The 72,089-nt window shown below is 38.7% G+C and overlaps 1 protein-coding gene and 1 pseudogene across 1 annotated transcript; both read left to right on the top strand.

Annotated features, from left to right (window-relative positions):
- The first annotated feature begins 12,206 nt into the window (after positions 1-12,206).
- Positions 12,207-71,026, top strand: ZNF248 (zinc finger protein 248). Its single transcript, XM_024561075.4, has 6 exons — positions 12,207-12,627; positions 13,068-13,130; positions 14,040-14,078; positions 54,052-54,205; positions 54,491-54,586; positions 69,196-71,026. The coding sequence occupies exons 2-6, from the start codon at positions 13,080-13,082 to the stop codon at positions 70,689-70,691; spliced, it is 1,836 nt and encodes a 611-aa protein (XP_024416843.3). The 5' UTR covers positions 12,207-12,627; positions 13,068-13,079; the 3' UTR covers positions 70,692-71,026.
- Positions 24,060-24,160, top strand: LOC112305694 (U6 spliceosomal RNA; annotated as a pseudogene).
- Positions 71,027-72,089: the final 1,063 nt, after the last annotated feature.

The raw sequence follows: 72,089 nt of genomic DNA, 5'->3' as shown, positions 1-72,089 counted from the left end.
CACTCTTACTTGGTTCTTCTTTCTCAAAATTGCTGCAGCTATTTACGTCATTTATGGTTTCATATAAATTTTTGAAATGTTTGTTCTATATCTTTGAAATATGTCATTGCTATTTTGCATAGAATCTGTAAATTGCTTTGGGTAGTATGGACATTTTGATGATGTTAATTCTTCCAATCCATGAATACAGTATACGCTTCCATTTATTTGCAGCTTCCTTATTTTCTTTCTTCAGCATAGTGTAGTTTTCTGAGTACAGGTCTTTACCTCCTTGGTTGAGTTTATTCCTAGGTACTTTATTTTTCTTATTGCTATAGCAAATGGGATTTTTTTCCCTAGATTCTGTTTCTGATATTTCATTGTTGGTATACAAAAATGCCTTCAATTTCTGAATATTGACTTTGTATCTCACTGCTTTGCCAAATTCACTTATTAGGTTGAATAGTTTATTGTGGAGTCTATAGGGTTTTCTATGTACACTATCGTGTTATCTGCAAACAGTGGCAGTTTTACTTCCTTCTTTCCAATTTGGATGCCTTTTATTTCTTTTTCTTGTCTGATTGATGTTGCAAGGACTTAATACTATGTTCAATACATGTGATGAAAGGGGACCCCGTTGTCTTGTGCCTGATCCTAGTAGGAAAGCTTTAAATTTTGCCTATTGGGTATGATGTTGGCTGTAGGTTTTTTGTACATGGCCTTTATTATGTTGAGGTATGTTCCCTTTTCTCCCACTTTACTGAATGTTTTTATCATAAATGTACTTCTCTCTTATGACTGCCTTCACTGTGTCCCATAAGTTTTGGACTATTTTGTGTTCATTTTCATTTGTTTCCAGAAGCTTTTCATTTCTTCATTGATCTCACTATTAATCCATTCATGGTTTAATGCCATTCTATTCAATCTCCGTGAGTTTGAGTGTTTGGGTTTTTTTCCCTTGAGGTTGGTTTCTAGTTTCAGGCCCTTGTTGTCTGGGAAAATGCTTGATATGATTTCTATTTCTTGAATTTGTTGAGGCTGGTTTGGTGTCCTATCATGTGATCTATCCTTGACAATGTTCCATGTACATTTGAAAAGAATGTGTATTTATTTCTTTGGGATGAAGAGTTCTATATATATCAGTTAAATCCATTTGATCTAGGGCTTCATTCAGTTCCACAATATCCTTGTTGATATCCTTGTTTGGAAGATCTATCCATTCTTGACATTGGGGTGTTAAAATACCTTACTGTGTGTTTGTTGCTATCTATATCTTTCTTGAATTCCTACCAGATTTTCCTTATATGTCTGGGTGCTCCTATGTTGGGTGCATATGTGATTATAATGTTTATGTCTTCCTGATGGATTCTTCTGTTGAGTATTATGTAGTGCCCTTCTAAATCTCCTTTTATGGACTTTGTTTTGTAGTAACTTTTGTCTAGTATAAGTATGCTACCCCAGCTTCTTTTTCCTGCCCATTTGTTTGGAATACTTTTTCTTTTCTTTTCTTTTTAAAGTATATTTTATTGATTGTTCTATTACAGTTGTCCCCGTTTATTCTCCCCTTAAGTACCCTCTGCCCTGCCCCCCACCTCCCACCAACATTCCCTCACCCTTAGTTCATGTCCATAGGTCTCACACATAAGTTCCTTGGCTTTTCCATTTCCTACATTATTCTTAACCTCCCCCTATCTATTTGTACCTACCATTTATGTTTCTTATTCTTGTACCTTTTTTCCATTCTCCCTACTCCCACTCCCTGCTTATAACTCTCGATGTGATCTCCCTTTCTGCGATTCTGTTCCTTTTTTGGTTGTTTGCTTAGTTTGTTTTTGTTTTGGGGGGGTTCAGTTGTGAGTTTCTTGTCATTTTACTGTTCTAATTTTTGATCATCTTCCTTTTCTTAGATAAGTCCCTTTAACATTTCATATAATAAGGGCTTGGTGATGATGAACTCCTTTAACTTGACCTTCTCCGGGAAACACTTTATCTGCCCTTCCATTCTAAATGATACCTTTGCTGGATAGAGTAATCTGGGATGTAGGCCCTTGCCTTTTATGAATTTGAATATTTTTATCCAGCTACTTCTTGCAAATAAGGTTTCTTTTGAGAAATCAGCTGATAATCTTATAGGAACTCCTTTATAGGTAACTGTCTCCTTTTCTCTTGCTGCTTTTAAGATTCTTTCGTGATCTTTAATCTTGGGTAATGCAATTATATGGCTTGGTGTGTGCTTCCTTGGGTCCAGCTTCTTTGGGACTCTCTGAGCTTCCTGGACTTCCTGGAAGTCTATTTCCTTCACCATATTGGGGAATTTTCCTTCATTACTTTTTCAAGTAAGTTTTCAATTTCTTGTTCTTCTTCTTCTGCTTCTGGCATCCATATGATTCAGATGTTTGAGTGTTTAAAGTTATTCCATAGGTTCCTAAGCCTCTCTTTATTTTTTTCTGAATTCTTGTTACTTCATTCTGTTCTGGTTGAATATTTATTTCTTCCTGCTGTTCCAAATCATTGGTTTGTGTCCCAGTTTCCTTCCCTTCACTTTCGGTTCCCTGTACATTTTCCTTTATTTCACTTTGCACAGCCTTCTTCACTTTTTCCTCTATTTCGTGACCATTTCTGTGTGCATCCTGATTACCAGTGTTTTGAATACTGCTTCTGATAAGTTGGCCATCTCTTCATTACCTAGTTCTATTTTTGGCGCTTTGATCTGTTCTTTCATTTAGGCCATATTTCTTTGTCTTGGCATGCCTGTTTTGTTGTAAGGGGCAGAGCCTTAGGTATTTATCAGGGTGGGGCAATCCTCTTTGCCCCTTGTGTGGCTGTATTTGGGGGAGTGGTCAGAGAAGTAACAATCTGCTTGTTAGGCTCTTGGCCAGCTTTCACTCACTTCCCCTGATACCCACAAGGAAATTTAGCCCTTCTGGTGCTGATTCCCAGGTGGGTGTATTTGTTTACCTTTAGGACCCCATTGGTCTCTCCAAGGAGCTCTCCTTTGAGGCGAGGCATTTGTCTCACCACTGCAACCCCAACAGGTTTTTAGAGCCACAGGTTTTGAGGCTTTATTTCCCCATGCTGGAGCCCTGAGTTGAGTGGTCTGTCTCTCCAGTTTTTCCTCCCAGTTCATTCACACGCAAATGTCAGAATGCCCAATCCTAGAGCCACCACCTCTCCTTACTGGTCCACCAGCCACTACCCTGCCATGCATGGTCACAACCCCAGCTACCTATCTCCACCTCTCCTACCCCTCTGAATGAATGTTTCGCCTTTAACTCTTTGGTTGTTGGACTTCCATACAATTCAATTTTCTGGCATTTCTGGGGTTTTTTATTTTTAAAGTTGTTGATATCCTTCTTTTGCTTGTACGAGGAGGTGAAACGTATCTACCTACACCTCCATCTTGGCCAAAGTCCTGCTTAGAAGGGTTGGAATATTTTTTTCCAACCCTTCACTTTCAGTCTATGTAGGCCTTTTGTTTTGAGGTGGGTCTCTTGTAGGCAGCATATGTGTGGGTCATGTTGTCTTTTTCATTTAACTACTCTATCTCTTTTGATTGGAGTGTTTAATCCATTTACACTTAAGGTTATTATTGACAGGTACTTATTCATTGCCATTTCCCCCCTTTGTACCCATGTTCCTCTCTCTCTCACACTCTATATATTCATCTTCTTTTTTTTAATTTTTTGATTTTCTTTTATTATTTTTTAAAATATATTTATTGATTATGCTATTACAGTTGTCCCATTTCCCCCCTTCACTCAACTCCATCCTGCCCACCCCCTCCTCCCACATCCCCCCCCCTATAGTTCATGTCCATGGGTCATACTTGTAAGTTCTTTGGCTTCTACATTTCCTACACTATTCTTACCCTCCCCCTGTCTATTTTCCACCTATCATTTATGCTATTTATTCTCTGTACCTTTCCCCCCTCTCTCCCCCTCCCAATCCCCTTTTGATAACCCTCCATGTGGTCTCCATTTCTGTGGTTCTGTTTCTGTTCTAGTTGTTTGCTTAGTTTTCTTTTGTTTTGGTTTTAGGTGTGGTTGTTAATAACTGTGAGTTTGCTGTCATTTTTACTGTTCCTATTTTTTATCTTCTTTTTCTTAGGTAAGTCCCTTTAACATTTCATATAATAATGGCTTGGTGATGATGAACTTCTTTAACTTGACCTTATCTGAGAAGCACTTTATCTGCCCTTTCATTCTAAATGGTAGCTTTGCTGGATACAGTAATCTTGGATGTAGGCCCTTGCCTTTCATGACTTGGAATACTTCTTTCCAGCCCCTTCTTGCCTGTAAGGTCTCTTTGGAGAAATCAGCTGACAGTCTTATGGGAAGTCCTTTGTAGGTAACTGTGTCCTTTTCTCTTGCTGCTTCTAAGATTCTCTCCTTCTGTTTCATCTTGGGGAATGTAGTTATGATGTGCCTTGGTGTGTTCCTCCTTGGGTCCAGCTTCTTTGGGACTCTCTGAGCTTCCTGGACTTCGTGGAAGTCTATTTCCTTTGCCAGACTGGGGAAGGTCTCCTTCATTATTTGTTCAAATAAGTTTTCAACTTTTTGTTCTTCCTCTTCTCCTTCTGGCACCCCTATAATTCAGATGTTGGAACGTTTCAAGATGTCCTGGAGGTTCCTAAGCCTCTCCTCATTTTTCCGAATTCTTGTTTCTTCATTCTTTTCTGGTTGGATGTTTCTGTCTTCCTTCTGGTCCACACCGTTGATTTGAGTCCCAGCTTCCTTCACATCACTATTGGTTCCCTGTACATTTTCCTTTGTCTCTCTTAGCATAGCCTTCATTTTTTCATCTAGTTTTCGACCAAATTCAACCAATTCTGTGAGTGTCCTAATAACCAGTGTTTTGAACTGTGCATCTGATAGGTTGGCTATCTCTTCCTCGCTTAGTTGTATTTATTCTGGAGCTTTGAAGTGTTCTGTCATTTGGGCCATTTTCTTTTTTTTGTCTTGGAGCATCTGTTACTTAAAGGGGTGGAGCCTTAGGTGTTCCCCGGGACGGGGTAACGCTGGTCACTGCGCTGTGGTGCTGTACCTGGAGGAGGTGCTGAGAGGGAGCAATGGCACTTGCTGTACTCTCCGCCAGATTTCAGTCACTCCCTCCGCTACCCACAATCAAATTGGGCCCCTCTGGTGCTAGTTCCCAAGTGGGTGGGTTTGTACACGCTCTAGGCCCCTGTGGGTCTCTCCAACGACCTCTCCTGTGAGGCTGAGAGTCTCTCCTGCTGCCGCCTCTACCCCCATGGGTGTTTTCAAGTAGAGGTTTGAGGCTTTATTTCCCCGTGCTGGAGCCCTGGGTTATGCGGCCGGCTTCGCTTCCCACCGTTTGTCCGGTTTATCTGTGCACGACTGTGGGGCTGCGGGGTGCTACCCGCCGCACTGCCTGCCCCGTTCTCCGCCACTCTGAGTCCAGCCCTCTCCATTTATCTGTGAGCGAATATAGGGCCGCAGGGTCTGCTAGTGGTTGGACTGCCTGCCCTGTTTGTCCCACACTCCGCCAGTCTCGGTGCCGCCATGGCCACTCGAGTCCTCTCCACCCCAGTGCCTGTCTCCGCCCCTCTTACCGGTCTGGATGAATGTTTCTTTTTTATCTCCTTGGTGTCGGACTTCCTTGCCATTCGATTTTCTGTCAGTTCTGGTTGTGCGAGGAGGCGCAGTGTGTCTACCTACGCCGCCATCTTGGTTCTCTATATTCATCTTCTTAAAGCAATTTTCTTAGCATATCTGGCAGTGCTGGTTTGGTGGAGGTGTATTCTTTTAGTCTTTTTGCCTCAAAACTCCTTATGTCATCCTCCATTTTAAATGACAGCCTTGCTGGGCAGAGTAGTCCTGGTTACAGGTTCTTGCTTTTCATTACTTGGAATATTTCTTGCCATTCCCTTCTGGCTTATAGTGTTTTTGTTGAGAGATAATTACCTAGCCTTATGGGAACTCCCTTGTATGTTACTTCCTGTTTCTCCCTTGCTGCCTTTAAGCTTCTCTCTTTGTCTTTAAAATTTGTCATTTTAATTATGATGTTTGTTGGAGTAGACTTCTTTGAGTTCATCGTGATTGAGATCCTCTGTCCTTTTCAAAATTGTGTGGCTTTTTCCCTCTGCAGGTTAGGGAAGTTTTCTGTTATTTTTTCAAACAGATTTTCTATCCCTTCTCCTTTTCTTCTCCTTCTGGTATTCCTATGATTCAAATGCTGTTACATTTCATATTGTCTTGCAGTTCCCTTAAGCTGTCTTCGTATTAGTTTTAGTCTTTTTTCATGCAGTTGCTCTACCTGGGTATTTCTTTCTACCTTCTCTTCCAGCTCACTGATTCAGTCCTCTGCTTCATCCCGCCTGCTTGTAACTCCTCATAGTATGTTTTTTATTTCAGATATTGTATTATTCATTTCTTCCTGGTTCTTGTTTATAGTTTCTATTTCCTTTTTCATAATGATGTAGTTCCCACTCAGTTTCTTGTAGTTGTCAGTGAGTTCCTTGAGCATCCTTATAATTCATTCTTTTGTATTCTATGTCTGATAGTTTGTTTGCCTCCATTTAATTTAGCTCTTTTAGTGGGGAGTCTTCCATTCCTTTTGATTGCAGGTTTTTTCTTTGTCTCCCCGTTTTAGGTGACCTTGTTTGTTTCTGCAATTGCAGATACTCTGCTTGGCCAGCTGTTTTTGCCTGGTGAACTTCCGTGATAGGGTTCTGTGGGACTCAGTGGTGCGGTCTCTTTTATTTCCTTATCTGGATGCTCCAGGGTTGCCCTTTCTTCATTTGTGTGGGCTCTTTTGTTTTATTAAGTGACAGTGGCTCCTTTGTTCATGGGTTCTCCCCTCCAGTGGGTTTATTAGTATTCACAACTCCCACCTGGTCTTATATTCTGTTGTACAAATGTTGATTAACAAAGCAGTATTACCAAACAACAAAACCTACTCCAGCAAAGGAACCCACTAACACATCAGCAGTCTCAACCACAATTGAACTAAGATTAATAAAGATGAAGAGAGATTGTGGATATTATAAGATATGGCAAAGGGAATATGATAACTAAAAAAGGGGAAAATGTTATTGTGTTGGAAGAGGAAGGAGAATTGATAAGATTTGGGATAGAACTGATGTGAAGAAAGGGAGAGAGCAGAATTTACGATGTAAGTAAAACATGAAAAGGTGATGAGAACAATAGGGTAAGAAGAGGGAAGAGTATACTATGGGATTGGAAGTAGAATTGAAGTGGTACTGGATCAATGGGAGCAAAATTGCAGAAAAATCACAGCAGGGTTGATAGCAATGACAGCTGAATAAAATGTAATAAAGGTGGAATGGGAATAAGAATATTATGAAAAAGCAAAAGTGAATATGAGATGTCTACAGTAAAGAAAAGTGATTTTGAGTGGCTGAGGGAAGTAACCTAATAAGAATAATGAGTAAAGCCCAGGATGAAAGTCAGGGAGAAAGAGAAAAGAAAGGGAGAAACCATTGAAATAAAATTCCTCACTCAACTGATCAGGGGCAGGGCAAAGGCAAAGTGGAGTAAGACAGCAGATTATTCTATGGTATTTAAAGTACAAACAAGTATTGAACAAGTAGGTGTTCCTTTGGAGAAGTAGAGCAATAACCATGGTATTTCAACCACCTGGCCACTATTTATAAAATGTGAAAAAGAAATAAGACTCTTATTAGAAGGGAAAGAGAATGTGAGCTGACTTAAGAAATAAGAGTGCTCATGCGAGGTTATATGGAGGAGAAATAGTGAGAGTAAGGGATAGAAACTTGGTGTAGTGTGAGAGAAAATAAAGTTAACCACAACAGTAGTAAAGCTCTGGAAGATGGTGAAATGGCTTAAGAGCAGGAAAGGGTGATGTGTGGCATTTGGAATAACAATATTATGATAAGAAATAGATAATCTAAATGAAAAGAATAAAAAGTAGAAGACCCAGTATAGTGTGTTATTTGGAATATGAGTGAAGTGAAAGAAACAACATGAAAATGCAATATGAACGGGAGAAAAAAACAAATAAAAAAAACAAACAAAATTAAATACATGGAAAAAAGAGAAATAAAAAATATGCACATTCTGAAGGACAGCAAAGTGAAATTTGTCTCAGCTGTTGGTGTGCACCTTCCAACTTCTTTCTGGATGTGTCTCTGGTTTTTTCACAGCTCCAGATCTTATTGTCTTACTCTTGAAAGAAAAAAAGAAGCCTCCTACTGATTTTAAACCTTCCAAGCTAGTTTTGCTGGTCTTCTAGGATCCTCAAGGCAGAGGGGGGCTGGGTTCCATTTTTTCCTTTCCTGTGATTCTGCAATGGTGGGGGTCAGTCTGGGCTATAATAATCACAGGTGCCCAGTTTCCAACCCACACCCTCAGAGCACTGTGTGGTCCAAACTGTCCACTGTGTACATTTGTACCAGCCAAGGTCGATAATTCACCTTGTTTTGCAACCCTTTGATCAGTCCATGAGGCACACTGAGTGGGAGTAAATTGCACCCCCACCCTCCTCCCTCTTTGTTGTCCTGGCCACTGGGCGAATGCAAGATCCCTGCAGGGTGGCTAAGTTCCCCTATTGAAAAAAAATCTCTCTGGGTGCCGTTGCTTCTCTGAGCCCCTGCTTTCCCCTTGATCAATCCATGAGGCACCCTGAGTGGGAGCAAATGGCGCGCACACTCCTCTGTCTTCACTGGCCTGACTGCTGTGTGCAAGGTCCCTGTGTGTGTGGTCCCTGCACAGGGGCTAAGTTCCACTTTGGAGAAAAGTCCCCTTGGGTGCCTCCTGCTGCTCCCTACAAGTACCTGGCTTTCCACAGAGTCCAACTTTCTGACCAGTCCAGAGTCTATCTGGATCATGGCAAGTCACGGCCCATCTCTTCTCCCAGCTCCAGGTGTCACCAGCTCCCCAGTTTCTCTAGTACTGTCCCATCAGGTGATCACTGCCCAAGCTGGTGTACACTGCTGGCTGTGCATCACATACTGCCTTCTTATCCCCCCAGTGACTTTACAAGTCTAGGTCTCTTCTGGTGTGGGTTTGGGACATCTCCACTCTGGGAGGGGAGGGAGCTGCTAGGTGGCTTTCACTAACCCAGCTCTCCTCCAATGCTCCCATAGTAGTTGTGATCTCTGGTGCATGGCCAGGGGACCTTCCCCTCTGCCTACAAAATATCCTTACTGCCCCCACTTTTAAGCATCCTCTGCACACTTTGGCTTTCAAACCTCATATCAGCTGGGATTCTGTTGGCTGTTCACTCTGTTCTTCAGAAGATTGGCAAGGTGTCCCAGTTGGGTGCATGAGCAAATGGGCTCAACTCCCACTTACGCCACCACTATCTTCCTATCTCCTAGTTTGGATATTTCTTACGTGGACACAGGAAATATCCATCAATAAATCCTAAAATTAGTGGTCAGTGCCCTGACTGGTGTGGCTCAGGTGGCTGAGCATCATTCTACAAAGTGAAAGGTCAACATTTGATTTCGGTTCAGGGCACATGCCTGAGCTTCAGGTTAAGTTCCCAGTCAGGGTATGTACTAGAGGCAACCAATCAATGTTTCCTTGCCCCACTTTTTCCCCCTTCCCCTCTCTCTAAGAATAATGAAGTAAAATATTAAAAATAATAAAATTAGTGGCCAGAATTTTAAATAAACAGTATATTTTCATAGTCTCAAAGTTTCTCTCCATAAATTTACTAATAAATGGTGGTTTTAAAATACAACCACAAATTTAAGATGGAACTTATTTCCTCTCCCCCTGAGTGTGCTTCATGATCCATTTTGAAGTGTAGACTGGAAAGGGAAAAATCCTAATTATATAATGGTGAAACTTTTCAGACACCACCTTAGGCAAGTAACCAAGGTTAATATGACAACTCATGTTGATATCATATGTCCCCATGATATCATGGGAGAGAGAGAGAGGGAAAGAGAACATTCTCCCTGTGGTATTCCTCCCAAGATTTGTAATCTCAGATCAGTTAGAAGAAAATATCAGACAATCTCAGATATAGTAACATTTTCAAAATATCTGATCATTATTCTTCAAACATCTAAAGGTCATGAAAGTCAAGGAAAGAACGAAAAACAGTTACAGGTTGGAGGAAACTAAAACGACATGGTGACTAAATGTACTGTGATATTCCGCATTGAATCCTGAATCAGTAAAAGGATTAGTGAAAAAAATGATGAAATCTCAATAAACTCTGAAATTTAGTTATGTTAGCACGAAGGGCACCAGACATTACCATACCTCAGCTCAGCAGCCTTGGTAATTGAGTTCTGGCTAAGAAAGAATTCAGAGCCAAGACTCAAATACAAGCAATAGTTTTATTTAGAAAGTCACAGAGGTAGAAGAAGTGAGCCATGGAAGAAGTGAGCTAGCTGGGCTGCATGGGCTCAGAAAACACATTATAGAGGCAACAGTCTTTGGAGCTTAGGAGAAAGAAAGGCAGAGAGAACACCCCTGGAGGAGGGAGAGGAAAGGTGCTGAAATGTTCCAGAGAGAGAAGGAGTGCACAGAATCTTTGTCTTGAGGGTTTTTATCTGCTTTCCAAAGGCAGGTACATAGGGGTAGTTACAGGGGAATAGCACAATAGAAGGTTCATCAGCATTCCAAGTATGTCCTTTCAGGGTTGTAGTCTCCACTGATTGGTTGATGCCAGGGAAGGGGGCATTTGTCATTGCAGCTGGTGCTGATGTCAGCCATGGCATCATCCCACTTGGCTTTTCCACATCTGGCCATGCTGCTTTTCTGGGCCTGGAGCTAAAATCACAACTGAGGCCTGAATGTTATCTCTAGGGCTTAGTGTTTAAGGGAGTGGTCATGCAAGGCTCATATGGGAGTTATTTGAGGCTATTCTCCAGCCCCATTCCTCCTTTAAGGAGAATCTGTCACATGACTAGCCCTGCCAAGGAACAAAAGGTGCGGGGAAGGTCCAAACTGCTTGACCCATGATATGCTAGGGGAGGAAAGGTCACTGTAGGGGTGAGGTCCTTGTTCTCCCAGTTTTGCCTATTGCTATGCACCCAGGGCTTTCTGCCCTGGTGACTTTCTGTACCTGGCCTATCCTCTTTTCTCTGTTCATGCCTAACTGCCTTCTACAGTTATAATAATTATTCCTGGATTACTTTCTTAGTTTTGATAAATGTGCTGTAGTTATGTAAAATGTTAACATTAGGAGAAGCTAGGTAAAGAGCTTATGGAAATTAGCTTTGTAACTTTTCCATAAATCTAAAGTTATTAAAAAATAAAAAATAAAAAAATGACATTGACCCCAAACAGTTCACTATATTGTTTCATAGAAAACTCATCATAAAATGTCACCCCCCCAAAAAAAAAAATCCCTCACAGACACAGACAAAAGTATAGTGATTACCAGAAGGAAAGGGGGTGGGGAAGTAGAAAAGGGTAAAGGCGGGGAGAGTGATGGAAGGAGACTCGACTTACGGTGGTGAACACACAATACAATATACAGATAATATAGAACTGTGCACCTGAAACCTATATAATATTATTAACTGTCACCTCAATAAATTCAATAAAAATTCACCCTGGATGGTGTGGCTTAGTGTACTGAGTGCTGGTCTGCGAACCAAAGGGTCTCTGGATAGATCCCCAGCCAGGTCACATGCCTGGGTTGCCAGCTATGCTCCAGTAGGGATCACTCAAGAGGCAACCACATATTGGTGTTTCTCTCCCTCTCTTTCTCTCGCCCTTCCCCTTCTCTAAAAATAAATAAGTAAAATAAAAAAATAATAATATGGCCACATGATCATACTGTGCTAAAAATGTCAGGAGGATGTGCACATAAAAGAATGTATATTTGGTGGCAGGTAAATTTCGGTTGGTCTCAGGAAATGGTGTGCCCTCCACTTTATACAAAGTTCCTTACATATGGGCAATTTTTAGTATTGATACCAAATTGCCAGCTTGCTTTTCCCTCATTTTATAGAGTAAGATGGTCACAAATATTAGTTAAGATAAATTTATTTTCTGCTAAGAATTTTATCTAAAGTACAATGACAACTGTTCACATTCAGACATGAAATTCATGCACACCTTTCCCTTCTCTTGAGAATCCTGGATCCAGACGGCATAAGTCTCTTAGGTAGCCATCTCTCAACTCAGTAAACAAGGCAGAAAGCCAGCTGGTTTCTAAAGGAGCAAGTATGGTGTATGTACTGGGAAAGGTAATCTGGAAAATGTAGTTAACAATTTACATGCCACTCACTGTCCTAAGTACTTTCACAATGTAAACACTTTTAATATTCATAAAAACCTTGTTATCTATGTACCACTATTAGCGTACTTTTACAGCTTAGGAGTGAGGCACCGCTTCACAGGGTGGAACCACTTTTCCTCTCCAAGCTGTCAGCATAGGGCCTCCCAGCTGTCTACCCACGCGGCTGTGTCCTGCCTCTGCGCATGTGCAACCCCGCCTCCTCCTCTCCGCTAATCCTTCCGGGCCTCCAGCCCTTCGGGGGAAACAATTCTAGGCCTCCAGGTCCACGCAGCAAGGGAGCTGAGGGTGGGAACAGGGGCCGCTGGGGCCCACACAGTTCAAGGGTGAGGTGGTGCCGGTGATAGGGAGAAGTCCCACGAACCCCGATGGGACTACTGGCGTCTGCGGCACTTACAGCTGAAGGGACGGCGGGTGGAGGCTTCCCTGTCCAAAGAGGTGAGTGTTGGCTTGGGATGCGGGCTCTGGGGCAAGTGGGGTTTGCGGGCGTCCAGCTCCCGTGCTGAACCGACAGCGTCCTCGTGTGGCCGCTAATAGGGAGTGCGCGTGCGTGATGTGTGCGCTGCGGGAGAAGTACGCGTGCGCAATAGGTTTTTTATTTGTGAAATGCGGGTATCAGGAATATTTGCTGTATTATGTTGTTCTGAGCACCTGTATTTTGTTAGCTGGTTTGTATTTCTTTGTGAATATAATATGTGCGGCTGGAGCTTGAACGAGTTTTCAGGGCTCCCATTTTTCAGTTAATTCATTGGGGAAATGGAACAGGGAAAGGGCTGGACTAGCTAGCCACAAGGCCCTTTCTTGGCTCTAACATTCTCCAGATTCAAAATTACTATTTATTATGTTTTCATTTGTTGTTATGTATAATCATGACACAGTATCCTGAAGGCATGGACGGCTGTGTGACGTGGAAAGCCTGGGACAGATTTCAGAAGAGAGAGGTGAGATGGAGATGAGGGGTGGGTGCATAAGCTACATCATAAATGTCATCCCTTTGGAGAGTTTGTAACCTTATAGTCAGGGATGAAACTAAGGAAATTCTGTCATAACTCTTCCCTAGATACCTCGTACTCACCTCATTCTTGATTTACTCTGTTAATTCTTTCCAGAGGTGAGCTTCCCCCAGTGTCCCATTGATTGTTGATGGCATCTAGAGAAATACTGAGGTTCCCTCTCTCCTGGCTTTATACACACACAGGATGGTAGTCCAGGCAGGTCCTTTTTGGATTATCTGGTTTGAACTTACTTGAAAGATTTTTTAAAAATGAGTATGATCAGATCATGCGATTTGTTTGGTGGCAGAACCAAGATTGAAAGCTAAGTCTGCAGATTCCAAGCTACTGTCCATTTTTCTCACTCTTAGGTCAAATTTAGTTTCTTACTAAAAGATCCTTTTGAAAATTGTCAGCAGGTTAGAACAAACATTATAAAATTTACCTTGTCTTAAACACCCCCATCCCTTTTTTCAGAGGTTTCTTGGATTATTTGACCTCAAGGGATCAATGGTGTTAGCAGGTAAATAGATAAACAATATGGCTTGAGGGTTTTTTTTTCCCCTCTACAACATCAGTTTTAACAAATCCATAGTAATTCCTACTTTACATTACTATTCTATGTTAAACTTACCTTTTTATGTTTTTAATTTTTGTGTTACAGAACCTAAATTGATAATAAATCAGTAAGAAACAAATGTTTACATTCAGTCAGTGAAAAATATGTCTAAGCTCAACATATATTGGAGCTACACATGGACATGCAAGTATCTTGTGTGTGGAGCTGTGTAGGCAGGTAAATGCAGGAACTGCAAGGCAGGGCAAGTTCTCCTGACTTCCTTCTTCCTTTTCCCTCAGCACTGCTTTCTCCAAGAACAGAAAATGAACAAATCCCAGGTGAGTATTTTTTGTTTATTAATCCCCACTTTTTAAAAATGTGTTTTCTAAAGTTTTGTAAAGATTAATATTTTTATGATGAAAAAGTACAACAGGCATAGTTTTACATTAAGGGAAATGTAGGAAGAGTAGGAAATCCAAAGTGGGACAGTTGATAAAATTAGGTGTAAGATATTTAATTTTACAGTTAACCAAGTTATTGTAGAATTTCTTCACTCTTTCTAATAACAGTACTGAAATAAGTGCATTATATTGCCTGTAATCATTGCTTGGTGGAAACAGCACAGGCTAAGGTAGAACTTAGTGCATATAGTCTTCAGATTTGAGTTGACAGCTCTCTCTTGGTACTGTTTGATCCAGGAATAAAATCATGAAGATCTGGTTGAATGGAGAGACTTTATGTTCCCAAAATAACTCCTCATAAATGTTTGTGTCAGCTTGTTTGTATTTCTACCTTGAGGAGTAGACGTCTCTGACTTTCATTTCTACATTTGTCATTCACATTTCAACCCAATGAATGCAGTCTTGGTTCTTCACCACTGCTAACTTAAATCAGTTCTGGAAAAGGCCACCAAATTATGGTAAAATCCAGTTTCTGTTTTTGTCTTTCTTAACCCCTCTGCAGTATTTGATACTTTTATCTATACTCTGTTTTGAAAGTCTCCTCTGTTGTCTATGACACTGCCCTCATAGCTATCTTTTCGTAACTCTGATAGAATTTCTTTCTAATGCCCCATGAAGTGTCTTTTCCTTTTGCTCCAGACATTGCTTTATTCCTGGGTTATTGTTTATCCATTGCTTATCTGTGCTTGGCCCATGTTCTCCTCAGCCTATGTATTTTTCATGAACAGTATTACCTTTTTTTAAATAAAAGCTTTTGAATTAGTAATATATTAATGATGCAGATCCCGGCCTGTGGGATCCGTGTGTTGTGGCAGCAATGGACAAATTCACATGGACTACAGAAATCCTGTGGAGAAAAGGGATGGCATGGCCACTCTCTCGATGGGAGAGTGAGGGCCCTGACCCTGACCTGGACAGGCTTTTATTGTTTTTCTAGGTACATTACATCAAGCATGGTCCTCATTTACTATGCACAGGTTCGCTTTGGGTGGTTACCTTTTACAGAAAACAAAGGAGGGGATGTTGCTAATTACACCAAAAAAGAAGGATATTTGCAAATGTAAAGGGAAAAGTGGTTGAACTGGTTACACTCTGTACTTGGGAGGTTTAGCTCAGATTTTAGCAAGTTACTTTAAAGATATGCAGTAAGCACTTGCTGCCTCAATTCAGGGTGAGGGAGTTTTAGCAAAAGCAAGCCTCGCAGTGGTCTAGGTACAATGCAGGCCTGATTCCCCATGGGAGAACCTATCTGTGGGTGTGGGTCCTGTGTGCTGGACCTCTCCCCCCACCGGCTTTTCCAAGTGGGGGCTGGGCTACATTTCCCACGTATGGAACATTCCCTATAAATTAACATGGTTTAAAAAGTGATATAGAAGATTGTAAGTAAAACCTTACACTTCTGTTCTCTGTATACCTGATGCTCCCTCTAAGTGCAGTTACATTTATCATATAAACTGAGACACTTTTCACTAAGAGTGAAAAGGTTCTACAGACAATTATGCTGCAACAACTGGCATATATTGGAACAGTCCCAGACAAACAAGTGTTATGGCCGCCCTACTATTGATATCCGTTATTAATAATTTCTTGTCTGTCTTGCAGGTATTTCTTTATTCAGTTAATAGAAAATATGTATGCATATTCTTGTATGCTCTCTTTACTTAAACAGAAATGGGTTATCCTTAAATGCTTCGCAAATTTAGACACAGCTGTACATCACTGGCATTTTTTTAATATGCTGATTTTGATGTAGTAGAGCTGGATTCTGGGGCCCTGGATTCTATATTTCTAATAAACTCCCAAATTAAGCTGATTCTGCTGTTAAAGGAACCACACTTTGAATAGCAAGTTTACACACTATTTTCCTTTTTTGTTGTTGCTGGTTTTTTTCCACTTCTTTTTTTATCCAGGCTCAGAGATCTCTCTGTAACAGAACATGGATTGTTGCTTCATTTTATCTCCATTTTATGTTATAACTGTATAGTGAATCAATTATGGATGTTCCATAGTTTATTTAACAAGGTGTTAATTACTTCTGGTCTTTTCCTACTATAAGCCATGTTTTAATGAGTAACCTTGTACATATAGATTTATTCTATCAAATAAATGACCAGAAATAGGATCACCAGATCAAAGAGTAAATACAGTTGATAATCTTGATCAGTTTGGTGGGATTATGATACCATTTTATATTCCCTTTATACTACAGAAGACTGCTTATTTCTCCATACCTATTCTTTATACATATGTGGTTCAACTTTTGGCCACTGATAGGTAAAAAGTGATATTTTATATAGTTTGCATCTGCAATATCCTAACTATGAGTGAAGCTGAATATTTTTTCATGTATCTAAAAGTTGTATTTATGTTTCAGTGAACTATCTGTTCATACCTTTTGCCTGTTTTGCTTGTAGGTTTTTGGTTTTTATTTATTTTTTTCCAGTGTCTAGTTAGCTCTTTATATACTCATATTAGGGAAAATAATGTTTTTTTATTATATGAGTAACAATTTTCTGTTATATCATTTGTCTTTTGATAATTGCCCATGGTATTTCCCCCCCTCCCATGCAGATATTCTGTTTCAGAAGACCACATTTCACTTACTCATCAGATTTCCATTGGCTCCAGTTGGCTGTGACAGTTTCTCAGACTCCCCTTGCTTTTGATGAACTTGACAGTTTTGAGGAGTACAAGTCAGGCGTTTGTAGAATGTCTCTCAATTAGGAGTTGTCTACTCTTTTTCTCATGTTAGACTGGGATTGTGGGTTTCTTGAAGGAAAAGGTAGTATCATTTGGTCATGTCCAATCAACAGTAAAAGTTCTATCAAGTTGATGTATCCTTGCTGATCACCTGGCTGAGGTCTTGTGGTCAAGTTTCTCCAATGTAAAGTTACTCTTATTTCCTGTATTTTCATACTGTATTCTTTGGTAGGAAGTGGGGAGCGTTAACTTAAAAATAAAAAGGCCTTTTGTTATTATTGATTTTAGAGAAAGAGAAAGGATAAGAGAGAAAGAAATAAAATTGATTGGTTATTCCACTTATTTATGCTTTCATTGGTTGATTTTTATGTGCCCTGATGTGGGATCAAACCCGGAACCTTCGGGTATTGGGACTACACTCTTCTGAGGTACCCAGCCAGGGCAGAAAGGCCTTTTAAAGTGAGAGGCAGAAAGTATTTATTCAGATCAATAAGGATAACTACTTTGGGAACCATTAATTCAGGCTGGAGCCCAAATACTGTTCCAGATAAGAGACAAAAGCAATGGGTATTTATTTATAAGAAAGGGAAGGGGATGATACATCAATAAAAGGATGGTATTTCTGTTGGTGTAGATAACATAATGATGCTAATTCTAAATAATGTTTTTAATTTTTTAGTCTAGTAGTGATAATAACTGCTTTCTTGTAACCTTCTCTATAAAGATTTTATTTATCTATTTTTAGAGAGAGGGGAAGGGAGGGAGAAAGAGAGGGATAGAGACATCAATGTGTGGTTGCCTCTCGTGCCCCACCACTGGGGACCATGCCCACAGCCCAGGCCTGTACACTGACTGGGAATCAAACCGATGACCCTTTGGTTCGCAGGCTCATGCTCAATCCTCTGACTATACTAGCCAGGGCTGCTTTCTTGTAATCTTTGCAAACAATTCTTTGGGAAACAAGGTTGCTTAGACCCAGTCTAAAGGTTTGCCCTGTTTTAACATTCCAAAGTTTTGAGACATAAGCCATGCTAGCCATTTTCTCTTGGATGATGACTCTGGCTGCATTTCAGAGTGGTTCTATTAATACTATTGTTTACATTTTCCTGCTTTTGATCAAGATCTTTCCTTGAAAGCATCGCTGATCAATCATTGGAAAGCAGTAGTGATCAGTTATTAAAAGCACCATTGATCCTTCATTGTCGGGTGGCTCATTTTGGGTATGGCATGCCATTTTTGGTCCCTTGTTGCAAGGAAGGCTCAGTCCCAGTATGTCTTATACCACATAGGAGGGAAGGTTGTTATTTTTTTACTTGGGAGCCTTAGTCTACATTTGTGCAACAAGAATGACAGTACAGAGGAAGGCTTTATGTCTGTAGGTACTTGAGGTTTCTCATGTGAAGTCTCCATAGGCCTTGGTGATCATCTCAAAACACTGAACAACAATTGTCAGCATGGTGTCATTATAACATTGAGCTATGTAAAACAAAGTTCTATAACAATACAAATTTCTATAATAACGAACAAAATGTTAATTTCACTTTGAAGAATAGGTCTGAACCAGGAGGCACAATCAGCTGAAGATATTAAACAACCATATGGAGTCAGTGTTTAATTATTACTGTATTTAATTATTTGGTTTGTGTCCAGATTTTATCTAGCCTTATTCTAGATTTTACCAGAAGCGTGTTATCCAAGTGCAACAGAAGTATTAACAATAGAACAAACCCCACCTTGCTTAGCTGAGATATGGTCAAGAACAATTGTGTTGTCTGATATTATTTATGTAAGGGCATTTAGAGATTTTTCTGGTTGACTATTGCTGTGGCAGGTACTGCAGTATTAGCCCAAGGAAAAAGTTTTTTGTTGATTTTTTCCCCCAAATTTGGTACCTTTATTGGGGCTGACATCCCCAGGAATTAAGCATCCTTACCTATGTGTGTAACCACTTGTACATTTTGATCTGTGAAGAAGGTTCAGAGATGATGCCCAATGTTGTTGTCTTTCCATAAAGAAATTAAAGGGAAAAAGGAAACAATAACTATAATAGTGAGTGCTTGCCTGTTCATATTTTTTTGTGGGATAGGAAGGAATTAAAGTAAGGAAAAAGGGAAAAAATGAAAGAAAGGGAAATATGAAGGTATAGATTATATAGGCCTGGTCCAGAATTTTGGGTTAGTTTTCCATAACAGATGTCAACTGTTTCATGTCCTAGTAATTTTAAAATTTCAAGTCTCCCGTTGGTTGAGCAGTCCAGTTAAGTGTAAGAGTTTTTTTTTAATTGGGAAACAAATCCAAGAGTCAATGCCTTGACATTTGATCACTCATGGGTTAGTTAAGTGTACCTGAAACTTTGTATTTTAGAGTGTCAGTCTTCTCCATGAATTTCTCTGAAGATGAAAGATCTTTGTAGAAATGTTTTTGTGAAAGCATCAGAGTAACACAGTAATTATCTATAAATGACAAAAGACTAAAACTCGGCATGGTTAAAGAGCTGGTAAGAGTTCATAAATATGTATGTGTGTGTGTGAGAGTGTGTGTGTGTGTATATATATATATGTATGAATTCTCACATATATACACTCATATACACTCATATAAATAATACAGTTGACTTAGTTATATATTCCAACCTTAGTTTGACTATATATAAAGTTCTCTTCTCAAATTCTTCCGTCATGTATCTTCTGCGACATACATAAAACCCTGCAACTTACATATATTTTTTCAGTTTTTGTCCTATCTTTTTTCTTCTTCATTTGAAACAGTAATTTTACTTTAGGGAAAAATTACTTTCTTTTTTCCTTTACTACCTACCCTCCCCCCAAAACTAAAAACCATGTCCTTTATATCTGTCCTTTTCCAAAAACTTCATTCTATTTTCCTTTTCCTGAACAAATGTGTGTCATGTCATATACCTTCCTCCTCCAAAAAAATACATCCTATTTTTTATATACAGTAATTTTGTCTCATCCTTATTATTTTCTAGTAATGTTGTAAAAACATTAGCCCTTTTAAAAATTACTATGGGGAATGGAACTTATATAGCAGTTTGTATTTTTTTTTCAGGAAGAATTTTTTATATGTATTTTATTGATTATGCTATTGCAGGTGTCCCATCTCCTCCCTTTATTCCCCTCCTCACTGAACATCCCCTCCCACTTGCATTCCCCCTCCCTTAGTTGATGTCCATGGGTCATACATATAAGTTCTTTGGGTTCTATATTTCCTATACTATTCTTAACCTCCCCTTGTCTATTTTCTACCTACCATTTATGATACTTATTCCCTGTACCTTTTCCCTCTTTCTCCCCCTCCCACTCCCCCACTGATAACATTCCATGTGATCTCCATTTCTCTGATTCTTTTCCTGTTCTAGTTGTCTGCTTAGTTTTTGTGTTTTTGTTTTTAGGTTCAGTTGTTGATAGTTGTGTTTGTTGTCATTTTACTGTTCATATTTTTGATCTTCTTCATTTTTACATAAGTCCCTTTAACATTTTGTATAGTAAGGGCTTGGTGATGATGAACTCCTTTAACTTGACCTTATCTGGGAAGCACTTTATCTGCCCTTCCATTCTAAATTACAGCTTTGCTGGATAGAGTAATCTAGCTTGTAGGTCCTTGACTTTCACGACTTTGAATACTTCTTTCCAGCCCCTTCTTCCCTGCAAGGCTTCTTTTGAGAAATCAGCTGATAGTCCTATGGGAACTTCTTTATAGGCAACTGTCTCCTTTCCTCTTGCTGCTTTTAAGATTCTCTCCTTATCTTTCATCTTGGCTAATGTAATTATGATGTGCCTTGGTGTGTGCTTCCTTGGGTCCAACTGCTTCAGGGCTCTCTAAGCTTCCTGGACTTCCTGGAAATCTATTTCCTTTGCCAGATGGGGGCAGTTCTCCTTCATTATTTTTGCAAATAAGTGTTCAATTTATTCCTCTTTCTCTTCTCCTTCTGGCACCCCTATGATTTGGATGTTGGAACATTTAAAGTTGTCCTGGAGGTTCCTCAGCCTGTCCTCGTATTTTTGAATTCTTGTTTCTTCATTCTGTTTTGGTTGAATGTTTCTTTCTTCCTTCTGCTCCAAATCATTGATGAAGTCGCAGTTTCCTTCCCATCACTGTTGGTTCCCTGTACATTTTCCTTTATTTCCCTTTGCATAGTCTTCACTTTTTCCTCTATTTTGCGACCATACTCAACCATTTCTGTGAGCATCCTTATTACCAGTGTTTTGTACTGTGCATGTAATAGGTTGGCTCTCTTTTCTTTGCTTAGTTGTATGTGGGGGGGCTCTGCCCACAGAGCCCTCCCATCTGCCATGGATGAGAATAATTCTACCAAGACATGATCTGTTTGGGGAGGAAAGGTAGCCAATCTCTTGGAGGAGAAGGGCTTTGAGCCTTTTCCTCAATGGGCTTTTATTGGGTTTAATTTGCATAGGAATGCAGGGCACATACGTAAAGCTCATCAGTCATTGTCAGGAAGTAATGATCAAACAATGGTTAACATTCAAAGAACTATAAGGGCTCATTCTGAGTCAGGGTCAGATAGCCAAAGGCCCATACCACTTTGGGAAACAAACTCATTTTATGCTTGAATTCTTATCATTTAAATTGAGAGTATTCTTAGCAAAGCAGGTTTCACAGGGTTTTAAGCAGTCTTTCTTAGGCCTGATTGCCCTGGGGAACTGCCCTTTCTGGCACAGGGCCACATCCACTTCCAGCATTGTTTCAGGCTTAAGTCAGGTGGTGGATGCAGGCAGCCAAGAGATTAGGAGACTTTTTACACATAGAATGAGGACTCAGGCTCTGACAAAGCTGAGGGGTGAGGGTCCATCACCCCTTTTCTATAGTCCCTAAGTCCTTCCCTGATGACCCCTTCGTGACTGTGCCTGTCTTAAGTCATCCCTCCCTTGAGGAATCTTCCTGTAATTGGCTAACCAGTCATCCGCGTGGGGCCAGGCTGGGTGAAGTAAAGGGGCCAGAGGCTGTGCCCCTGCTGGGAGGATAAGTTTTGCTTCCTTCGTGACTAATGGTCCTAAGATCCTTTTTTCAGCCTTAGCCGTGGAGGGGTTACAGCTTCTGAAACTAGGCAGGGCGATTCCCAACAGTTGTATTTTTTCTGGAGCTTTGCTCTGTTCTTTCATTTGGGCCATTTTTTTGTCTTGTCACGTCTGTTTTCATAGTAAGGGGCAGAGCCTTAGTTAGATGTTCACCAGGGAGGGACAACCCACATTGCTGTGTTGTGATGCTGTCAGTGGGGGATGGGGGGGTCCAAGAGGGAACAATGCTGTCTGTTCAGCTATCAGACAGCTTTCAGTCACTTCTGCTGCTACTCACAATCAAATTGGGCCCTTCTGGTGCTGATTCCCAGGTGTGTGGGTTTTTGTATGTTCTAGGACCCTGTGGGTCTCTCCAATGAACTCTCCTGTGAGGCTGGGAGTTTCTCCCACTGCCACAACCCTCACAGCTTTTTTCACTCAGAGGTTTTGAGGCTTTATTTTCCCACAATGGAACCCTGGGTTGTGCGGTCTGTGTAGCTCCCCAGTTGTTCCTCCCAGTTTATCTGCACGCAAATGTGGGACCACCTGCTCTGCCAGGTGCCACCTCTCCTGTCCTGATCCTCCAGCCCCCGCTTGCCGTGAGTCCTCTCCACCACAGCTGCCTGTCTCCGCCCCTCCTACCAGTCTGAATGAATGTTTCTTTATTAACTCCTTGGTGGGCTTACTTCCATACAGTCTGATTTTCTGGCAGTTCTGGTTGATTTTTTGTTTTTAAGTTTGTTGACCTTCTTTTGGTTGTGCGAGGAGGCACAGTGTTTCTACCTACGCTTCCACCTTGGCTGTAAGTTAGCAGTTTGTATTTTAAAAAGTCCACTGAAAATTTTTTTTCTCTAAAAAGCAAACAAAATATAACCAGAGACATTGAAATTAAGAACAATGTAACAATAGCCAGAGGGGAGTGGAGAGGGGGTAGTGGGGAGAGGGGTTTACAGGAGCTACTATAAAGGACACTAGGACAAAATCAAGGGGGAGGGTAGAGGTGGGGGAGGGAGGTGGGATTGGCTGGGATGGGGTGGAGGGATGGGGGGAAAATGCAGACAATTGTAACTGAATAACAATAAAAAAATATTCAACATCATCACACATTAGAAAAATGCAAATTAAAGCCCCCCAAAGATACCACTTTCCACCTGTTAAAATGACAATAATTAAGACTTACTCCAAGTGAAAATGTGGAGCGACTAGAACCCTCATACACTGCTGAGAATATAAAATGTTACAACCCCTTTGGAAAAGAGTTTTACGGCTTATTAAGCATTTAAACGTTCACCTGTCATACGATTTAGATATTCCACTTTAGGTGTTTACCAAGAAGAATGAAAACATATGTTCTTAGCACTTTATCTATAATTACCGCAAACTAGAAACAATCCAAAGTCTATCAACAAGTGAATTGATAAACAAGTTGTGGTTTTGATATTGTGATTTAGAATAATAAATATATATTTGATCTTGGTCCCTAAAAAAAAAATGTTTTTTTCCTCTTAGTCTCTGTGGGCAATATTTAGAATCACAACTTTAAGAGACAGGGAAATACTGTAAGTTTTGTTGGCATTATTACTTGGCAATGTTTCCCATGTAATTTAATGTACCAAGTAAACCTAGTTAGTTTAATTTCATACTTTTGTAAAGAGGGAAGAAAATCTTAGAGGTGTCAGGGTTACTTCTGAAAAATTTCAAAGTTCTTTAAAATGTCAGAGTCAAAAAAGACTTTATTTTGAATCTTGGGAAATTTGTCAACATATCAAAAGTTTTAAAACATTTGGTCATTGTGGAACAAACTTAAGGTATTTATTTAATCATGGTGACAAAGACTTTGCAGGCAAATACAGAAAGTTAAATAGTTGTAAGTAAAATTTTTGCTTTCCAATATTGAGAAGAGTCAGTGTACTTACAAAATAAAAGATTTGATGATAAAAAGCTCAGGAAATTATTTAAATAAAATCTGTTTTCCTTTTATAATCATTTAGTAAAAGCTTACCCATAATATAGGAAAATGTTCTTTCTATCAGGAATAAAATTTAAGTTGTAGCTTTACACAAGTACATCATTGATGGTAAAACTTAATTTTTTAAAAGCCTATATAATAATATTTTAACTAGTGCTTGCTTCAGAAGCACATATACTAAAATTGGAATGATAAAGAGAAGATAAGCATGGCCCCTGTGCAAGGAATAATATTTTAACTTTAGCCAGCTTTATATATAAGGTAAAATTATTTTTTTCACTTTCTGCTCTGAAATAACCAGGACAAACTTATTTTTGTTTTTCTTAAGGAAAATGTATCTCCACATTTTATACCATTTTTTATTGAAAATATATATCAATTTTTTTCATATTTAGAATTTTTAACTATTAGAAACCTTACTTTTTTGAGAAGCAAAAGTAAGCATTTAGTATTTTTTAGATTGGCAAATTTTTGAACATTTCTTATTCTCTATCATACTTTATAATTTCCAGAAACATGTGTTTTCATACTATAGCATAATTATTTTTATTAAGAGATGCAACTGTCTCCAGTTTCTGTGTATTAAGAAGCCAACAGGGACTTCTGGCCAAGATGGAGGCCTAGGTAGATACACTTTGCCTGTTCACACAACCAAAAGGACAACAACACATTTAAAAACAAAAAAATAACCAGAACTGCTAAAAATCGAGCTGTATGGAAGTCTGACACCACAGAAGTTAAAGAAGAAGCATTCATTCAGACTGGTAGGAGGGGCAGAGAGGGGCAGATGAGGCAACAAGGCAGTGGCTGGCAGACCAGGCAGTCCCACATTTGTGTGTGGATAAACCAGGAGGAACACCTGGGGAGAGAGATGGACCATGCAACCCAGGGTTCCAGTATGAGGAAATAAAGTCTCAAAACCTCCCGCTGTATATATGTGTGGGCATTGTGGTGGCAGGATAAACTTCCAGCGTCCCAGGAGAGTTTGTTGGAGAGACCCACAGGGTCCTAGAACATAAACAAACCTGCCACCTGGGAATCAGCACCAGAAGGGCCCAGTTTGCTTGTAGGTAGCAAGGGAAGTGACTGAAAGCCGGACAAGAGCTGAATAAGCAGCATTGTTCCTTCTCTGAGCACTTCCCCCACATACAGTGCCACAAAGTAGCAAAGGGGTTTGCCCAGCCTTGGCGAATACCTAAGGCTCTGCCACTTACAACATAACAGGCTCACGGAGGCAAAGAAATATGGCCCAAACCAAAGAACAAATCAAAGCTCCAGAAAAGAACTAAGTGATGAAAGATAGCCAGCTTATAAGATGCAGCCTTCAAAACACTGATAATCAGAATGATCACAGAAATGGTTGAGTATGGTCGCAAAATAGAGGAAAAAGTGAAGACTATGCAAAGGGAAATAAAGGAAAATGTACAGGGAACCAACAGTGATGGGAAGGAAACTGCGACTTCATCAATGATTTGGAGCAGAAGGAAGAAAGAAACATTCAACCAAAACAGAATGAAGAAACAAGAATTCAAAAATACGAGGACAGGCTGAGGAACCTCCAGGACAACTTTAAATGTTCCAACATCCAAATCATAGGGGTGCCAGAAGGAGAAGAGAAAGAGGAATAAATTGAACACTTATTTGCAAAAATAATGAAGGAGAACTGCCCCCATCTGGCAAAGGAAATAGATTTCCAGGAAGTCCAGGAAGCTTAGAGAGCCCTGAAGCAGTTGGACCCAAGGAAGCACACACCAAGGCACATCATAATTACATTAGCCAAGATGAAAGATAAGGAGAGAATCTTAAAAGCAGCAAGAGGAAAGGAGACAGTTGCCTATAAAGAAGTTCCCATAGGACTATCAGCTGATTTCTCAAAAGAAGCCTTGCAGGGAAGAAGGGGCTGGAAAGAAGTATTCAAAGTCGTGAAAGTCAAGGACCTACAAGCTAGATTACTCTATCCAGCAAAGCTGTAATTTAGAATGGAAGGGCAGATAAAGTGCTTCCCAGATAAGGTCAAGTTAAAGGAGTTCATCACCACAAAGCCCTTACTATACAAAATGTTACAGGGACTTAGAAAAGAAGGAGATAAAAAATATGAACAGTAAAGTGACAACAAACTCATAGCTATTAACAACAGAAACTCAAAACAACAACCACCCCCCCAAAACTAAGCAGACAACTAGAACAGGAACAGAATCAGAGAAATGAAGATCACATGGAAGATTATCAGTGGGGGAGTGGGTGGGGAATGGGAGGGGGAGAGAGAGGGAAAAGTTACAGAGCATAAGTATCATAAATGGTAGGTAGAAAATAGATGGGGGGAGGTTAAGAATAGTGTAGGAAATGCAGAAGCCAGAGAACTTATATGTACGATCCATGGACATGAACTAAAGCGTGGGGGGGATGCTGGTTGGAGAGGGTGTGCAGGACAGAGGGGAATAAAGTGGGGAAATGGGACAACTATAATAGCAATAAACAACAAAATATATTTTTTAAAAAGCAAAAATATGAACAGTAAAAAAAAAAAAAAAGAAACTCACAGGTATCAACAACTGGACCTAAAAAAAAAACCCAAAAAGAGAAACAAAGCAAACAACTAGAGCAGGAACAGAATCACAGAAATGGAAATCACATGGATGGTCATCAGCAGGGAGGGGTAGTGGGGGAATGGGGGAAAAGGTTTAGGGAATAGGAAGCATAAATGGTAAGTACAAAATAGACAAGGGTGGTTAAGAATAGTGTAGGAAATGAAGAAGCCAAAGAACTTATATGTACAACCAATGGACATGAACTAAGTGGAGGGAATGTTGGTGAGGGCAGGTACAGGACAGAGGGGAGTAAAGGAGAGAAAAAATGGGACAACTGTAATAGCATAATAAATAAAGTATATTAATCAATTTGAAAAGAAGCCAACAGTAGGTACACCATTCATTTATAAATTAATATTTTTAAAATTTCATTTTATTGCAACAGATAACATGAACTTATGATTTGTAAACCCAACTAAAATAATAATTATATTAAATGTTAAGAAATTTAATGAAATGTCTGTTTTAATAAAACCTAAAAACTTAAATCACTATTAATATTAAATATTTAACATCATGTGATACTGTAAAGCATTTTGGTTAATTTCTATTTCTTATTTATATAAGTACTAAAATTTTGGGGAGCGACATATCAGAAAACTTTGTTATCATTTTCTTTTTAAACAGTAAATGATGGATACATATTTTCTTTCTTTTTATTCTTGTTCAAGTACAGTTGTCTCCATTTTCACCCCACCATGCCCCTATCCCCCATCCCCACCTCCCACCCTTGAACCTACCCCCTTTGGCTTTGTCCATGTGTCATTTATACATGTTCCTTGATGCCCCTTCCCCATTATCCCTTTACCTCCTCCTCTCTGGTTACTGTCAGTTTGTTCTTTATTTCTATGTCTTGGGTTGTATCTTCCTTGCTTGTTTATTTTGTTCATTAGGTCCATTTATCGGTGAGATCATATGGTATTTGTCTTTCACCGCCTGTCTTACTTCACTTAGCATAATGCTCTCCAGTTCCGTCCATGCTGTCACGAAGGATAGGAGCTGCTTCTTTCTTTCTGCTGTGTAGAATTCCATTGTGTGAATGTACCATAGTTTTTTATCCACTTATTTACTGATTGGCTTTTAGGATGCTTCCAACACCTGGCTATTGTAAATTAAGCTGCTATGAACATTGGAGTGCATAGGTTCTTTTGAATTGGTGTTTTAGGATTCTTAAGGTCCCAGCAGTCATATTGCTGGTTGAAAAGGCAGTTCCATTTTTAGTTCTGAGAAAATTCTGTGTTGTTTTCCACAATGGCTGCACCAGTCTGCATTCCCACCAACAGTGTACTAGGGTTCCCTTCTCTCCACAACCTCTCTAACAGTGGTTTCTTGTTAATTTGTTAATGATGGCCATTCTGCCGGATGTGAAGTGGTATCTCATTGTGGTTTTAATTTGTATCTCTCTGATGGCTAGTGATGCTGAGCATCCTTTCATATGTCTCTGGGCTCTGTGTATGTCCTCCTTAGAGAACTGTCTGTTAAGATCCTTTGTCCATTTTTTAATTGGGTTGTTTGTCTTCCTAGAGTGAGTTCTTTGTATATTTTGGAGATCAAACCCTTCCCTGAGGCATCATTTGCAAATATGTTTGCCAAATATGTTTGAAAAGGGAAGCTATGCCATACATTTGGTTCCCTTTTCATTTTGCTGATCTTTTCTTTAGCCATGCAAAAGCCTTTTATTTTGATGAGGTTCCATTTGTTTATTCTTTCCTTTATGTCCCTTGCTCTAGGGTGAAAATGTTGTTGTGTGTAATATCAGATTTTTCTGCCTATGTTGTCCTCTAGGACTTTTATCATGTCTCAACTTGTATTTAAGTCTTTTATCCACCTTGAATTTATTTTTTTGCGTGGTGTAAGTTGGTGATTTTTATTTTCTTGCATATAGATGTCCAGATCTCCCTATTGTGTTTCTTGAAGATGCTATTTTTACTCCATTTTAAGCTTCTGCCTCCTTTGTTGAATATTAATTGACCATAGAGAGTTGTGTTTATTTCTGGGCTCTCTGTTCTGTTCCATTGGTCTATTTGTCTGTTCTTATGCCACTACCATACTGTTTTGATTACTGTGGCCTTGTAATATAGTTTTATATCAGGTATTGTGATCCCTCATACTTTGTTCTTTCTCAAAGTTGCCACAGCTATTCAGGGTCATTTACAGTTATATATAATTTGAAATGTTTGTTGTATATCTGTGAAATATATCATTGGCATTTCAATAGGGTTTGCATTGAATCTATAAATTGCTTTGGGTAATATGGGCATTTTCATGATATTAGTTCTTCCAACCTATGAACACTGTATATGCTTCCATCTTTTGTGTATTCCTTAATTTCTTTCTTCAGTGTTGGGTAGTTTCCTGAGTACAGGTCTTTTACTTTCTTGGTAAGGTTTATATCTAGGTACTTTATTTTTCTTGTTGCTATAGCAAATAGGATTTTTTCCTGATTTCTATTGTGATCTTTTATTGTTGGTGTATAAAAATGCCTTTGAATTCTAATATTGACCTCGATACCTGCCGTTTTGCCAGATTTGCTTATAAGGTTGAGTAGTTTTTTGGTGGAGTCTGTAGGGCTTTCCATGTACACTATCGTATCGCCTACAAACAGTGACAGCTTTACATCCTCATTTCCAATTTGGATACCTTTTACTTCTCTTTCTTGTCTGGTCACTGTGGTTAGGACTTCCAATACAATATTGAATAAAAGTGGTGAAAGCTAACATCCTTGTCTTGTTCCTGATCTTAGCGGGAAAGCTTTTAATTTTTGCCCATTGAGTATGATGTTGGCTGTAGGTTTCTTGTTTATGGAATAATCATGTTGAGGAATGTCCCCACTACTCCCACTTTGCTGAGTGTTTTTATCATAAATGGGTGCTGTACCTTATCAAATGCTTTTTCTACATCTATTGATATGATCATGTGGTGTTTGTCTTTCCTTTTGTTTATGTGATATATTATATTTATTGATTTGCAAATATAGTACAATTCTTGCATCCCTGGGATGAATCCCACTTGATCATGGTTTATGATCTTCGTAATATATTGCTATAGCATCTGCGTTCAGCAGCAACACGGGCCTGTAGTTTTCTTTCTTTGTTGTTTCTTTATCTGGTTTTGGGATTAGGATGATGCAGTCTTCATAAAAGAATTTGGGAGTCTTCTCTTTTCTTGGATTTTTTGGAATAGTCTGTGAAGGATAGGGGTTAGCCCTTCCTGAAATGTTTTTTAAAATTCTCCCGTGAAACCATCTAGTCCAGGGCTTTTGTGTGCTGGGAGATTTTAAATTACTGCTTCAGTTTCATTAGCTGTTATTGGTCTGTTCAGCGTTTCTGGTTCTTCTTCATTCAGTTTTGGGAGATTATATTTTTCTAGAAATTTGTCCATTTCATCCAGGTTTTCAAATTTCTTTGCATATAGTTTGTAGTAAGTTCTTACAATCCTTTGTGTATTTGTGGTATCAGTTGTAATCTGCCCTCTTTCATTTCTGATTTTGTTTATTCGGGTCCTTTCTCCTTTTTTCTCGATGAGTCTGCTTAAGGGCTTGTCAATTTTGTTTATCTTTTCAAAAAAGCAACTCATGGATTTACTAATTTTGGATTGTTCCTTTATTCTCTATGTAGTTTAATTCTGCTGTGATCTTGTCACTTCCTTCTTTCTACTCACTCTGGCCTCTGTTTGTTGTTCCTCCAGTTCTTCTAGATATAGGGCTAGGTTGTTTTGTGAAATGTTTCTGTCTTTGCAGGTAGCCCTGTATTGCTATGAACTTCCCTATCAGGACTGCCTGGGCTGTGTCCCATAAGTGTCGTACTGTTGTGTGTTCATTTTGATTTGTTTCCAGAAACTTTTTGATTTCTTCCTTGATGTCATTATTGACCCATTCATTGTTTAATAGCATGCTGTTGAATCTCCATGAATTTTAGTGTTTTTGAGTTTTTTCCTTGAGGTTGGTTTCTAGTTTCAGGCCCTTGTCGTGTAAGAAAATGCTTGATATGAATTTAATTTTCTTGAATTTGGTGAGGCTTGTTTTGTGTCCTGTTATGTGGTCTGTCTTTGAACATGTTCTGTGTCCTTTGAAAAGAATGTGTACTTTGCTTCTTTGGGATGAAAGGTTCTATATATATCAGTTAAATCCATTTGATATAGGACATTTTTTTCAATCCCCCATTATCCTTGTTGATATTTTGTTTGGAAGATCAATCTATTTTTGATAGTGGGGTGTTAAAATCCTCTAGTATAAGTGTGTTGCTGTCTTTATCTTTCTTCAAGCCCTCTAAGCTTTTCCTTTTATATTTGGTTCTCCTATGTTTAGTGCATATATGTTTACAATGTTTATGTCTTCTTGATGGATTCTTCCCTTGATTATTATGAAGTGTCCTTTGGTTTCTCTTTTTATGGCTTTTGTTTTGAAGTCTGTTTTGTCTAATATGAGTATTGCTACCTGAGCTTTTTTTTTACTGTGCGTTTGCTTGGAATATTTTTTTCCAGTCCTTCATTTTTATAGTCTGTGGAGGTAGTTTTTTCCTGAGGTAGGTCTCTTGTAGGAAGCATATGTGTGGGTCATGTTTTCTTATCCATTCAGCTACCCTATGTCTTTTGATTGGAGCATTTAAACCATTAATATTTAAGGTTATTATTGATGGATACTTATTCATTTTCTCCCCTTTATATTTGTGTTCTTATCTCTTGCACTGTTTTCCTTCATTTTGCTACAGTAGTCCTGTTAGCATATCTTGCAGTGCTGGTTTGGTGGAGGAGTATTCCTTCGGCCTTCTTTGTCTAGAAAACTCCTTATTTTGTCTTCCATTTTAATTGAGAGCCTCGCTGTATAGAGTGGTCTTGGTTGCAGGCCTTTGCTTTTCATTACTTGGTATATTTTTTGCCATTCTCTCCTCACCTGTAGTGTGTCTGTTGTGAAATCAGCTGCCAGCCTTATGGGAGCTCCCTTGTATGTTACTTCTTGTTCCTCCCTTGCTGCTTTTAAGATTCTCTCTTTGTCTTTAAAACTTGGTGTTTTAATTATAATGCATCTTAGAGTAGGCCTCTTTGGCCTACTTGATTTCATCTTGATTGAAATCCTTTGTGCTTCCTGAAATTGATGGTTTTTCCCCTCCCCAGATTTGGAAAGTTTTCTTTCATTATTTTTTCTAACACAGTTCCTGTTTCTTATGCCTTTTCTTCTCCTGGTATTCCTATGATTCGATTTTTTTTCTTGCATTTCATGTTATCTTGCAGTTCCCTTAAGCTGTCTTCATATTTTTGGAGTGTTTTTCTCATGCTTTTGCTCTACCTGGGTGTTTCTTTCTACCTTGTCTTCTAGCTCACTAATTTGGTCCTCTGCTTCATCCAGCCTGCTTGTAATTCCTTCTAGTGTATTTTTATTTCAGAAATTGTATTCTTCATTTCTTCCTGGTTCTTGTTTATAGTTTCTGTTTCCTTTTTCACACTGGTATGGTTCTCACTCAGGTCCTTGTAGTTGCTTGCAAATTCCTTGAGCATCCTAGTAATCATTCTTTTGAATTCTATGTCAGATAGTTTGCTTGCCTCAATCATTTAGCTCTTTTATTGGGGAGTCTTCCATTCCTTTCGATTGTAGGTTCTTCCTTTGTCTCCCCATTTTGGGTGACTCTGTTTGTTTCTGTGATTACTGATTCTCTGCTTCACTAGCTGTCTTTGTAGGGTAAACTTCTACGATAGGAGTTCTGTGGAATTCAGTGGTGTGGTCTCTTTGATCTCCTTGTCTGGATGATCTAGTTTGCCCCTTTTTCCATTTTTGTGGGCTCTCTTGTTTTACTTGGGGTTTACCTGTTTGTGGTTCCTCTGTTGGTGTGTTCTCTCCTCCAGTGGGTTTACTGGTGTTCACAACTCCCACCTTATCTTGTGTGTGATCAGTGGCAGGGCAAAGGTGAAATGAAATAAGACAGCAGGATGGTATTCCATGGGATTTGAAGTACCACCAAGTAGAGAACAGATAGGAGGTCCTTTGGAGAAGTACAGCTTAACTATGATATTTTACCTAACTAAATGCTTTGTATAAAAGGTGAAAAAGAGGTAAGACTCTTATTAGAGAGGAAAAAGAATATGAACTGAATCCAAAAAACAGAGCACTTGTGTGAGGTTAGATGGTGAGATATAGTGAGAGTAAGGGATAGAAACTAGGCATGGTATGTGAGTGAATAAACTTAGTTAGAGCAATAATAAAGTTCAGGAAGAGCTTTATTATTAATAAAGACAGTGAATTGAGCCAAGACCAGGATGGGTGTTGTGTAGGGTTTACAATAATATGGAACACTTATTTACAATAATACAGGAACAACAATAATATGACAAGACATATATGATCTGAATAAAAAGAATAGACAGTAAAAGACCAAGAGTGTTGTGTTATTGGAATATGAGTAAAGAGAAGAAAAATTAAATGTAATGTGAAAGGGAAAACAAAGAAAACCAGTCAAATGATACAATTAAACAAAATGAAGAAAACTAAACAGAAAGAAGAGAAATTAAAAAATAATAATGAAAGAAAAGAAAAATAAGGAAATAATGATAAAAATAAAAAATAAAATGCAAGTTCTATAGGAGCAAAGTGAAATTTGTCTCATATCTGAGTTGTTGGAGTTGGCCTTCTCATCTCTCTCTGGATCAGTCTTTGGTCCTTTCACAGCTTCAGGTCTTAATTGTCTCACACTTCTGTGGGCTGGGGGGGGGGGGTGGGGGGAAGGGAGGGCGGTGGCAGTGGCAAGGGGGAAGCCTCCTGCTGACTTTAAACCTGCCAAGTAGTTCTTCTGGACTTGGGGGATGCTCCAGGCAAGGGGGGGCTGGGCTTTGCTTTTTTCTTTCCTGTGGTTTTGCAAGGATGGGGGCTAGGTGTGGGCTGCTATATTCACAGGTGCCTAGCCTCCAGCCCAACCCCTCAGATTGCTGTGCTGCCCCTACTGTCCATCTGAGCCAGTTTGGCACCTTTAATTCATCATGTTGTTCCGCCCCATGAGGTGCACTGTTTAGGAGCACCTCGCACCCCTTTTCCTCCCTCTTTGCTGGCCTGGGTGCGGCATACTATCAAAATCCCTTCCTGGCAGTTTAATTCCCCTATTAAATTAAGTTTCTCTGGGGACTGCTAACAATCTGAGCCCTTGCTGCCCTCCTCTTATTAGTCCATGCGTCACCCCTCTTCTTCCCTCTTCACTGGCCAAGCTACTGTGCAGGAGAGGTGCTTGCACAGCATCTGTGGCCTTTTTTTTTTTTTTAAGCGAATTTCCCCTGGTTGCCAGCTGCTGTTCTTAAGAAGCGCCAGTCTTTTCACATAGCCCAACTCTCTGACCGGTCCTGAGACTCTCTGGGTCACGGTCAGTGGCGGTCCTACTCTTCTCCCATCTCCAGGTGTCTGTCTCCCTGCTCACAGATTTCTCTGGTACAGTCTCAGCCAGTGACCTCAGTCCAAGATGGGGAATGCCCCCTGCTGTGTGTCTGCCACTGCGCCTTTATTCCCCCAGTGACTTCAAGCATCCAAGTCTCTTCTGGGCCAGTCTGGCTTCCCTGCTCTGGGAGGGGAGGGAGCTACAAAGTTAGAATTCTGACTTGGCTCTCTTCCAAAGCTCATAAGGCAGCAGGAACCAGGACCTCTGCTGCCATGGTGGGTACCAGGCACAGGTCCCAGGAACCTTCCCGTCTGCCTACAAAATTTACTTACTGTCTGTTTTTTAATGTCCTCTACAACCTTTGACTTCCAAACTTCATATAATTTGGGATTCCATTTGCCGTTCACTCTGTTCTTCAGAAGGTCGGCTAGGTGTCCCAGTTGGGTTCACGATCAAGTGGGTTAAGCTCCCAACTACCTCGCCACCATCTTTAAGTACTAAATTTCTTTAAGCCAATTACAAACACTTCTTTTTATAAACCAATTTTAATAATTTCTTCCAGCAGTAGGCAAACATATACATACACAGGCAGATACAACTAGAGATGGGAAAGGTTTATTTTAAAATTTTAGCCATGAGACAGGTACACATACACACACAACCCAAATATCATTTTGTAATAGTTGGAATAAGTTAAGTTTATTCATTTAGATGGCTGAGACTTTTATTATTTTTATTTGTCCTTGATAACATTTTTTTTAAGGAGACCAGAGCCAGGGTCTGCTTAAGCAAATGAACCTTTTCAGCCTCTCGTGCCTTTTAACAAACATTTTTTCATTTTTTTTCCCCTTTGGTTTAGTCTTAGGCTGTTGTGGGCAGTGTTTACATTTCTGCTATCTGTAGGAATCCTTGGAAGTTACTGAGAGTTATAAAACTGCTACTAACTTATAATTTTGCCTAATTTCTGAATGGAGTTATTAGATTACTTGAAATATCCTCTCAGGTTTTAGCTTGGACAAACGATAAGAAATTTTAAAGCACGCACCTATATAGCTAGTGTATTTTTTAGGATTCACTTAGAAATTATTTTGTCCTTTAGAAACTTCTGTTTATCAATTGTGCATTCTGTAAGAGTGCAATTAAATGAGTACTTATCCATTCAGAAACAGCCTTCCATGGCTCCTATGGGTGTATGCAGGGAAAAACCCCTCTTGACTTCAGTTAAGTCATTTTGACCTCTACCAAATAAGGAGGGAGGTCCATGAACCTATGATGGCTTTACAGTAAAGGAGAGTGCAGCCCATGGAAAGTACCATACCTAGTTCCAGGGTACACTGAACAATGAAGAACAATTAGTTCTCTTCATAGTCTCTAATACGTTAACCCAAAAATAATATGGGCTTCCAAAGTGAGAAGCAGTCAAGCCTCTCACTTTGATATTAATAAGTTGAGATGAATAAGAATAACTCTTTAGGTATCATTAATTCAGGCAGAAACCTAAATAATGTTCCAGTTAGGAGACAAATGCAATGGGTATTTGTGAGAAAGGGAAGGGGGATAATTAACATAGGGAAGTAAGGCATTTCTATTGTGTAGATAACATAGTGATGCTAATTCTAAACAATTTATTTAAATTTTCAGACTGGTAGTCATCAGTCTAGTAGTCATACCTGTTTTTGTTGTTACCGTTTCTACAAACAGTTCTTTGGGGAACAAGGTTGCTTAGGCTCAGTCCAAAGATTATTTTGTCCTGTTTTAAACATTCCAAAGATTTGCAGCATTGATGTGGAAGGCAGTTTCTTTGGCATGGTGGGTTCAGCTTCATTTTAAAGTGGTTCTGTTTATAATACTGTTTATAGGAGTTATGGTAGAACTCCTTCATGATGGAGTGTCCACATAAATTATTAGGAATTTTGTACATAAGAGTTGTGTATTTTCTCTTGTTTATTTTATTTTTTATTTTTTAAAATTATTTTATTTTAGACAAGTACTGGAAGCAACCTAAGTGCCCATCAGCAAACGAGTGGACCCGAAAACTATGGTATATTTACACAATGGAATTCTGCGCAGCAGAGAGAAAGAAGGAGCTTATACCCTTTGCAACAGCATGGATGGAACTGGAGAGCATTATGCTAAGTGAAATAAGCCAGGCAGTGAGGGACAAATACCATATGATCTCACCTTTAACTGGAACATAATCAATAGAAGAAAAAAGCAAACAAAATATAACCAGAGACATTGAAGTTAAGAACAATCTAACAATAGCCGGGGGGGGGGGGGAGGGGGCGGGGACAGTGGGAAGAGGGGATTACAGGAACTACTATAAAGGACACATGGACAAAACCAAGGGGGAGGGTGGAGGTGGGGGAGGGAGGTGGGTTCGGCTGGGGTGGGGTTGAGGGATGGGGAGAAAAGGCATACAACTGTAATTGAATAACAATAAAAATTTAAAAATAAATAAATAAATAAATAAATAATTTTATTGTTGTTCAATTACAGTTATCTGCATTTTCTCCCCACCTCTCTACCCCACTCCAGCCAAACCCACCTCCCTCCCCTGTTTCCACCATCTCCCTTGGTTTTGTCCATGTGTCCTTTATAGTAGTTCCTGAAAATCCTTCCCCACTGTCCCTTCCCCCCTCCTCTCTGCCTATTGTTACATTGTTCTTAACCTCAATGTCTCTGGTTATATTTTGTTTGCTTTTTTCTTTTGTTGATTATGTTCCAGTTAAAGGTGAGATCATATGGTATTTGTCCCTCACCGCCTGGCTTATTTCACTTAGCATAATGCTCTCCAGTTCCATCCATGCTGTTGCAAGGGTATTTAGCTCCTTCTTTCTCTCTGCTGCATAGAATTGCATTGTGTAAATGTACCATAGTTTTTGGATCCACTCCTTTGCTGATGGCACTTAGGTTGCTTCCAGTACTTGACTATTGTAAATTGTGCTGCTATGAACATTGGGGTGCATAGGTTCTTTTGGATGGGTGTTTCAAGGCTCTTAGGGTATAAACCCAGCAGCGGAATTGCTGGGTCAAAGGGCAGTTCCATTTTTAGTTTTCTGAGGAAATTCCATACTGTTTTCCACAGTGGCTGCACCAGTATGCATTCCCACCAACAATGTACTAGGGTTCCCTTTTCTCCGCATCCTCTCCAACATTTGTTCATGGATTTGTTTATGCTGGCCACTCTGACTGGTGTGAGATGGTACCTCATTGTGGTTTTAATTTGCATCTCTCTGATGGCTAGTGATGCTGAGCATCTTTTCATATGTCTCTGGACCCTCTGTATGTCTTCTTGTTTATTAATTTACTCAATTGTTTATGTTAGTTTGAACTCATAAATAGGTATTTACTCTTTAGTTATAGAATACTACCTTGTTAATTTTGTTCACATCGTTCCAGCTTGGATATTAAGACCACTTTCAATTAGTTTCTCTGGCGTTCTGATATACCCCATTTTAGTGTTTTCATATTGTACTTCCTTACTTCTCCATGGACAACATACAGAGGGTCCAGAGACATATGAAAGGATGCTCAGCATCACTAGCCACTAGAGAGATGCAAATTACAACCACAATGAGATGCCACTTCACACTGGTCAGAATGGACATCATATCCAAATCAACAAACAACAACTGGTGAGGTTATAGAGTCAAGGGTGCCCTAGAACACTGTTGGTGGGAATGCAGACTGGTGCAGCCACTGTGGAAAACAGTATGGAATTTCCTCAGAAAGCTAAAACTGGAACTGCCTTTTGACCCAGTAATTCCGCTGCTGAGACTGTATTTTAAGAATCCTGAAACACTAATTCAAAAGAACCTATGTGCCCCAATGTTCGTAGCAGCACAATTTACAATAGCCAAGTGCTGGAAGCAACCTAAGAGCCCATCACTAAATAAGCCCATCTAGTAAAAAAAAAAAAAAACAAACCCAAAACGGTGGTACATTTACACGATGGAATACTATGCAGCCGAAAGAAAGAAGTAGCTTATACCCTTTGCAACAGCACGGATGGAACTGGATAGCATTATGCTAGGTGAAATAAGTCAGTTAGTGAAAGACAAATACCATATGATCTCACCTATAAGTGGAATCTAATCAACAAAGCAAATAAACAAGCAAAATATTGATGTGGACCCCAGCCCACAGGTTCCATGTGTTGTGGCTGTAATAAGCAAATTCACACAGACTGCAGAAGTCCTGTGGAGAAAAAGGGACAGCATGGCCACTCTCTGACTGAGAGAGGGCCTGGACCCCTGCCTAGACAGGCTTTTATTGCTTTTCTGGGTATATTACATTGAGGATGGTCCTGGTTTACTATACACAGGGTCGCTGTAAGTGATTACCTTTTACAGATAACAAAGGAAAGAATGTTGCTAATTACTTCAAAGAGAAGGATGTTATAGATCAAGGGGAAAAGTGGGTGAACTGGTTACACTCCATACTTGGGAGGTTTAGCTCAGACTTTAGGAAGTTAAAGGTATACAGTAAACATTTGCTGCCTTAATCCGGGGTGAGGGAGTTTTAGCAAAAGCAAGCTTCAAAGCAGCCTAGGTACAATGCAGGCCTGATTCCCCACAGGAGAACCTATCCGTGGGTGTGGGTCCTGTGTGCCAGACCTCACTCCCCACTGTCTTTTCCGAGTGGGGGCTGGGCTACGTTTCCCATACCACATGGACAGGTTCCCTATAAAATATAACCAGAGATATTGAAATAAAGGATAAACTCACAGTAACCAGAGAGGAGGTGGGAGGGGGTAATGGGGAAAAGAGGGAAGGGTTGTCAGGAACATGTATAAAGGAAACATGGACAAAGCCAAAGAGGGGTTAGGATCAAGCATGGGAGGTGGGGATTGCTGGGGTGGGCAGCAGTGGTTGGGGGGAAAATGGAGACAACTGTACTTGAAAAAAAAATTAAAAACTAAATTAAATAAAAAAGATATTCCAGTATCATCTTATGTATTCCCTGTTCTAGAATTAGCCTTTTCTTCTCTAAGGAGCTCTGGTTTGTTTTATTGGGACATGGTATTAGAAACGAAGATTGGGAGGCAAGGTGTGCTTATTGCTACTGGTGTCATTGCTTGTAGATTCTCAGCTGACTGAGCAAGGAAGTAGATGTGTATACTAACTCATGTATATACACATGTATATAAAACATATGAGTACTTTAGTATGTAATCATCTGTGTCTTTATTAAGTATTAGTTCATACTGATGTCTTCTGGTATGATCATTGCTACATAGAACATTCTGTCTAACTTTTTCCTCTCGCTTGTCTGTAGTCTCCTATTCTAACAATAAGAATCTGGCTATCACTATCCAAATTTCATTTACTTAACTATCCAGTTTCAGCATATGTGTATAAGTGATTTCAGAGTTGTTAACCCATGGGCTTTTGTTTCTTTCCAGTTTTTGGCCATGGTAAATTTCTAGAAACATACAGATGTGGGTTTGGTCATGGATATAAATTTTCAGACACCTAGGGTATGAAGTTGCTGGATCATATGTTAAGACTGTTTATCTCTGTGAGTGACTGCCAAACTGTTTTACAAAGGTGCTATATCCCTTGCATTCCTACCAACCATGAATGAGAATTCCTGTTGTTCTGCATTTGGAACTGAAATTGATATTGTCACTGTTTTGGATTTAACCATTCTAATGAATGTGTTATGGTGTTTCATTTTTGCATTTCCCTAATGACAGATGATGTTGAGCATCTGTTCATGTGTTTATTTGCTATCTATATATCTTTGGTGACATGATTGTTCAGGTCTTTTGCCCATTGTTTAATTAGGTCAGTTGTTTTTCTTACTGAGTCTTAAGAGCGTTTTTTTTTTTTTTTGTATATTTTGGATGTAGCTCCTTTATTAGATAGATTTGTTGCAAATATTTTCTCCTAGTCTGTGGCTTTTTTTCATGTTCTTACAGAATGAAAGCTGTATTTTGTTTTTTTTAATTTTCTTTTCTTTTTTTCATTTTTCAGATTTTGTTTTTTGTTTTTTAATTGTTTTATTGTTGTTCTATTACAGTCGTCTGCATTTACTCCCCATCCCCCAACCCAGCCATCCCTGCCTCCCTCCCCTGCTTCTGCTCCCCAGATTTTGTTTTTAATAAAACCCAACCCATAGAAAATGCAGACAATTGTAACTGAATAAAACTAAGTAAATAAATTTAAAAAAATAAAGTAAAAAAAAAACCCAACCCATGTATTTTTTCATGTAATATGCTTTTTCTGTTATGTATAAAATCTCAGCACCAAATCCAAGATCACATAGATATTTTTTTCTGTTATATTTTATGTTCTATATATTCTAGAAGTTTTATAGGTTTGCATTTTGTACTCGGGTCTGTTATTCACTTTTACTTAATATTTGTATGTTATAAGGTCTTTGTCTAGGTTCATTTTTTATTTCCAGTTGATCAGATACCATTTGTTGAAAGACTTATTTTTTCTTCATTTAATTACCTTTGTGCCTTTGTCAAAAAACAGTGGAATATATTTTGGTGTATCTGTTCCTGGACCCACTATTCTGTTTCGTTGATCTATGTGCTTTTTTCACTACGAGCATGCTGTCTTGGTTACTTGTAGCTTTGTAGTAAGTTTTGAAATCAGATAATGTGAATCCTGTTTTTCCTTCTTCCATTTCATGTTGGCTATTCTAAGTCTTCTACCTTTCTATATGAACTTTAGAATCATTTTGTCAGTATGTACAAAATAGCTTTTTTTAAAAATTTCAACTGCATTGATTTATAGATTAAGCTAGAAAGAATTGACATCTTAACAATATTGAGTCTTCTAATTGATGAATATGGAATATATCTCCATTTATTTAGATCTTTGATTTCTTCCATTTGTTTTGTGTTTTCCTTCAAATCCATGTATATATTGTGTTGGATTTATATTGAGTACTTTTCTGTTTGCGTGGTATTATAATTGGTGTTTTTTTCATTTGAAAACATGAAATTCCAGTTGTTTATTCTGATATACCAAGGCATGTCTGGAAAAAGCCCAGCTATTATTAATATAACAAGAACAGTTTGCGTGAGATTGATGTAACCTGACAGCCAAGGAGAGTGGACTAGAATGAGCATGTATGGACAGTGATGACTTCACTGTACTAGTTAGTCAGTGGGGGCAATAGACGCCATTGAGAGAGCATGTGTACTGTATGGCCATCACATTCAAAATGACTTGAGTAGAGCAGTGAATCTGCATCTATTATTGCATTAAGCTTGAACATTCCTCTGTGAAAACTATTCGGTTGATTCAGAAGGCCACAGCTATGGGCAACTGGCGATTGGCAGCTTCATCACAACCGTATACCAGCTCATGTATCACGTCTTGTATAATATTTGGTGAAACATCAAATCACCCAGGTGACTCAGCCCTGCTCCAGCCCAGATTTGGTACCTTGAGACTTCTAGTTTTTCCCAAAACTAAAATCACCTTTGAAAAGGAAGAAATTTCAGACCATCAGTGCGGTTCAGGAAAATACAACAGGGCAGCTGATGGCTATTGAGAGAACTGTGTGGGGTCCCAAGGTACCTACTTTGAAGGTGACTGAGCTGTCATTTTCCCTTGTACAATGTTTCTTGTACCTTGTATCTTCTTCACTAAATGTCAGTTTTTCATATTACATGGTTGGATACCTTCTGGACAGATCTTGAAGGTAAATAGTTGACTTTTTTATTGTATATTGACCTTTTACCCTATAAAATGTTGCTATATATGCTTATAACTTGGAGGGTTTTTTTTTTCTTTTTGTAGTCTTTGGGAATTTTATATAGATAATCATGTTGATTTCAAATAAAGACAGTTTTATCTTTACATGTATGCATCTTATTTCTGGGTGGTTTTTTTTTTTTTTTTTTTTAATCTTACTGTAGTCAGGATTTCCAGTACAAAGTTGAATAGCGGTATTGAGACAGGACATCCTTGCCCTGTTCTTTTGCTTAGGGGAAAAGTGTCCAGTCTGTTAACATTAAATGTAATGTTTTTGTAGATGGTGTTTATTGGGCTGAAAATGTTCCCCTTTTTTCATAGTTTGCTGAGAGTTTTTTTTATCATGAGTGGATGTAGGATTTTTGTCAAATGCCTTTTCATCATCAGTTAACATGATCATGTGATTTTTCTTCTTTGGCCTGTTGATGTACCGAATTATATTGATTTTGTTAAAAAATGTTGGCCCAGCTTTCCATAAATGGAATAAATTCCACTTGGAATTTGCGGTTTATAATTCTTTTTATACATTGTGAAGTTTGATGTGCCAATATTTGAAGATTTTTGCATCTATGTTAATGAGAGAGATTGGTCTTTAGTTTTCTTATATTGTCTTTATCTGGTTTTCTTACCAGGGTAATGTTGGTCTCATAAAAAGAGTACTCAAGTGTTATTTACTGGAGGAGATTGTGGGTACTCAGTGATATTTTTTCCTTACATATTTAGTGGAATTTAATAGTGACACCATCTGGGCTTGGTGCTTTCTACTTTGGAAGTACTTTTATTATTGATTCAATTTTTTGAACAGATACAGTTCTATTTAGGTTATCTAGTTTTCAGTTGGTAGCTGTGTCTTTTAAGGAATATGTCCATTTCATCTAAGCTATCAATTTTTCAGAAATAGAATTGTTTGTAGTATTCTCATTAAGAGAATGCTTTTAATGCCCTTTAGGATCAGGTAGTGTCGACCTATCTTTCTGAGATTTGTAATTTGTTTCTTTTCTCTTTTTCTTGGTGATATTGTCTGGAGGTTTATTAATTTTATTGATCTTTTCAAGGAGGCTGCTTTGGTTTCATTGATTTTTCTCTATTTTTTCATGTTTTTAATTTCATAGACAAGTCTGATTTTTATTATTTCTTTTGTTTTACCTTAGGTTTAATTAGAATTTTTCTCTTGTTGACGCTTAGGTTACCAATTTTTTAAATTTATTTTTTAAATTATAATTGACAGATAATATGTTAGTTTCAGGTGTACAACAGAATTCTTACATATTTATATACCTTACAAAGTGATTACTACAATAACTCTAGTACTCATCTGGCACCATACATAGTTACTACAGTATTATTGACTATATTCCCTATCATGTACTTTACAACCTGTGACTAATTTTATAACTGGTAGATTGTACTCTTTATTTTATTCTATTTTATATTTCTTTATTTTATTTTTAATTAAATTAATGGGGGTGACATTGGTTAATAAGCTCATCTGTTTCAAGTGTACATTTCTGTGATACATGATCTATATTTTGCATTGTGTGCCCACTGCCCAAAGTCAGATCATCTTATGTCACCATATATCATCAATATTTGGCCCCCATTACTAACCTTTACTACACTCCACCTCCATTCCCACTGACAACCACCATATTATTGTTTACGTCTGTGACATTCAGTTTTATATCTCACATATGAGTGAAATCATGTGGTTCTTAACTTATTCTAACTGACTGACTTTACTTAGCGTAATATTCCCAAGGTCCATCCATGTTGTTGCAAATGGTAGTTTTTCATATTTTCTTATGACTGAGTGATATTACATTGTATATATGTACTACATCTTCTTTATCCAATCCTGTATCAAAGGATACTCCAGTTGTTTCCATGTTCAGGCCACCGTGAATAATGATACAATGAACATAGGGGTACATATATCTTTGTAAAGAAAGATTTTTAAATATTTGGGACAGATACCCAGAAGAGGCATTGCTGGATCATATTTTAACTTTATTGTTAATATTTTGAGGAACCTCCGTACTGTTTTCCATAGTGGCTTTTCCAGTGCACACATGCTAACAGCAGTGAATGAGGGTTCTTTTTTCTCCACAGTCTCTTCAACACTTGTTATTACGTCTTGTTGAGAATAGCCATTCTAACAGGAGTGGGTGGTAATTAATTGTAGTTTTGATTTGCATTTCTTTAATAGCTAGTGAAGTTGAGCATTTCTTCATGTATCTGTTGGCCATTTGTATATCATCTTGGGAGAAGTGTTTGTTCAAGTCCTCTGCCCATTTTTTAATTGAATTGTTTGTTTGTTTGGTGTTGAGTTGTGTCAGTTCTTTATATATTCTGTTTATTACCTCCTTTTCAGAGCTGCTGCTTGCAAATTTTGTATCTTCATCAGTTATTTGCCTTTTTGTTTTGTTGGAGGTTTCTTTTGCTGTGCAAAAGCTTTTTGGTTTGATATAGTCCCGTTTATTTTTGCCTTTATGGAATTCCCTTGATTTTAGGGTCAGATTCATAAAATGTTCTCTATGACCACAGTCCATAAGTTTAGTAACCTATGTTTTGTTCTATGTAAGTTATTGTTTCAGATCTTGTATTTAGGTCGTTGATCCATTTTGAATTAATTTTTGAACATGGAGACAAACTGTAGTCTAGTTTCATTCTTTTGCATGTGGCTTTTCCAATTTTCCCAGCATCATTTATTGAAGAGGCTTATTTGCCCATTTACATGTAGTTTTATTTCTGGGCTCTTGGTTCTGTTTCATTGTTCTGTGTGTCTGTTCTTCTGCCAATACCATGCTGTTTTGATTATCATTTCTCATAATTTATGTCAGGTAGTGCGATACCTCTGGCTTCATTCTTTTTTCTGAGGATTGCTTTGACGATTAGGGTTTCTTTTGTAGTTCTATACAAATTTGATTTTTTTTCCTTCTATTTCTTAAAAATTGTCATTTGGGCCCTGGCTGGTGTAGCTCAGTGGTTTGAGTACGGGCCTGTGAACCAAAGGGTCGCTGGTTCAATTCCCAGTCAGGGCACATGCCTGGGTTGTGGGCCAGGTCCGCAGTACGGGGTGCTGAAGAGGGAACCACACATTGATGTTTTTCTCCCTTTCTTTCTCCTTCCTTTCCTCTCTCTCTAAAAATAAGTAAAGAAAACCTTTTAAAAATGTCACTTGAATTTCAAAAGGTATTGCATTAAATCTGTATATTGCTTTGAATAATGTGGACATTTTCCCCAATCCATGAACATGGTCTATCTTTCCATAGAGAGAAAGAAGGAGCTTATACCCTTTGCAACAGCATGGATGAAACTGGAGAGCATTATGCTAAGTGAAATAAGCCAGGCGGTGAGGGACAAATACCATATGATCTCACCTTTAACTGGAACATAATCAACAAAAGAAAAAAGCAAACAAAATACAACCATTTGTCTTTTTCAATCTCTTTTAATAATGCTTTGTAGTTTTTCACTGTATAGGTCTTTCACATTTTTTTGCTAGTTTATTCCTAGGTATTTTATTCTTTTGGTTGCAGTTGCAGAAGGAATTTTAAAAGTTTCTTTGTCCGAATTTTCATTGTTAGTATACAGGAATGTACTTTGACTTTCTATCTTGTAACTTACCTGTATTTGTATATTGTTTCTAATAGGCTTTAGTGGAGTTTTAGGGTTGTCTATCGAAAGAATCATGTCATCTGTAAAATGTGACACTTACTTCTTCCTTCCCAAATTGGATGCCTTTTATTTCTTGCTCTTGCCTGATTGGTCTGGCTAAGACTTCCATTACTATGTTGAATAAGAGTTGTGAAAGTAGTCATCATTGTTTTGTTCCTGATTTCAGAGGAAAAGCTTTCAGTTTTTCACTATTTAGAGTATAATATTAGCTGAGATTCTGTCATATGTGGCCTTTATTACCTTGAGTTGCTTTACTTTTATACCTATTTTATCAAGTTCTTTAATCATAAATGGATGTTGTATCTTATCAATTGCTCTTTCTGCATCTATTGATAAGAGCATATGATTTTTATCCTTTGTTTTGTTAATGTTGTGCCTTACATTGATCAATTTGTGTATGTTGAACCATCTTGTACCCATGGAATGAACCCACTTGATCATGATGTATTATTTTTTCAATGTATTGTTATATTTGATTTGCTAGTATTTTATGTAGAATTTTTGTTTTTATATCTGAGATATTGGTCTGTAGTTTCCTTTTTGTGTTGTCTTTGCCAGGTTTTGTATCAGTGTTATGTTGGCATCATAAAGTATGCGTGGAAGTATTGCCTCTTCTTCAGTTTTTTGGAAGAGTTTGAGAAGGATAGGTATCACATCTTCTTTGAATGTTTGGTAGAATTCACTAATGAAGCCATCTGGTCCTGGATTTTTATTTTTGGGAGGCTTTTGATGGTTGTTTCAATATCCTCACTGTTGCCCTGGCTGGTGTGGCTCAGTGGATTGAGTGCTGGCCTGCGAACTAAAGGATTGCCGGTTTGATTCCCAGTCAGGACACATGCTTGGGTTGTGGGCCAGGTCCCCAGTTGGGGGTACATGAGAGGCAACCACACATCAATGTTTCTCTCCCCCTCTCTCCTTTCCCCTCTTTCCCCTCTCTCTAAAAATAAGTATAATATTTTTTTTAAATCCTCACTGTTGATCAGTTTATTTAGATTTTCCAGGTTTCATGATTCATTCTAGTAAGGTTATATATTTCTACGAGCTTGTCCATTTCTTCTAGGTTATTGAATTTGGCGGCCTATAGTCTTTCATAGTATTCTAGTGTGATCCTTTATATCTCTCCTTGAGAGATAAGTGGTAACTTCTCCTCTTTCATTTCTGATTTTGTTTGTATGAGTCCTTTCTCTCTTTTCCTCAGTGCGTCTAGCCAGGGGTTTGTCAATTTTATTAATCTTTCCAAAGTATCAGCACTTTGTTGTATTAATTTTTCATATAGTCTTTTGTTCTCTATTTCATTCGATGCTGTTCTAATTTTTATTCCTTTCTTCTACTGACTTTGGCTCATTTTTGTTCTTTTTCTAGTTCTTTGAGATGTAATATTAGGTTGCTGGTTTTTTCGTTTTTTGAGATAGGCCTGTAATGATATAAACTTTCATCTTATTACTGCTTTTGCTGCACCCCAGAAGTTTTGCTCTGTCCTTTTGTCATTCTCACTTGTCTGTACATATCTTTTGACCTCACCTTTATTTCTTCTTTGACCCAGTCATTTTTTAGTAGTATGTTATATAATCTCCACATACCTGGGTGCTTTTACTTCCATTTTGCAGTTGATTTCTAATTTCAAAACATTGTGGTCAGACAATATGCTTGGTATAATTTCAGTCTTTTCACATTTCTTGAGACTAGTTTTGTGTCCCAACTTGTGGTCTATCCTTGAGAAAGTTCCATGTGTACTAGAGAAGACTGTATAGTCTGATGTTTTGGTATGAAAGGCTCCGTAAATGTCAATTATGTCCATTTGGTTTAATATGTCATTTAAGGCAGATATTTCTTTACTTATTTTCAGTTTGGATGGTGTGTCTTCAGCCATCAATGGGATATTTAGGTCCCTTACTATCATTGTATTTTTGCCAGTTTCTCTTTTTAGTTATGTTAGGAGTTGCTTCATATTTTTTGGTGCTCCCAGATTGGGTGCACATATATTGAGAAGTGTTAGCTTTGTTGATGTAATGTCCCAGATATCATTATAAATTGTCTATCATGGTTTCTTGCTTCCTTTATTATGTTGAAATCTATTTTGTCAAGATATAAGTATGGTTACACCCACTTCTCTGTGGATACTATTTGCTTGGTGAATTATTTTCTATGATTCTTTTTTTTTATTCTGCAGCTTAGGTATACCTCATAAAGGCAGATTTTTTAATATATGTATATATACAGTCTACTACTCTGTGCCTTTTATAGATGAATTAAGTCCATTTACATTTAGGGTAATTATTGATGTATGAGAATTTCCTCTAGCCATTTTATCTTTTGTTTTCTGGTCTCTCTGTGCTTCCACTGGTTCTTTTCCTTTGTGTTTCTGGGTTTTTTGGGGGGGTTTGGTGGTATTCCATACTTTTTCCCTCTGTTTTCTTTTTTTTTTTTTTTTAAGTTATGTCTCAGTTTGGGTTTGTGTGTGTGTGTGTGTGTGTGTATGGTTATCTTTAGGTTTATGAAAAAGAAAGTTTCATGTATATAGTACTTTTTTTCTTTTTAGTGCATCTAATCTCCATCCTTCTTTGCAAATTCAGATGTTTTCCCCCTCCACTTTTATGTTTTTGTTGTCACAGATTATCCCTATTTGTGCTGTAAGTTTGTTGATGATCTTTTATTAAAGATTTTTATTTATTTATTTTTAGAGAGAGGGGAAGGGAGGGAGAAAGAGAGGGAGAGAGACATCAATGTGTGGTTGCCTCTCACGTGGCCCCCATTGGAGACCTGGCCTGTAACCCAGGCATGTGCCCTGACTGGGAATCAAATGGGTGACCCTTTGGTTTGCAGCCCATGCTCAATCCACTGAGCTACACCAGCCAGGGCTGTTGATGATCTTACTTGTAGTTTTGTGACCTTTTGTTCTTTGTTTCAGGTAAAATAATCCCTATTAGTATTTCCTGCAATGGAGGTCTTCTGGTGATAAATTCCCTGAGCTTCTCTATGTCTAGAAAAGTCTTTATTTCTCCTTCATATCTAAAGGATAATGTTGCTTGATATATTGTTCTTAGCTGGTAATTTCTCTTTTTCAGTAGTTTGAGTATTTGGTCCCACTCTCTTCTGTCTTGTAGACTTTCTTCTGAGATGTGTGATGAAAACCTAATAGGCTTTTCTTTGTAGGTTACTTTCTTCTTTTCCCTTATTGCCTTGAGAATTCTTTGTCATTAATTTTGAGTTTTAATACAATGTGCCTTGGAGAAGGCCTTTTTAATTGAGGTAATTAGGTGTTCTGTTTGCTTTTTTGGATTTGAGAAGCTAGCTCTTTCCGTAGATTTGGGAAGCTGTTTTCAACTATTTGTTTGACTAGGCTCAGTTCCCTTCTCCCTCTCTTCCTCTTCTGGTATCTCTATTATTCTTATATTGCTTTGTTCGATGGAGTCGTATAGTTCTTGTAGAATTCTTTCATGCCTTTTTTTAATGCTTAATTCTGTCTCTTTTTCCCTCTATGTCATTTCTAGATTTCTGTCTTTGAGATCACAGATTCTTTCTTTCATTTGGTCAACCTTATTTCCTATGCTTAAAAGTTCTTTCTTGGTTTCTTTTATTGAGTTCGTCATCACCACAATTTCTGTTTGGATCTCCTTTAAAGTTTTAATGTCTTTGATAAAGTACTTTTTGTTAGTTGATATGGTTTCTTGAGTTCATTAAACTACCTGATTGTATTTTCTTACATCTCATTGAGTTTTTTCCGAACTGCAGTCTTAAATTCTCTGTCATTTAAATCACTTTCTATGTCTTTAAGTTTATTTTCTGGAGTTTTTTAAAGTATATATTATTGTTTATGCTCTTACAGTATACCCGACTTTTTTCTTCCCACTATCACCCCCTGCCGTGCACCTCCCACCCTCCCACATTTCTTCCCCCCTTAGTTCATGTCCATGGATTGTGCATATAAGTTCTTTGGCTTCTATATTTCCTAAACTATTCTTAACTTCCCACTGTCTATTTTATGCCTACCAATTATGCTTCTTATTACCTGTCCCTTCCCTCTCCAATTCTCCCTTCCCCCACTGACAACCCTCTATGTGATCTCCATTTATGTGATTCTGTTCTGTTGTAACTGTTTGCTTCATTTTTCTTTTTGTTTTTTAGGTTCAGTTGTTGAGAGTTGTGAGTCTGTTGTCATTTTACTGTTCATAGTTTTTGATTTTCTTCTATTTCTTAGATAAGTCCCTTTAACATTTCATATAATAAGGGCTTGGTGATGATGAACTCCTTTGACTTGACCTTCTCTGGGAAGCACTTTATCTGCCCTTCCATTCTAAATGATAGCTTTGCTGGATAGAGTAATCTAGCTTGTAGGTCCTTGACTTTTATGACTTTGAATACTTCTTTCCAGCCCCTTCTTGCCTATAAGGTTTCTTTTGAGAAATCAGCTGATACTCTTATGGGAACTTCTTTATAGGTAACTGTCTCCTTTCCTCTGTCTACTTTTAAGATTCTCTCCTTATCTTTAATCTTGGGTAACTTAATTATGATGTGCCTTGTTGTGTTCCTCCTTGGGTGCAATTCTTTGGAATTCTCTGGAAGTCTATTTCCTTCACCAGATTGGGGAAGTTTTCCTTTATTATTTGTTCAAATAAGTTTTCAATATCTTGCTCTTTCTCTTCTCCTTCTGGCATCCCTATGATTCAGATGTTGGAGTGTTTAAAGTTGTCCCCTCTGTTCCTAAGCTTCTCCTCTTTTTTTTGTTTTTTTTTTTAATTCTTGTTTCTTCCTTCTGTTCCAGTTGGATGTTTACTTCTTTTTTTTGTTCTAAATCGTTGGTGTGTGTCCCAGTTTCCTTCCCTTCACTTTTGGTTCCCTGTTTATTTTCTTTTATTTCACTTTGTGTAGCCTTCATTTCTTCCTACATTTTGCAACTGTGCTCAATCATTTCTGTGAGCATCATGATTACTGGTGTTTTGAACTCTGCATCAGGTAAACAGATGCAGAGTTCACACATTGCTTAGTTCTTTTTTCTGGAGTTTTGATCTGTTCTTTCATTTGGGCCATATTTCTTTGTCTCAGCACACCTGTTATGTTGTAAGGGCCTTAGGTATTCGCCAGGGCTGGGCTACCCTCTTTATTTGTTGTGGTGCTGTCTGTGGGGGAGGGCTCAGAGAGGGAACAGTGCCTCTTGCTGTCTAAGCTCTAGCTCCACTTTCCAATGAATTCTCCTGTGAGACTGGGAGTTTCTCCTGCCTTCACAAGCCCCAGTTGATTTTACAGTTAGAGGTTTTGAGTCTTTAGTTTCCTGGTCAGCCCACTCCACCTTGCCCGTAGTCTGTCTCCTTTCTGGGGATATCCTCCACCTGGCTGCCCGTCTCTGTCCCTCTTACCGGTCTGGATGAATATTTCTTTAACTCCTCCATTTTCAGAGCTCCATGCAGTTTGATTTTCTGGCAGTTCTGGTGATTTATTGTTTTTAAATTGGTTGTTATCCTTCTTTTGGTTGTGTGAGGAAGTGAAGCATTTCTACCTATGCCTCCATCTTGGCGAGAACTTATTTTCTGGAGAAGTTTAAAAACTTTTCCTTCTGCATTGCCTTGTTGCCTTGGTTATTTATGGTGTTCGATGGCATCCTCCGTTTAGTCATCTGTGTATGAGTGGCACTTTCCTAGTAGATTGAAAGTAGGTGGTGCTGAATCACTGAAAGTAGGAGAACTAGCTCTCTTGCACTTCTCTGGCTTTTCACATCACTGAGGGTATTGAAAAATGGCTTGTGTTCCCTGGGATGGTAGGCATATTCTGCATTTTCAGGTCACCTTGGTCTCCCCCTGAGTCAATGTGGTGGGCAATGGGGCTCCAAATCCTTGAAATCCCAGGCTGTCCCCATGCAACCAGATTCTCCTGCAGTTCATCCTCAGTGTATGGGGGTGGAGTGAGCTAGAGGAACCTATCTGCCTCCTTTTTTTGGTTTTCCCTCCCAGCAATGGAGACCAATGGATCTTGGTGTCATCCTTCCTGTGCCTCCACCTGACCCTGGGATTAGTCATAGAGCGTGCTGTTTCTGTAGTAACAGTTTTTGAGTTTGCGGATAATGAGCTCTACAGCCTGACACCAAAGAGTGAGGAGAAGAGCACTGGGAGGTTAAGAGTAGGCTGCCAGGTTCCTGGGCTTTGTTAGAATGCTGATTGCCAGACAAGTGTGGCCACACATTTGTGCTTCATCCCTGACCAGATCACTGGGATCAGTCGCAGCTCATGCTGCCCACTGCTAAAGTAATGCTCACTAAATCTCTTTACTCCTTTCTGCTGAAGGGAGTGCCAGCCACAACCTGATTTCTCCCCATTCCTGGCTGGTTCCCACAGTGACCCACAGGCTGCAGGGCTATATCCCTGGCTCCTTTGAGCTCTTCTCCTTCTTGCTCCCCTGGTTCATTCCCACTTGGCCTCTGTTTGATGATTAAATGCACAGATCTTTCAGATGTGTTTGTGTGTTGAAAAGGGTATCCTTTGTTGAATTATAGCTGTTCAAGTTGTTGAAACTTCAAGGGGAGAGATCTAGGGGGATCTCTCACATTACCATTCCTCTGACATTACAGGTTACTGATTTTAAAGCTTTTATTTCTAACATACTCATTTGATGCTATAAGTTTCCCTTTATGCACTCCTTTCACTGCGTTCTACACATTTTTGATAAGTGGTATTTTCATTTTAATTTTATTTAAAATATATTAAAATTTCTTTTGAGACTTCTTTGACCTGTAAGTTATTTATAAATCTGTTGCTTAATTTTCAAGTATTTGGGGAATTTTCCAGCTATCACTTGCCCAGTAATTTATGTTTAATTCCACTGTGGTCTGAGAATATATTTTGTATAATTAACCTTCGTTTTAAATTTATTAAGGTGTGTTTTGTGACCTAAACTATGTTCCATCATGGTGAATGTTCCATGTGAGCTAGAATAAAGGGATAGAATGTGTATTTTACTATTTTGGATGAAATCAGTTAGATCACGTTGATTGACAGTGCTGCTCAGTTCATTTATATACTTACTGATTTTCTGCCTGCTTGATCTCTCAGTACTGAGAGAGGAGTGTTAAAGTCTCCTACTGTGATTATGACTTGTCCGTTTTTCTTCCAGTTCTATCATTTTTGTTGTATTTATTTGCATACTCTTTTGTTAGATACATACATGTTTCAGATTGTTTCTCCTTTCCGTAGTATGATTTTGAACCCATCTAATGAGTTCTTAATTTCAGATACTGTATTTTGCAGCTTTAGAGTGCCCATTTAATGTATCTATGAATGTATTTATCACATGTGTGTATGCATACACATGTATCAGGAAATTCAAGAGCATCCCCAGGTTCAGTGATTCACTGGGATGACTCAGCCTTTAGTTGTATTTATGGTTATGACTTGTTAAAGTGAAAAGTTAGAAAGCAAAACCAACAGAGGGAAAAGGCATATGGGGTCTAAACCAGAGGAAACCAGGCACAAGCTTCTAAGAGTCTTCTCCCAGGACACACTTAGTCCTCTAGCAATGAGCTGTGATAACAAATGTGAAATGTCTGCCAGAGAAGTTCAATAGACATTCAGTGCTCAGGTTTTTATCGAGGCCTGGTCACATAGGTACTCTCTGTTTAGCACATAAAATCCCAGACTACAGAGGGAATGCACAACATAAGCCATATTGTTTACACAGTTTACCTCCCGTGAACCCTTCTTATCAGAGAATGATCCTGAAATCCAAGTTTCCAGATATGAGCTAAAGGACCCCCTTGTGGCAGACCTTTCAAGGGCTAACAGTCTCAGGCCTGCTCTATTAATTATTTTCTGTACAACATACATACCCTGTATCTATTGAACTCCCACTTTTTTCATTTATTTTATTCATATTTTCATCTGTTTTATTGAACATATTATTCATAATTTATTTTGAAATTTTTGCTTATCATTGTAAATATCTGGGTCCCCTGTGAGTCTTCTATTGTCTATTTTTTTTTTCTTGGTCCTTGTCTCTTCACAGAACATGAAATATTTTATTGGATGCCAAACATTATATTTAACAATAAAAAAATGGTAGAGGCTCCAGAAAAATTATCTCTTTTAGTAGAAAGGATTCATCTTTTTCTCAGGTGGGCAGGTAAAATGTAGGTCTGGTTGGTTTAATTAATCATGGGCCGAACTTGGTCAGGGCCTGCACCATATTCATTTTAATCCCACTGTTCATTTTAACAACTGACAGTTTTATTTCCTCAGTGAAAGTTAATGTAATATAAAAGATAATATGAAATGACTAACTTTTCCTTGGTAACCCCAATCTACTTTGTGCATACTGCTAGTTCCTACAATGTCTAATTTAATAAATGATAATATATATGTTTCTTTATCAGGTCATAAGCACTTTGAGAACAGAAACTATATTTATTTTCATCAATAGTATTTGTAGCTGTTAGGACAGTTCCAGGCCCTTAGTGGAAATTGTACATAATTTATTCTACATAGTATAGCACAAAAGAAGGTATCCTGTAGAACAATTTTTTTTAGTAAACTCTAAAGAGATTACTTTTGTCACATCTTTTCCTCATAATCTAGTTCTGACAGCTTCATATAGAAAAAGAATATACCCTGCCCTGACTGGTGTGGCTCAGTGGATTAAGTGTCAGCCTGTGAACCAAAGAATTGCCAGTTCGATTCCCAGTCAGGGCACGTGTCTGGGTTGTGAACCAGGTCCGCAGTAGGGAATGGGCGAGAGGCAACCACACATTAATGTTCCTCTCCTTCTCTTTCTCTCTCTCTTCCCCTCTCTAAAAATAAATAAATAAAAATCTTAAAAAAAAAAGAAAAAGAAAAAGAATATACCCTTACAGGAACCAGTGTCATTTAAAGATGTATATGTGGACTTCACCCAGGAAGAGTGGTATCTTCTGGATCCTGCTCAGAAGATACTGTACAGAGACATGATGCTGGAAAATTATAGCCACCTTGTCTCAGTAGGTAAGGATTTTTCCATGTAACTACATGTAGCATGCATTTCTTAGTTGATAAAACATATGAAATTCCTTTAGAATTTTCTAGTTTGAAGCTTGAGATTTAGTGCTCTGAGATGCATAGTCCATTTTGGCCACCCTGAAGAATTTTGTCATCTTACCTCCTCAGGGGTTGGTTCATTTGGGTACCTTTTTGAATAGTTCCTTAAGGTGTAACTTTCTTCCCCATCATTTTTCAGAGTACCTAAAACCAGGCTGTTTAGCTATAGCTGTATTTATTTTTTGTTAACAGGGTATTGCATTACTAAGCCAGAAGTGATCATTAAGATAGAGCAAGGAGAAGAGCCCTGGATACTAAAGCAAGGATTCCCAAGCCAGTGTCACCCAGGTGAGTTCATGAGTTCACAAGCACGTGGAAGCCACAGTAAATGAGATCTTAAGCCATTGGTTTACAGTTTATCACCTTTCAAATACTTTTCAGAAATTTCTTGTTGTAGCCCCAGACCTTTGGAAATGACTAAAGATAGTCGACCCATATCCCTCCATTACAATATTCACATTTCTCCATATGTCACTTTAACTCCTAAATGTTTTCCTCTGTTCTTTGACTTTTTATAAGTGATTTACCTATACCCATAATTCAAAGTCAGTTGACTTCATCTTTTTATCCATTTAACAAATATATAATGAGCACTCACTATGATTCAGTTATGTTTTTAGGTATTTAAAAGAGTAATGTCCTTGCTATCATGTGGTATATATTACAGGGAAGAACACAAAGTGTATTTGTGTGTGTGTGTGTTTTTGTTTGTTTAATTTTTTTATCCTCACCTATGGATATGGTTTTTTTTTTTTTGAGAGAGAGAGGAAGAGGGTGGGGAGAGAAAGAAACATCGATGTGAGAGAAAAACAGCTATCTATTGCCTATCATATGTGCCCAAACCAGGGATCAAACCTGCAACCTAGCTAGGTATGTGCCCTGACCTGGAATCAAACCCACAACCTTTTTGTTTTATGGGACAGTGCTCCAACCAACTGAGCCACTTGGCTTGTGTGTGTGTGTGTGTGTGTGTGTGTGTGTGTGTGTAGATATATGTGTTGGGTGGTGGTAGGGACTGTAAAGATAATTAAAGCAGTGGAAAGGGGGATGGATAATAATGGCATATATTATACTATTTGGCAAGAAAGTCAGAGAAAACTTTTTTTGATGAGGTCAACAAAGATGAGATCCTAATACAGTGAAAGTGTGAGCTATGTTCTAGGCAGAGGGAACATCAGGTGCTGAATTTCTCAGACAGGTATATTCTTAGAGTGAAAAATGGCAAGGAGGCCAATGTAGCTGGAGTCCAGTGGGCATGAGGAAGATTGATAGGAGGTGATGTCATAAGAAGTAGCATGGAGAAGGTAGATACATTAAGTTTATTTTGAGTGATGTGAGAAATTTGGGGTTTTTTTTGTTTATTTGTTTTAGTAAATGGAAATAGATTGAGTCATCAAATCTGATTTTACAGTTTAAAAGAGTGTCTCTAACTTCTCTAAACAGTAAATAAACTTTGGTGAGTTGGGTGGTACTTAGGCATAAGTAAGAAAGGAATACCAGTTGGGAGCCTATTACGTACTCTAGAGGGGAAAAGAGGGTGGCCCAAGCTATGTTGGAAGTGCTCAGAAGTGGTTGATTTGTACAGATATATTGAAGGTGAAACTAAGAGGATTTGCTCTTACATTGTATAAATAGCATGTGAGAGAAAGAGAAGACTCATTCTTGACTCCAATGATTTGTCTCAAGCAACTGGATAAAGTAAGGTATCATTTACTGAGATAGAGAAAATTATGGAGGAGAGATTATAGAAGAGTTGTTACAAATTTAAATTTGGATTCAAGAAGCTTGAGATTACTGTTCAAATCTAGTCTGTGTATTGAATAGGAGATTGGATGAAAACAAGTGTGGAAAATAAAACTAGAAGTGTCCATTTGAAAGGCATCAATTTCAGGTGACATTAAAGGCTTGGGACCACAGGAGATCTACTAAAACAGATGTCAGCAAACTTCTTTAATAAAAGACCAGATGGTAAATATTTTAGGCTCAGTGGCCACATGTGTCCTCATCTGTTCCTGCTGCTGTTTCTCCTCCTCCTCCTCTTTTCACCTTTCTTTTCTTACTTATTCTCCTTTTTCCTCCTTTTTTCTTCATCCTTGCTCCTCCCTACTACCTCTTCTACTTTTCTCTCTCAAAATGTAAAAAACATTCTTAGCTCAAGGACCATTGCCTTGCAGTCATAGTTTGCTAACTCCTTTTCTAGAGAGTGATTGTTTGAGAGAAGTAGTCTTGGGACAGTACACTCTTAACAAAGCTTGTAAACCATTAAATCTCATCATTACAGGAGATTGAGAAGGAACAGTCTTGAGTGAAATGAAAACCAGAGAGACTGTTTCCCAAAAGTCAAATAAGGGACATTCTGCCATCATTTAACTATTTTAAGTAGCAATCATAGGTCGCTCTACTAAACCTGCTATTTTCTATTACTAGTCTATTCAGACTCCTGTTGGTTTCCTTTCAAAACCATCTACTACATCTCATTATTTTCTCACATTACACTGATACTACATAAAACCAGAAATGTCTCTGTGTTTTTTCATTTCTGGGGTGAGCCAACTCCTAAATATCTTTTATTTTTTAACCTAAAGCATCCATTTACTAGCCTGACAAAGTTGCTTCTTATTAATAAATGAAAATAAAGTCTCCTTTCATGACTATTACAATATGTTCCTATTCTACCTTTCTCAATTTATTTCTTTCTGCTCTCCAGAATTTATATGAAAACCATACTATCTTTTATCTTAAACTTCACTTATGAATGCTTTCTCTCTCTTATTTAACTTTAAATAATATATTGTGTTTCAATTACAGTTGACATACAGTATTATATTAGTTTTTGGTACACAACCCAATGATTAGACATTATATAACTTACTAAGTGATTACCCTGGTAAATCTAGTACCCATCTGACATCATACATAGTTATTACAATAGAATTGACTGTTCCCTATGCTGTATTTTACATTCCCATAACTATGCTGTAACTACAAATCCGTACTTCTTAATCTTTCATCTTTTTCACTCATCTTCCCAATGGCCCTCTCATCTGACAACCATCAAAATGTTCTCTGTATCTGAGTCTGTTTCTATTCTTGTTTATTGTGTTTTTTAGATCTGTTTTGTCTGGTGTGAGTATTGCTAACCCAGCTTTTGTTTCCATTTTCATGAAATATCTTTTTCAGTCCCTTTACTTACAGTCTCTGTGTGTCTTTCCATCTGAAGTGAGTCTCCTGTAGACAATATATGAGTGTGTTTTTGTTATCAATTCAGTGTCCATGTGACTTTTGATTGAAGCATTTTATACATTTGCATTTAAAGTAATTGTTGACAGATATGTATTTATTGCAGTTTTATTATTCATATATTTTATTGTTGCTCAAGTACAGTTGTTTCCATTTACACCAACAACTTCCCCCCACCCTAACACTCCCCAACTCCCACTGTCGATCCTGCATCCCTTTGGCTTTGTCCGTGTGTCCTTGATGACCATTCCCCTTCCTTCCCCAATAGCCCCATATCCCTGCCCCTCTGGTTACTAGCAGTTTGTTCTTTATTTCAGTGTCTCTGGTTAAATTTGCCTTGCTTGTTCGTTTTGTTGATTGCGTCCCACTTATATATGAGATCATATGGTATTTGTCTTTCACAGCCTGGCTTATTTCACTTAACATAATGCTCATTCATGCTGTCAGGAAGGGTAGGAGCTCCTTCTTTCTTTATGCTGGGTAGTATTCCATTGTGTAAATGTACCATAGTTTTTTGTTTGTTTGTTTGTTTGTTTGTTTTGGAATTGAGAGCCCATGTTTATATCCACTCATGGGCACTTCGGATGCTTCCAAATATTGGCTATTGTAAATAAGATTGCAATAAACATAAGGGTGCATATACATTTTTTATTGTTGTTCAAGTACAGTTGTCTACATTTCCCCCCCACCACTCTCACCCTAACTCAGCCATCCACACCTCCTTTCCCTGATTCTACCCCCGACTTAGTTTTGTCCATGTGTCCTTTATAGTTTTTCCTGAAATCCCTCCCGCTCTTTCTCCTCATTGTCCCCTCTCCCACCTCCCCTCTGGTTACTGCCAGTTTGTTCTTTATTTCAATATCTCTGGTTATATTTTCCTTGCTTGTTTGTTTTGTTGATTAGGTTCCACTTATATGTGAGATCATATGGTATTTGTCTTTCACTGCCTGGCTTATTTCACTTAGCATAATGCTCTTCAGTTCCATCCATGCTGTTGCAAATGGTAGGAGCTTCTCCTTTTGGCTGCGTAGTGTTCCATCATGTAAAAGTACCATAGTTTTTTGATCCATTTACTGATGCCCACTTCCGTTGCTTCCAGCACTTGTCTATTGTAAATTGTGCTGCTAAGAACGTTGGGGTGCATAGGTTCTTTTGCATTGGTATTTCAGGATTTTTAGTGTATAATCCCATCAGTGGAATTGCCAGGGCAAAAGGCAATTCAATTTTCAGTTTCCTGAGGAAATTCCATACTGGTTTCCACAGTGGCTACACCAGTCTACCTTCCCACCAACAGTGTACTAGGGTTCCCTTCTCTCCACAACCTCGCCAGCACTTATTTGTTGATTTCTTTATGATGGCCATTCTCACTGGTGTGAAGTGGTATCTCATTGTGGTTTTAATTTGCATCTCTCTGATGGCTAGTGATTCTGAACATCCTTTAATATATCTCCAGGCATCTGTATGTCCTCTTTGGAGAAGTGTCTGTTTTAGGTCCTTTGCCTATATTTTAATTGGGTCGTTTGTCTTCCTGGAGTGGAGTCGTGTGAGTTTTTTATATATTTTGGAGATCAGACCCTTGTCTGAGGTATCATTTGCAAATACATTTTCCCCTACAATTGGTTCCCTATTCATTTTGCTGATATTTTCTTTAGCCGGGCAGAAGCTTTTTATTTTGATGAGATCCCATTTGTTTATTCTTTCCTTTATGTCCCTTGCTCCAGGGGACATATCAATGAAACTAGTGCTCATGGATTGTCTGAGATTTTCCTGCCAATGTTCTCCTCTAACTCTTTTATGGTGTTGTCATTTATATGTAAGTCTTTTATCCATTTTTAGTTTATTTTTGTGTATGGTGTAAGTTGATGGTGGAGTTTCATTTTTTTGCACGTAGCTGTCCAGATCCCCCAACACCATTTGTCGAAGAGGCTATTTTTGCACCATTTTATGCTCCTGCCTCCTTTGTCAAATATTAATTGACCGTAAAGACTTGAGTTTATTTCTGGGATTTCTGTTCTGTTCCATTGGTCTATGTGCCTGTTTTTATGCCAGTACCAGGCTGTTTTGATTACCGTGGCCTTGTAATACAGTTTGATATCAGGTATTGTGATCCCTCCTGCTTTGTTCTTCTTTCTCAAAATTGCTGCAGCTATTCGGGATCGTTTATGGTTCCATATAAATTTCTGAAATGTTTGTTCTATATCTGTGAAATATGTCATGGGTACTCTAATAGGGATTGCATTGAATCTATAAATTGCTTTGGGTAGTATGGCCATTTTGATGATGTTAATTCTTCCAATCCATGAGCATGGTACATGCTTCCATTTGTTTGTGTCTTCCTTAATTTCTTTCTTCAGTGTTGTGTAGTTTTCTGAATACAGGTCTTTTACCTCCTTGGTTAGGTTTATTCCTAGGTACTTTATTTTTCTTGTTGCTACATCAAATGGGATTTTTTTCCTGATTTCTGTTTCTGCAGTTTCATGTTGGTACACAGGAATGCCTTTGATTTCTCAATATTGACTTTGTATCCAGCTGTTTTGCCACATTCATTTATTAGGTCAAGTAGTTCTTTGGTGGAGGCTACAGGATTTTCCATGTGCACTATCATGTCATCTGCAAACAGTGACAGTTTCATTTCCTCCTTTCCAATTTGGATGCCTTTTATTGCTTTTTCTTGTCTGATTGCTGTGGCTAGGACTTCCAATACTATGTTGAATAGGAGTGGTGAGAGAGGGCATCCTTGTGTTGTTCCTGGTCTTAGTGGCAAAGCTCTTAAGTTTTTGTCCATTGAGTATGACGTTGGCTGTAGGTCTCTCATATATGGCCTTTATTATGTTGAGGGATGCTCCCTCTCTTCTCACTTTGGTCAGTGTTTTTGTCAGCAATGGGTGCTTTATCTTATCAAATGCTTTTTCTGCATCCATTGATATGATCATGTGGTTTTTGTCTTTGCTTTTGTTTATGTGATATATTACATTTATTGATTTGTGAATATTGCGCCACCCATGCATCCCTGGGAAGAATTCCACTTGATTATGGTGTATGCTCCTTTTACTGTATTGCTGGATGCGGTTTGCCAATATTTTGTTGAGGATTTTAGCATCTATGTTCATCAACGATATTGGCCTAAAGTTTTCTTTCTTTGCTATGTCTTTATCTGGTTTTGGATTACGATGATGTTGGCTTCATAAAACGAGTTTGGGAGTCTTCCACATTCTTGGATTTTCTGGAATAATCTGTGAAGGGTGGGGGTTAGCTCTCCCTTAAATGCTCTGTAGAATTCTCCTGTGAAACTGTCTGGTCCAGGGCTTTTGTGTGTCAGAAGCTTTTTGATTACTGTTTGAAGTTCATCAGGTCTTATTGGTCTGCTCAGGCTTCTACTTCTTCTTCATTGAGTTTTGGAAGGTTATATTTTTCTAGAAATTTGTCCATTTCATCTGGGTTTTCACATTTCTTGGCATATAGTTCTTCATAGTAATTTCTTACAATTCTTTATATTTCTGTAGTCTCTCCTCCTTCATTTCTGATTGTGTTTATTTAGGTCCTCTCTCTTTTTTTCTTAATGAGGCTGCTTAAGGGCTTGTCAGTTTTGTTTATCTTTTCAAAGAACCAGCTCCTGGATTCATTGATCCTTAGAATTGTGCTTTTATTCTCCATGTCATTTAATTCTGCTCTGATCTTGGTTATTTCCTTCCTTCTACTTCCTCTGGATTGTCTTTGTTGTTGTTCCTTGACTTCTTGTAGGTGTGGTGTTAGGTTGTTTATTTGAAATGTTTCTATCTTTTTTAGGTGGGCCTGTATTACTATGGACTTCACTCTCAGGACTGCCTTCTCTGTATCCCATAGGTTTTGGGTTGTGTGAGTTCATTTTCGTTTGTTTCCAGAAACTTTTTGATGTCTTCCCTAATCTCATTCTTTGCCAATTCATTGTTTAATAGCATGGTATTCCATCTACATGTTTTTGAGTGTTTTGGGTTTTTTTCCTTGAGGTTTGTTTCTAGTCTCAGTCCCTTGTGGTCTGAAAAAAATGCTTGATATGATTTCAGTTTTCTTGAACTTGTTGAGGCTTGTTTTGTGTCCTGTCATGTGGTCTGTCTTTGAAAATGTTCCATATGTATTTGAAAAGAATGTGTATTTTGCTTCTTTGGGATGAAAAGCTCTATATATATCAGTTAAGTCTATTTCATCTAGGGCATTGTTCAATGCCACATTATCATGTTGATATTTTGTTTGGAAGATCTGTCCATATTTGATAGTGGGGTGTTAAAATCCCCTAGTAAAATTGTGTTGCTGTCAATATCTTTCTTGAAGTCCTCCAAGATTTTCTTTATGTATTTGGGTGCTCCTATGTAGGGAGTATATATATTTATAATGTTTATGTCTTCTTGGTGGATTCTTCCTTTGAGTATTATGAAGTGACCTTCTAGGTCTCTTTATGGCCCTTTTTTTGAAGTCTATTTTGTCTCATATGAGTATTGCTACCCCTGCTTTTTTTTCCTGTTCCTTTTCTTGGAAAATTTGTTTCCAGACCTTCACTTTCAGTCTGTGTAGGTCTTTTGTCCTGAGGTAGGTCTCTTCTAGGCAGCATATTTGTGGGTCATGCTTTATTATCCATTCAGCTATTCTATGTCTTTTGATCGGAGCATTTAATTCATTTAAATTTAAGGTTATTATTGTTAGGTACTTATTGATTGCCATTTTTTTGTACCTGTGTTCCTCTTTCTCTCTCTCTCTCTCTGTCTCTTTTCCTTCCTTTCCTTAAAGCAGTCCCTTTAGCATCTCTTGCAGAGCTGGTTTGGTGGAGGTATATTCTTTAGACTTCTTTTCTCCGGGAAACTCCTTATTTGACCTTCTATCTTGATTGAGAGCCTTGCTGGGTAAAGTAGTCTTGGTTGCAGGTCTCTGGTTCTCATTACCTGGAATATTTTTTGTCATTCTCTTGTGGCTTGGAGCGTTTCCATTGAGAAGTCAGCTGCTAACCTTATGGGGGCTCCCTTGTACGTTAATTCCTGTTTCTCCCTTGCTGCCTTTAAGATTCTCTCTTTGTCTTGGAATTTTGCCATTTTAATTATGATGTGTCTTGAAGTGGGACTGTGTTCCTCTTGATTGGGACTGTGTTTCCTGGATTTTTTGTATGACTTTCTCTCTCATCAAATTAGGGAAATTTTCCCGTATTACTTTTTCTTCTTTTTAATATATTTATTGATTATGCTATTACAGTTGTCCCATTCCCCCCCCCACTCCACTCCATCCTGCCCACCCCCTCCCTCCCACATTCCCCCCCTATAGTTCATGTCCATGGGTCATACTTATAAGTTCTTTGGCTTCTACATTTCCTACACTATTCTTACCCTCCCCCTGTCCATTTTCCGCCTATCATCTATGCTACTTATTCTCTGTACCTTTCCCCCCCTCTCCCCCCTCCCACTCCCCTATTGACAACCCTCCATGTGATCTCCATGTCTATGATTCTGTTCCTGTTCTAGTTGTTTGCCTAGTTTGCTCCTGTTTTTTTTTTTAGTTGTGGTCGTTAATAACTGTGAGTTTGCTGTCATTTTTACTGTTCCTATTGTTGATCTTCTTTTTCTTAGGTAAGTCCCTTTAACATTTCATATAATAAGGGCTTGGTGATGATGAACTTCTTTAACTTGACCTTATCTGAGAAGCACGTTATCTTCCCTTCCATTCTAAATGATAGCTTTGCTGGATACAGTAATCTTGTATGTAGGTCCTTGCGTTTAATCTTGGGTAATATAATTATGATGTGCCTTGGTGTGTTCCTCCTTGGGTCCAGCTTCTTTGGGACTCTCTGAGCTTCCTGGACTTCCTGGAAGTCTATTTCCTTTGCCAGATTAGGGAAGTTCTCCTTCATTATTTGTTCAAGTAAGTTTTCAACTTTTTGTTCTTCCTCTTCTCCTTCTGGCACTCCTATAATTTGGATGTTGGAACGTTTCAAGGTGTCCTGGAGGTTCCTAAGCCTCTCCTCATTTTTCCGAATTCTTGTTTCTTCACTCTTTTCTGGTTGGATGTTTCTGTCTTCCTTCTGGTCCACACCGTTGATTTGAGTCCCAGTTTCCTTTGCATCACTATTGGTTCCCTGTACATTTTCGTTTGTTTCTCTTAGCATAGGCTTCATTTTTTCATCTGGTTTTCAAACAGATTCAATCAATTCTGTGAGCGCCTTGATAACCAGTGTTTTGAACTGTGCATCCAATAGGTTGGCTATCTCTTCCTTGCTTAGTTGTATTTTTTCTGGAGCTTTGAAGTATTGTGTCATTTGGGACATTTCTTTTTTTTTTTTTTGTCTTGGCATGTCTGTTACTTAAAGGGGTGGAGCCTTAGGTGTTCCCGGGGGCGGGGTAACACTGGTCTCTGTGCTGTGACGCTGTATGTGGGGGAGGGGTCGAGAGGGAGCAATGGCGCCCGCTTCACACTCCTCTGGACTTCAGTATTTCGCTCTGCTACCCACAGTCAAACTGGGCCCCTCTGGTGCTGGTTCCCGAGTGGGTGGGCTTGTGCACACTCTAGGCCCCTCTTATTACTTTTTCAAACAGGTTTTCTATCCTTTGCTCTTCTTTTTCTCCTTCTGGTATTCCTGTTATACGGATATTGTTACGTTTCATGTTGTCCTGCATTTCCCTTAATCCCTGTTCATTCTTTCTGAGCCTCTTTTCCTTTTCTTGCTCTTTCTGGGTGGCTTTTTCAATCTTTTCCTCCAGCTCAATGATTTGATCCTCTGCTTCATCAAGCCTGCTTTTGATTCCTTCTACTGTGTTCTTCAGTTCAGAAATTATATTCTTCACTTCCTCTTGGCCCTTGTTGGTAGTTTCTATTTCCTTTTTCATTTTGATATAGTTTGCTGTGAGTTCATTGTAGTTTCCCTGTAGTTTTTGGTAATTCTTTGTGAGGTCATTAAGCTTCCTTATAACCAATGCTTTGAACTCAATATCTTATAGTTGACTCACCTCTTTTTCTTTTTCTTTTTTTTTTTTTTTTTAGGTTGTCACATCTCCTTTTTATTTTTTTTTTAAATATATTTATTGATTATGCTATTACAGTTGTCCCATTTCCCCCCCCCACTCCACTCCATCCTGCCCACCCCCCTCCCTCCCACATTCCCCCCCCATAGTTCATGTCCATGGGTCATACTTATAAGTTCTTTGGCTTCTACATTTCCTACACTATTTTTACCCTCCCCCTGTCTATTTTCCACCTATCATCTATGCTACTTATTCTCTGTACCTTTACCCCCCTCTCCCCCTCCCACTCCCTTATTGACAACCCTCATGTTCTAGTTGTTTGCCTAGTTTGCTCTCGTTTTTGTTTTATGTGTGGTCGTTAATAACTGTGAGTTTGCTGTCATTTTTACTGTTCCTATTTTTGATCTTTTTCTTAGGTAACTCCCTTTAACATTTCATATAATAAGGGCTTGGTGATGATGAGCCTCTTCAACTTGACCTTATCTGAGAAGCACTTTATCCTCCCTTCCATTCTAAATGATAGCTTTGCTGGATACAGTAATCTTGGACGTAGGCCCTTGCGTTTAATCTTGGGTAATGTAATTATGATGTGTCTTGTTGTGTTCCTCCTTGGGTCCAGCTTCTTTGGGACTCTCTGAGCTTTCTGGACTTCCCGGAAGTCTATTTCCTTTGCCAGATCGGGGAAGTTCTCCATTATTTGTTCAAATAAGTTTTCAATTTTTTGTTCTTCCTCTTCTCCTTCTGGCACCCCTGTAATTCGGATGTTGGAACGTTTCAAGGTGTCCTGGAGGTTCCTAAGCCTCTCCTCATTTTTCCAAGTTCTTGTTTCTTCATTCTTTTCTGGTTGAATGTTTGTTTCTTCCTTCTGGTCCATACCATTGATTTGAGTCCCAGTTTCCTTCTCATCACTATTGGTTCCCTGAACATTTTCCTTTGTTTCTCTTAGCATAGGCTTCATTTTTTCATCTGTTTTTCGAATAGATTCAACCAAGTCTGTGAGCATATTGATAACCAGTGCTTTGAACTGTGCATCCGATAGGTTGGCTATCTCTTCGTCGCTTAGTTGTATTTTTTCTGGAGCTTTGAAGTGTTCTGTCATTTGGGCCATTTTTTTTGTTTGTTTGTCTTGGCGCGTCTGTTACTTTAAGGGGCGGAGCCTTAGGTGTTCACTGGTGCGGGGTAATGCTGGTCGCTGCGCTGTGATGCTGTACGTGGGGGCGGGGCCGAGAGGGAGCAATGGCGCCCGCTTCACTCTCCTCCGGATTTCAGTCTTTCACTCCGCTACCCACAATCAAACTGGGCCCCTCTGGTGCTGGTTCCCGAGTAAGTGGGCCTGTGCACACTCTAGGCCCCTGTGGGTCTCTCCAACAACCTCTCCTGTGAGGCTGGGAGTCTCTCCTGCCGCCCCAACCCCCAGGGGCGCTTTCAATCAGAGGTTTGAGGCTTTATTTCCCCGAGCTGGAGCCCTGGGTTGCGCAGCGGTCTGCTTCTCTGCCCGCCCTTCGTCCGGTTTATCAGTCTGGATGAATGATTATTTTCTGTTTCCTTGGTGTTGGTCCCCCTTGCTGTTCGATTCTCTGTCGGTTCTGGTTGTGCGAGGAGGCGCAGTGTGTCTACCTACGCCGCCATCTTGGTTCTCCCACCACCTCTTTTTCAATTAGCATTGTTTCTGAGACTTCCTTTTTTCCTTTCCTTTGGGATTGTTTCTTTGTCTTCCCATTGATTGTGAGTCTCTTCCTGTTAGCCTTTGCTTCTTAAGTTGCTCTGTTCTGACCCCCTGGATTTATGGTGTAATCTTCTGTGGTCGAATACCTGTGAGATTCAGTGGTACAGTCTCCTTGATCTCTCAAACTTATTGATCTTGGGGTGTGGTTTATGTTGGCTCTGTGTATGTCTTTAGTATTTTGGTTGTTGTTTGGTCTTTTTTGTGTGTCCTTCCCACCAGCTGGTTATCTGAGGGTCAGGCTGTCCCCCACCTCTTGTTTTCTGTTGTGCAGGTTTGGGCAGGTTGTGTTGGAGCTGGGCCTTCCGTGTGTACAAGGTTTTGGTGCTTTTCTCTTGCTGTTGTTCAGTTGGTTGTTCTGAGTAATTTCTTCACTATTTCGTTGTATATCCAGATAGGTCCTGTGTTGAATTAGTGTGACTTCCACTCCCTCCTTCACCTTCTTCTGTTCTTATCTGTTGGTGGTTCCTTTGTTGGTGGGTTTTCTCTTCCAGTAGGTATCCTAGTGTTCACAGCTTCTACCTATTCTCTTCTGTGATAGGTTGTAGGGGGAAGGCGAAATGGTTTAAGACAGCAGGAGTATATTCTATGATATTTAAAGTACCAGCCCTTAGAGAAGAGATATGAGATCCTTTGGATACGTATAGTGTTAACCGTGATAATTCACCCACCTAGCCACTTTTTAGAAAGGGTGGAATGAAGACAAGACTCTTGTTGTGGGGGATTGAGGCAGGGAGGATTGTGAGTTGGATCTCGAAAGCTGTGAGCTTGTGGGAGGTCAGATTATGACGTGAAGTCAGTGTAAAGGGTAGAAAAAGGTGTAATGTCTGAGAGAATAGACTTAACCACGCCAGTAATAAAGTTCAGGAAACAGTGAAGTAGGCTGAGATTGGGAGGGGTTCTGTTTCATATTTACAAATGTATGGAACAGGTATTATTTACAATAGTAATGGAGCAACAATCATATGACAGAGTCTATGCCATCTGGATAATTAGAATAGGGAGTGTAGGTCCTAGAGTAGTGTGCTAAAGGAACACAAGTGAAATGAAAGACAGTTAATTAACAATACCCTGTGAAAGAGAGAACAAGGGGAAACCAGTCAAACAATGCAAATTAACCAGTCAAGTGAAGAAGACTAAACAGAAAGGAGAGGTACAAAAATACTAATAAAATGAGTGATGTAAGAATAATAAAAAAAATAATAATGCAAGTATACAATAACTTGCAAGTTCTCTGGAGTAGCAAAGTGAAATTTGTTTTACTGTCTCAGCTGTTTGGATGCACCCTCTTTGGGTCCAACTCTGGTCTTTTCACAGTTCCAGGTTTTATTGTCTCACTTGTGGGGATTTAAAAAAAATAAAAATAAAAATAGATGGAAGGAAGAAGAGATATAAAAGGAGAGAAAGAAGGAGTAGATCAAGAAAGCAGTCAAGAGAGGAAGAAGGTGTTAAAAGAAAGAAAAATAATAACAACAGTAATAAGGAAGTACTTGGAAAAAAAAAAAAAAAAGTCTGCTGGCTTCAAACTTGCCAAGCCAGTTTTGCTGGTCTTTTTGCCTGCAGCCAACTCAGGGGGCCTAGCCCAGCCCTTTTCTGTTCCAGACCAGCACTGGGGCAGTGTCTGGCCTAGCTCTCCAGTGGCCTCCAGACCCACAGGTTCAGGCACTCACCCTCCTCCCAGCTATAGGTGCATGCCTTCTTTGATTTGCACTCTCCTTGGTGCCTGTGGTCTCAGGTCCCTCCCCTGATGTGTGCACTCTCCCTGGTGCTTCAGATTTGGGCTTGCTGTCTCCCACACCTCTGCGAGAGTGCCAGGCGATAGGCCAGTAGAGACGACTAGAGCTGCTGCTGCAGGAGAATTCCCCAAACTGCCCCCAAGTATCTTTTTCTTTTTGAGAAAATCCTGCTCAATCCTGCCACTCCATACAAGGAAGGGCCTGTCCTCTCACACAGCCCACCTCTCCAGCCAGACCTGGGACTGTCTGAGTCAGGGCCCCACAGGGCCCAACTCTCAACTCTCGCCAGCCAGCCAGCGCCCCCAGTCTCTGTGGATTTACCACTTTGTCCTTATCCCCTCCCTGCGACTTCAAGCAACCAGGTTTCTCTCTGTGCTTGCTGCTCAAGCCTTGTTTGGCAGGGGAGGGAGCTGTTAACTTGGCTCTCTCCCAGGAATCCTGCGGCTGTCCCTGCGGGCTTGGGCCTGGGGCTGCAGTCGCCCTGGTCCCCTCACTGATCCCAGGGACCTTTTTATCCTGAAACAATCCCCTTACCATCTGTTTTTTCAGTGTCTTCTATACTTTTTGGTCTCCTATCTTCATAAATGCTGGGGTACTGTTGGCTGTTCACTTTGTTCCTCAGTAGATCAGCTAGGTATTTCACCCATGTGCAGGGGGAAGTGGACTCTGCTCCCACCTATCTCGCCACCATCTTAAGCCTGCAGGAGTATTTTTTTGAACTTTAGGAAGTTGTGTTTTCAGAACTTTAGTTTGGTATTGGTATTCTAGTAAAAATCCTGACTCAATAATCTGTGTATGAGGGAGTTAGGACTAAGCTCTTCTCCCTTTACCAAACATAGTTCATCCTTTGAAGACCCTTGTCTACCAATCTTCACTGCCACTTGTCTCTTTGGGGTCACCCCATTCTCTTGAGTGTATATGTTTCTGAATCTGCCACTCCCCAGTTCCCTGTGCTTTGAATTTTACTTCAATTTTTGTCAACTTTGAAGTTTTATCTAAGTGTTAAATGTCATTGCTACTTTCCTTTCACTGTTTTCCCTGCAGCATATAGTTTCCACTCAAAGCAGAAGAGTACAGGAAATGTATACTTGGATTTAGTTCATACCAGGAAACTGAGCCTAAAACAAAAAATTGACTATATAATAAGACATTTATGTAAAAGTCCAATTCCATTAGAAGGATACTGATATTCATATATATGGTTATTTTTCTCATTTCTAGAAAACTGGAAAGTTGATTACCTGATAGAGAACAGCCAGGAAAATCAAGATGAACATTTTTGGCAATTTGCTGTCACCACCAACAAAACATTAAGAGGTGATAGAGTAAGGAAAACTTTCAGTCTGGGTACAGACTGTGTTCCTTCAAGAAATATTTCAGATGAGATATGTGACTCTTGTGAAATGAATTTGAAGAACATCTCAGGCTTAATTATTAGTAGAAAGAACTATTCTGGAACAAAGCCTAATAAGTTTAATTTATATGAGAAGTTGCTTTTTGATATTAGGCATGAGAAAATTCCTACTGGAGGAAAATCTTATAACTGTAATCAAAAAAGGAGTATTCTTGGTCATTTCCAGGATCTTACTCAACCAATTATTGAGCAGCCTTTTGAGTATACTGAAAATGGACAAGGCTTCCAAGAGGAGGCAGCATTTTTCTCAAATAAGAAAGCTCAGATAGGAGAGACACTCTGTAAATATAATGAATGTCAAAGAACCTTCATCCAAAGTTTCAAGCTCAATTTATCTCAGAGAACTCATTTGAAAAGAGAACCATATGAATGTAGTATTTGTGGGAATTCCTTCTGTATGGATTTAAGATTGGGACATCAAAAAGCTCTAGCTCTTACAGGGGGGAATCCTTATGAATATAATAAATATGAGCAAATTTTCTGTGATGATTCAACTTTCATTATCCATCAGAGAACTTATGCAGGAAATATTCCCCATGAATATAATGTAAGTCACAAAACAGGGGTAAAATCAGCTCTCTTTCAACATCAGATGGTACATATGGGGGGGAAACCTTATGAGCAGAAAGAAAATGGAAATAATTTCAACAAGAAGTCACATCTCACCCAACCTCGGAGAGCTCACTCAGGACAAAAAAATTTTGAATGTGCTGAATGTGGGAAAACATTCTGGGAAAAGTCAAACCTCACTCAACATCAGAGAACACACACAGGAGAGAAACCCTATGAATGTGCTGAATGTGGGAAGTCCTTTTGTCAGAAACCACACCTTACCAACCATCAGCGAACTCATACAGGAGAAAAACCGTATGAATGTAAGCAGTGTGGGAAAACATTCTGTGTGAAGTCAAACCTCACTGAACATCACAGAACACACACAGGAGAGAAACCCTATGAATGTAATGCATGTGGAAAATCCTTCTGCCACAGGTCAGCACTAACTGTACATCAGAGAACACACACAGGAGAGAAACCCTTTATATGCAACGAATGTGGGAAATCCTTCTGTGTGAAGTCAAACCTCATTGTACATCAAAGAACTCACACAGGGGAGAAACCCTATAAATGTAATGAGTGTGGGAAAACCTTCTGTGAGAAATCAGCTCTTACTAAGCATCATAGAACTCACACAGGGGAGAAACCCTATGAGTGTAATGGATGTGGGAAGACCTTTAGTCAGAGGTCAGTGCTCACTAAACATCAGAGGATTCACACAAGGGTGAAAGCTCTTTCAACATCCTGAATATTCAGAAACCTTCATCCACCCTTTCAAATTCATTATTTAGTTTTTAAAAATGAGAGTAATGAAACCCAAAGAGCATCGCAAATTACTCAAAAATTATTTTCCTTTGAAAATGGATATTCAAATAAAACCTTATTAATGTTTTAAATATGAGGAAGATTTTAAGAAAAAACAATTTTTGTCATAAAATTTGTACTGAGGGAAAATTTATTTAAGTGATGTGGTAAAGATCTTCATACAGAATTTATGTTGTCTGTTGTATTCCCAATGTGATACCAAAATGTTATTGTAAATATAATGTGTGATATTCAGTTACATTGGTATTCACAGTGTAATTTGAGGCTTAAAAAATGTTGAATAACTATAGCATTAAACATTTATGTGAAGAGTCCCTAATGTGTGCAGGCCTTATTTAAGTATAAGTATTCTAATATAACAGAAATTTGTTGTATGCTTAGTTTGTACGTTAGAGCCCAACATGCTTGTGAAGAGAAAGTATGAACATTAGTTAAACACCTATTGTGGTCTATATTAATATTTCCCACACAAAATACCACCAGTATCTTTATAGGTTGACATAATTACACTATGTACATACAAATATACTTAAACATGCATACACACATATAGTGGTGTGCTAGAATAAGATCATACTAGCTTGGAAGTACTGCTGATTGTCAAATTTTCAGGCATTTTGTGAACCAGTTGTTAAATGTAGTCATTGAAAAATTATATTAAGTTACAATTAAAATATATTCAAAACAAAAGTAATAAATACTCAACACTCATTACTTCCTAATTATTTTGTAACATTTTACTGTTGGTTCTTTAGGTTACTTGTATTATTGAATCTACATGGAAAAAAATACTGTATAATGGTATGCTACTGCACAATCTCTTTCTAACTCTACATTCAGTTCCATCATGTTGGTAGCTTGACTTTAGTGGAAGTATTTACACCATGGAAATTGGCAAACTCTACAACTTAGGGTTATTTTCTCATAGAACCTATTGTCAAATATTTACCAGCACAACAGGATATAAGAATATATATATTTGGAAAATTTAAGGTACAAACCATGTGGTTTGTACCTTACCCTTTCTCTTCTTTCCTGATATAAATGCATGGCTATGGCCATTATTGCTGAACTGCCTGTTCAATAAATAAGGTAAAATAATGAGGTTTTTAACTACCTCTGCTTCATTTCTATTCTTAATAGTACCCAAGTCTTTTTAGAGTGTGGCCAGTATATGTTATTTTACAACCACATCACCTACCTTCTGATTTTTTTTTTGGCATATATGAATGAGTACAGCCATTATTCCTGAACTACTACTTCCATTAAAAAGCCAAACTCTTTTTCTGAAAGAAAGAGTTTTTATGCTGCTTCTTGGTCA

Source organism: Desmodus rotundus, chromosome 4 (genome assembly GCF_022682495.2).
Source record: "Desmodus rotundus isolate HL8 chromosome 4, HLdesRot8A.1, whole genome shotgun sequence".
In the NCBI taxonomy this organism is placed as follows: Eukaryota; Metazoa; Chordata; class Mammalia; order Chiroptera; family Phyllostomidae; genus Desmodus; species Desmodus rotundus.
The sequence above is the reverse complement of the archived record's forward strand: the minus strand, read 5'-3'. Positions and strand labels throughout refer to the sequence as shown.

Coding starts and splice junctions, on each gene's coding strand:
- ZNF248 (XM_024561075.4), top strand. CDS start 13,080: ATGGACGGCTGTGTGACGTGGAAAGCCTGGGACAGATTTCAGAAGAGA. Junction 13,131..14,039: donor ACAGATTTCAGAAGAGAGAG/GTGAGATGGAGA, acceptor CTTTTCCCTCAG/CACTGCTTTCTCCAAGAACA. Junction 54,206..54,490: donor TAGCCACCTTGTCTCAGTAG/GTAAGGATTTTT, acceptor TTTTGTTAACAG/GGTATTGCATTACTAAGCCA.